The 70,555-nt window shown below is 54.6% G+C and overlaps 1 protein-coding gene across 2 annotated transcripts; it reads right to left on the reverse strand.

Moving 5' to 3' along the window:
• Window positions 1–1,799: 1,799 nt before the first annotated feature.
• Window positions 1,800–54,816, reverse strand: PCDH1 (protocadherin 1). 2 transcript variants are annotated; one of them, XM_068417286.1, is made up of 6 exons: window positions 54,494–54,816; window positions 47,782–48,596; window positions 44,009–46,201; window positions 27,013–27,232; window positions 4,300–4,342; window positions 2,242–2,329 (listed from the first exon to the last, which is right to left on the reverse strand). In XM_068417286.1, exons 1-5 carry the CDS (start codon window positions 54,555–54,557, stop codon window positions 4,317–4,319), a joined length of 3,318 nt encoding a protein of 1,105 aa, XP_068273387.1. In that variant the 5' UTR covers window positions 54,558–54,816; the 3' UTR covers window positions 2,242–2,329; window positions 4,300–4,316. The 2 variants fall into 2 exon arrangements, with proteins under 2 accessions (XP_068273386.1, XP_068273387.1); XM_068417285.1 differs by lacking the exon at window positions 4,300–4,342 and having other exon boundaries at window positions 1,800–2,329.
• Window positions 54,817–70,555: the final 15,739 nt, after the last annotated feature.

The following is a 70,555-nucleotide window of genomic DNA, read 5'->3' on the forward strand; positions in this document are numbered from 1 at the left end:
TGCTGCCTTTCCCTTGTCACCCGGGCTCAGCTTGCACCGTGTCCCCTCAGGTCAACCGGAGCCACGCCAGGGAGCTGCCTGCATCTTGTCACTGCAGCCACTGCTGCCAAAGCAAAGGGAGAGGAGCTGCTCAGAGAGAGAGATGCTGGAGAGGGGGAGGAGGCTGGGCAGGGGGGCCCTGGCACGCTGCACCCTGACAGGCACTACAGCTATGGCAGGGCAGTCTCTGACCCGCAGCGGCTGGGGTGCCCCGTCCCTGTGGTGTCCCTGTGCCAGTCGAGACCAGCAGAGCTATCCGCAAACCCCGCGGTGATGGACCACATGGACCGAAGACGAGCCGCGGGGGGAACCATCCTGCAGCTACCACTGGCTTCGCTCCCTAAGGAAGATCCCCGAGATGAAGACGACCGACGCGCGCGTGAGTACAGGAAGAACAACGGTGCAGCACAGCCCCTCCCCGCGTCCTGGCAGGGGAGGACCAGGAAGGGCAACCCACGGATGAAGCATGAGTCTCCTGGACCCCTCCTGCGCGGGGTGCTCACGGAGCTCCCCAAAACAGGACTGTGTCCCAGCTCCCAGGGGAGCAGAGAGGTTCAGCAAAGCACCCAGGTGCCCCCCTCCAGGGACCCTCTTGAGGGGCGAAGGGGTCCTTTCCCCGCCGCGTGCACGGCATCACCCCAGTTGGGTATCCTGCAAGGGAGCCGAGGATGCCGGGGCAGCAGGGACCTGCCGGGGAGACTGGTCGACCTTTGACAATGGAAGAGAAAGCTGGATCCCGTGAGAGTGGCCCTGTGGCCTAAGAGCAGCGGGACTCCAGCGGGCAGGGGCTTGGCGGCCCCCAGTGTGACCCTGAGACAAAGCTCCTCCTCACAAAGGCAATGGTGGCTTACAGGCGGACGGGACGGAGGTCCAAGGCATGGCACAGCCGGCCCCATGGGTATCCCTTGCCCCGGAGGAGGCACGAAGCGATGGGCTGAGACGCCACAGCCCATGACATCCTCCCTGCCAGCAGTCAGACTGAGGGCTTCTCCGGACCCAGCCGGTCCCTTCACTGGGGGCTTCCCCATCCCTCCTCCACCCGCCGGGCACAGGGCCACCACCAGGGAACACCCCGCCAACGCAGACCCTGCCTATGGCACCAGGCAGTCCCTAGGGACCCTGCAGCTTGTGGGCACAGTGACAACGTTCAGAAAGAGATCCAGGCTGAAAAATAGCAGAAGTCCCTACAGTCCGGCTAGGACGCTGCCCCTCTCCTCCAGCTCCCCAGCTGCTGTTTCAGGGACCAGTCACATCTCTATTTACAATATAGAACATGAGTGTGGGCCGGGCGCTGCGCTCCCGCGGGCTCTTCCACGCAGCAAACCATTCAAAGCTGGAACTTGCTCCCTGTGGTTTGTTTCTGTTTTCTTTTTTTTTTTCCTTTTTTTTTTTGTTTTTGTTTAAACGTCTTTTGTTTCAAGGACAATAAAAAGTTTCGATCAGGCAGGACTTGAATGTCATTCCTAAGATTCGTATTTACAGGAGTCTACAGCAAAGAGACAGGCAGTTCGCTCCCCGTGCGCGGGGACGCCCCTCGTCCTATGCCCCAGGAACTCCACCAGCTCTACGTGGACCTTTGGTACGTAAGCCCTTCTCCCCAGCTGTGCCCTCTGCACCAGGAGCCTGCCCAGCCCTCCCTGGCGACGCAGCAGTTCGGAGAAGACATGCACCCTCAAGTGCTCGGAAATCGAGTTTTGGATGCTTTCATCCTTCCCACCCACCCCTGGCCCCAGGAAACAATGGGTTAAAAAGGCGCTTCTCTCATCCCTGCCTTGCCCTGCCCTGCTGTCCACTGAGCCCACCGCCTGGAGAACCGGCCACCGTGCCGGAGCGATAAAGCATTGAAGTTTAAAATGTTCCTCTGGACACTGGCCTCAGAAGCTCCCCACCCCTCGCACCCAGCCTCACAGGTATATCTCCCTCTTGGTGGTCTGAGATGAGGGGGTGGTGGCTGGCTGGAAGTCCGAGGTCTGGGTGAGAGGAATTTCCTCCATGGGAGAGTCCTTGCAGGGCTCATGGCTACTATTGGAGAAGGCACTGTACGTGGGGAGCAGGCGGAGGTTGGCCATTTTGGTGCTGCGCTCTTCTGAGAGTCTGGGGCTGCCATTCCCGACTTGCTCTTGACTCCCTCTGTCTTGGTAAGGCACAAAAGTGGACAGTTTGAGGGCGTTCTTGGGCCTGCGGCTGGGGGAGGACTGGCCAGGCATCCAGCAGGTATCGGAGTGGCCGAACTCTGTGCACTCCCGGGTACAGGTCCCAGTCATGGCTACATCGGGCAGAGGCCGGAGATCTGCAGAGAAGCAAGCGAGAGCATCGTTATGCACGCCCGGGTACCACCGGCTCGGGACGTGAGGATGGAGCACAGGGACGAGCAGCAGAGCCTGGACATCTCCGTCCTACCCACACCCTCCTGCAGTGGGAGGGGACATCTGGACCTATGGCCACCCAGGGAGCCGGACCCACGGCCATCCAAGGAGTGAAGGCAGAGCTGGGAGGGGAACCCAAGGCTCCTGGCAGCTGATGCCTCCCGTCCAAGCTCACAGCCCCAGCTCCCCCTGGACAAGCATCCTCCCTGCAGAGGGTGCAGAGAAACGGGAGGCAGAGCACGGGGCAGAGCTCACTGAGCCCACCCCCTTTGGAGATGAGCATTGCACAGGACAGGCTCCACAGCCTGGATTTGCACAGCAGGAGACAGGCTGCCACTGGACTGGTCACCCCACAGCTGTGAGCACCATCTGGGTCCTGCTAGGCTCCAGGAAACCCCTTGGTCCAGCACCTTTGGGCACCACTGACAGCTTCACCATGCAGAGACCGGGAACTGCCCTAAACACAGTCAGGCTCTTCACTGTCCTGAGGTACAACCATATTTCCTGAGCATCATCCTTGGGCAGCCCTGCCCTGTTCAACATCAGGCATGCCAGGGCACCTGCAAGCCTCCCCAAGCACCCATCAGCAGGAGCCCCAGGCCCAACCAGAAGTCCTCAGACATCGACTGGTCTCCCATAGAGCCTGAAATCCCCGCATGCAGCAAAGGACACATGGGCAAACCCATGCCTACCCCCAGAGAGGCTGGACATATCTGATACTCATGAGTCCCTGAGCCAGGAGTGCCTAAGCCTCTCTGTGCACCAAACACCTGCCTCTGAAAAAGCCAGGTATCTGAGGGCATCAATAGCTCCCTGCTCCTGGCATCGCTGGGAAACTCTGACCATCAGCTTCATGAGGTCATGGTCTGGTGTCCCCACATACCAGCCACCCTCTATCCCAGACACTACAAGACCTTCCTGAGCCTTGTCCATGTGTCTTTTACACAGGGAGTACCTGTCACAAGTCTTCAGAGGCCAAAACTTGGCATTTCCGTGCACAGGTGTGTGTCCCTCCAAGAGCCATCCCAGACACAAGCCATCCCTTGCCACCTACCCCCACTTGGGGCACAACATAGCTCCTTGCCACTTCCTGGGACACATCACTGCCCACAACCACCTGCTGGCAGGTCAAGCCTGGTGCTGATGCTGGGATGAAGGGGGGGAGCTGCTCATGACCTTGAGTCTGCTCTGACTTGCAGACATCTCTTCTGGTTCACACAAGTCCTCTCCATCTCTCCACCCAGGAGCTCACTCCACTGCATTGCTGACAAACAGCCCTGCAGACTGACGGAGGTCTGGGGACCCGAGACATATGGGGCTTTCACCAGCTGATGGCATGTCCCTTCCCACCAGATACACACTGGTCCACATAATCCCCTCCTCCCAAAAAAAGGACAGAGCTTCTGGCACTCCCTCAGCCCTGGAAAGAAGAAAACTGGAGCCATTCACTCCATGCTGGGGGGCTCTGCCCTCGTCAGCACATCCCTCCTGCGTCCAGGGCTCTCCGACACAGGCGTCCCCGAGTCACCTTGGCACAACTTTCAGACACAGGTAACCCTGGGACGCACGGAAGGTCTCTGCAGGAGAAGGCTCCATACAATGCCAGGAACAGCTGACAAGGGTCATAAGTGAGAGCTAAAGAGATGGGCATGGAAGAAGGGGCAAAGTCAGCAGCAAACCAGTGCGTGAGCATATCTTGCCCTAAAATGACCCCCACTGACTGTATCACAAATTCTCAGCATCTCTGGGGGCTGAGGCACCCCAGTTTTTCCCCCTGGTTCCTGCGGAGGCTCTGGCACCCACGCTGCTCCCCATGCTGGGAGCCGCCTCCCGTGTCCCGTCCCCTGGCGCACACGTAAGCTGTGATATCCTGGCAGAAGCCATAAGGACATACCTCAGCGCAGACCCCCTTCACAGCCTGCTCCGCTCAGGGGACTCTAATGAGGGGCAGAAAAAGGACGAGAGGGTCACATCATTGCACAGCCCCCAGCCTCCACACCCACCCTTCGGATCCTCCTGGACCCTTCAGCCTCTGCCAGCCCTCCCCATCGCATCGCACCGAGCCCCACAGCACCCCTCTGGTACCCACTGCCTTCAGGAGTCCCTTGGCCTCTCCTGGCCCTGCTCCAGCCTCCTTGAGGCTGCTTGGCCACCACTGCTGATCTCTCACAAGTTTCTCCAGCTTTATCCTAGCCTCCCTGGAGCACACTGGCCCTTGCAGGACTCACATGGGAACCTGAGGTAAAGCTTGAAGCCACCTGGCTTGTGACACCCCAAGCCCCTGTGTGCAGAGGGACTGGGGCTGTGCATCACACGGCAATGTGCACACACACACACACACACGGATACAGCCCAGCTGGAGGCACGCTGATGTGCTCATGCACCACAAATGGGCACACTCAAATGGACTCGTGCGCAGGGGACAGCCATGCTCATGCTGCGGGGTGCAAAAGCAGGAGCCCAAGCATCACAGGGGACAAGGGGACACAGGGGACAAGACGCCCGCACAGGCCTGTGTGAGAGCACAGCTTGCCAGTGCAGGTCTTTGGGGTCATTCTCAGGGCTGGCCACAGACCAACTGTCCTATTTCCTGAGCATGTGGAAAGTTGCCTCATTTCTTTCTCCTAGCTACGGATAGAAAACAAGATACAAAACCAGAGGCAAGACAGCTCAGTTTTCATCTCTACTCTGTGCAAGTCAAAGCAGAGACTAGAGCCTGTATCCTAGATGATGCACCAGGTCTTCCTCTTAGGACAACAGGATGCCCTGGTGGACACCGACTTGGTCATTTTGAGGTCATGTTACATTGTCTTTCACTTCTATTCAAAAGGCAATAGGCAATATCGCTGTTTCTCGCTCATCTGCTTTCCTACCAGAGAAATGGGAGGGCTCATCATCATTTCCACTTCCAGAAATGCCTTGGTGCTGTGTGCTCCCAGGGTGGGGAGTGGATGAGTGCCACCTCTTCTTGCTCTGGCAGAAGGTGCTTTGCTGAGTCTACAGAGGGTACTGGCAGGACCGAAAGAAAAGCTACCTCGCCAGTGAACAAAGCTATGGTGATTTCCTCGTGCCAATGGCAGCTTAGAAATCGCAGGATCAAGCAGGAACGCTGTGTTCAGGGTCTTTTATTCTGCTTTTCCCATTGTCTGTTTCTGGCACCAAAGTCTTTTTCCAGTGTTGTCCCTTCGCTTGCAGTGAGATGCTGGCATCGGAGCTCTGCTGCTAAAGGAGCGTATTATGTGCCATGAGTACAACCAGCTTTAAGAGCCCGGGAACGGGGCAGGGTGCAATTCCTGAATAGCTGTGATTTAGAGCAAACACGACCCTATGGCCTAATTCTCAGCGCATGCTGGTGGGCCAGAGCCTTCAATGTGACACCGCAGACAAGGAAAAATCCTTCTTTGGGGGTAAACACTGGTGGAAATCATGCTCGCAAAGTGCTACTTCTGGATGCCCTGCAGCGTGGTGAGGAGGCAGAGCCCAAACCTCGCCTCGAGGTTGAGGTGCCCACTTCACCTTACAAAGCGTACTCAGGATTTCGGATCCCTCCTCCACCCCAGGAATGCAGTTTTGTGCCTCTGAACCCTTGAAATCTGACAAAGTTCCCAGGCGATGAAGATGATGGCCATGCCCTCTCCAGCATCTCATTCCTCCTTGGCATCCTGGCCATGCAAAGTAAAAGCTATGTCTATGCAGCTGCTGAGCTCCTTCGGAGGGCTGGCCCATCCTGTCATCGGCATTTCCATGCCAGAAGGCTGCATTTCACAGCCAGGAGGGTTGTGTGGTTGTTTGGCCATTCACAGTCCTCACAGTGGTCTGGGTCCCCCCTTCCTCTAGCTTTGCATTTCTCTGGCACCCTCTTGTTAGCTGCCTCGGGGCTGCTCTGCCTCGGCACATTGCATAGGAATGAATCCAGGGTAGTAAAAGTCGCATCCCTTTGAACTTTTGAGATGAAAAGGGGGCACGGTTGGGGCTTTACACTGAGATGCATTCAGAGCTGCACCCTGGGCCCTCGTTCTGGCTGGAGGAGGGGAAGCTCTCTCGAGCCGCAGCTCTGTTCTCAATGCTGGCGTGGCTGTTCTCATCTCCTGACATCCAGGGCACCTCTGCTCTTTGTGAAGGAGACTGTGTCAGGCTGTCTCCTCCGGGAAGAGGCACATATTGGTGCTGCTGCTAATTATTTCTCTCTCTATATCCCCATGCAGGGCAGGAACACATCCTGTTGCAGCCACTTGCAAGGGCTCCTCTAATACTATTATTGCTCTTAGTGGGGGATTTCAACAGTGCGGTTGAGCACTGTTAGACAGGAGACAAAAGCAGGCAGCCTCATTCAGCAGGCACGTCCAACGCCTGCAGTAGATGTGCAGACGTTCACTCGCCCACTGCAAGCCAGGTAGCTTCAAGCAGAGGCTGAGAGCCAGCCTCAGCCACTTTTTTTTTTTGCCACCATCTGCAACGTGCGCAGTCTGGTTTGGTTCTCCCTGTCTTCCATTCCCATCAGACGTCAGCACCGCACACGTGGTGTGCAGCAGTGGGTGAGCAGGGATGATGCAGCACAGGAGGCCAGATGTTGCAGGTGAGGGGATGTAGTGGAGAAGCTCTGGGAGGGAAGACAGTGGGACTGTGGGGATGTGACACAGCAGAGCTCAGCAGAGGATGCAGAGAAGCCAGGAAGGGAGGAGAGGGGAAGCGCAGCATGCTAGGAGGGACTGGAGAGGTTCAGTGGTATGGAGAAATGGAGACAGAGTGGGGAGAGGAGCTTGGAGGCAAAGCAGGATGCTTTCCTGAAGAGTTAGATCAGAAAGACTCACCTTCCCTACCTGATGGCACAGAGAACATTGGCCACTCATTTCAACCAGCTACCCCTGTTCAGAGCCCAAAAGCCCTGTACCTCTTCTAGCCTCGGTCAGGGGTAGAAGGGTGGAGCACGGCACACGCTGCAATCTGAGCGCTGGGGTGCAAGGTGTTTCTTTCAAAATGGCTGTCTTTCAGCTAAGGGAGGATGTGGTCTTTCCAGTACAAGCAGCTTTAGCACCCCAGTGCAGATGCCTGGAGACACCTCTCCTCCTACACCGAGCCCTCAGGGCTCTGCAGATCACTCCTGGGACATCCCTTATGGTGGTGACAACCCATGACATCATATCCCAGCAGCACTGTCCTCCCTGCCTGCCCCTACAGCATCTATGCGACAGGAACAGCCTCCCTGGTGCTGCTCTTTCCGATGACTCCCTTCCTACAGCCCAGCTCCTGAGAGTAGGCACCATTCCCCTACTCCACCATAGCCTACCGATGCTGTTCTCCTGCACCATCGCTCCCTCCAGGTACCACTCCCCGGAGTGCTCACACCTACAGGCACCATTCCCCTACCGCGGTACTGCTGACAGGTACCATTCTCCCGTGTCACTGTTCTCTATAGGTACCACTCCCCTACAGCGCGACTCCCTACAGGTATCGTTCCCCTACAGCGCTGTTCCCTACAGGTACTGTCCCCCACAGCGTGGTTACTGAAGGTACCACTCTCCCGTGGCGTTGCTCTCTACAGGTGCCATTCCCCCGCAGCGCCGTTCCAGGGAAACACCATTCCTCCACGACGATGCTGCCTACAGGTACTGGTCCCCCACAGTGCCACGTCCTCCAGGTGCCATGTTCTGTGCTGCTGCTCCCTCCAGGTATTGCCTCCTCCCCGCTGCTCTCTTCCCTTCAGGCACTGCTGCTCTAATGGTGCCATTTCCTCCAGGTACCATGTTTTACAGCGCTGTTCCCTCCAGATACCACTTCCCTGCAGTGCTGCTTCCTCCAGGCACCACTGCTTCGTGGTCTGTTTCTTCTTCACTACACCCTAACAGTACAGCTGTTTGGATAGTGTGCCCCAACATCCCATTTTCTTATACTGGCAGCCCCATTGTTATTCTATTCTATTCTATTCTATTCTATTCTATTCTATTCTATTCTATTCTATTCTATTCTATTCTATTCTATTCTATTCTGTTCTATTCTATTCTATTCTATTCTATTCTATTCTACTCTACTCTACTCTACTCTACTCTACTCTTCACGTCTTTGCAACCTGGCACTGCTGGGATGACTCCCTTATTCTATCCCACCCCTTGGCTCCATGCCTTTCCCTTGCAGCAGCATGTCCAACCCAGTAGCCTGGAGGAGTCCCTTCACATTGGCATCAGGAGATACTTGTCCCCACCCCACCATGGGCTTCCTCTGGTGTACAGGAACTCAGTGGTTCTTCCCCAGCACGTCTTCCCCTTGCAAGGGTTTTTGGGAGGGGGAAGCTGTGCTGTAGGTAGCTGTGGAGCCATGATCTCCTTTGCAAAGCCCAGACACAAGGTCCTCTTCAGCGTTGCCAGATGAGGTGGGCACAACCAGTGCATTATCCCCAGCAGAGAATGCCCGCCCTCCGGACACAGGGGACCAGAGTGGTGAGCTCACCTTCTGCAGCTCCCCAGTCCACCTCCTTTCTGGCCTGTGATTCCCACATCACACGTGGACATGGCCAGAGGTCTCTACCTCCAGAGCAGCACAAGAACAACACCAATTTCACTTTCCAGGCCTTGGGGAAGGCTGCTGGACTGCTGCCCATTTCCACAGCAATGCTCCAGAGATCAATGAGTACGGAAATATCGGAAGCTGAAAGCACAAACGGAGAGCTCTCTGCAGTCCACGTCAGTCCCTATTTTTCCTAGACTGAGCTGACATCATCCCTACAACACCCAGGCAGACGGTTTGCAGGACCATTCCTAGCACTACAACACCCAGACAGACGGCTTTGGGGACCATTTCTAGCACTACAACACCCAGACAGATGGCTTTCCAAACTTAACACCGTCACTACAGCACGCAGACAGATGGCTTCTGGTATCTGAGACCGACCCAACACTGCCCATAAAGGTGGTTACTGCAGTTCAACGCCACACCTACAGCTCTTGGGGCAATAATGAGCAGCACCCGCTCTTACAATAAATACTGAGAAAGATCCTCAGAGCCAGCACTGACGCCACCACACAGATGGATTTCTCTTAGGCACCAAAGTCAAGAGATATAATGCGCACAGCCATCTCCCCCAGACCCTACAGCACTGAGCATCTCTCCCCTCATGCTAAACAATAGTATCTAAACACCGGTACAGACAGCTTGCTCCAAAGTTAATGGCCTGTCAGCCCCCAGATGCACACACGGATCAAACCATGGCCTCTGGAGTATATTACAATGGCACATACTAACTGCAGCACCGAAGCAAATGACTTCCCAGATCCTGCCAAGGGTATCACAGCAGAACCGGCACGTAATTAATGTGGACAGATGCACCCACCAGCCTCAGCCTCACCAGCACAGGTAGCACAGTGCTAAAACATTTTGTCGGCAGCGAGGGCCTGAGCCCAGGCTCCCAGGGGACATGTTCTTCCCTTGCTCCCCGTAGCTGGAGCTGGAGGGACCCCCTCCCTGCTGCCGTCAGGCGTGCAAACTGCAGGCGCCTGTGAGACGGTGGCAGGCTGGCTGGGAAGCGCAGGCATCCCACGGCCACGTCACCACAGCAACGGGAGGCAATCCATACCCTGCGCCGGTGGCAGGAGCACCCAGATGGATGGCTCTGGACGCTAACCCTGTTCCTGCAGGGACCAGGCAGGGCTCAGCGACAGACTACGGCACCCAAGGGACTCCGAAAAGCACCATCTGCCCCCGGCTTCACTGCGATCCCTGTGATACCCAACGAAATGAATTCAATCCCTCTATAACAGATTTTGTGCTTGTGGTGCCACTTACATGATCTCCTACCCTGCCACAGTGGGGCTTCAACCTTCGCTGGACTATAAAAAGCAGAATCATTACATTAAATTACTGAATAATTATGTTAAGAACTACCTTAATAGGATTACAGGGTTCAAAGGTTAGGAAATGCCAAAATTAGGATTGTCCATGCCGTCTTAATTGGCGTGAAAGTCTGCTTCACGCTGCAGACCAGAATTACGCTCTGGTGGAAAATATTTCCCCTGGGGTCCCTTTGTGCCTCTGGGGGAGAGAACAGAACCACCTGAGAGATATACCAGGCTTTTTGGGGAAAAGGAGGCTTTGCCACTGAGACATTACCCCCCAGGCTGCAGAAATTGGGGAAGGTACAATGAAAGGGTCAAGAGATCACAGAAAATTACTTCTCTAAAGCGTGGGGCTGGAGGATAGGGAGATTGCTTTACTATTGAGAAAAAAATAGCAATTTCCTCTCCTACCTCCTTTTGGATGTGAAATATCTGAACAGATTTCACTGCCACTTTTCAAAATATTTGGTAAGTGGCATATGTCCACTATGAAAAATCGTGTCTTTGCAGTTAAAGTTTGCCAAAACTTCAAGTAACTGAAAACAAAGTCAGGTAATGAGCATTACTGGGCAATCCTCTTCACCCATGTTGTATAAAACAGTAACAAGTCTAGCTCCAAAATGAAATCCTGGTTCCTATAATATCCAAACACTGTCCTCTCGCCAACCAAGAACTTCTCATGACAGCTACAGACAACAGACACTCAACAAATAACCACCAGAAAGGTCGAGGAGTCACACAATAGCCAAAGCAAACCGTGCAATAACCAAACCACCTTCCCAGTCTCATTATTTGCTCCTGCAATATCCAGCCCAGTTGAGTAACGACTCCTGTAGTACCTTCAGGAACACACAAAGGTCTTGACAAGAAGTTGTGGGCAGCAGAGCAGCCGCCCTTCTTCCCCCCCTTCCCAAGGAGGAGGGGCAGGTCGGAGCACAGGCCTCTTCTGGCTTTTGAGTCCTCTCTTGCAAGGGCTAATGATGTTTATGTAAATCCGCAGAGGAACACCACCTGCTATCCCCAGGAGCTGCCAGCTCATGCATGCCTTGTATGCACATTCCTGCTACCCAAATACCTACACAATTGCTCCTTCCACATTCCCACCTTGCCTTTACCAATGCCTCCTGTGCACAGGATTCCTCCCAGACCCTCCCAGTGGGGGTCCCAGCCCAGGTCTGTGGGGCTGACCTGACCTCTGTCCAGCCAGGGGCTCCCCAGGGACACATGGATGCATGGCCCAGAGCCTCCTGGCAAGGCCTGGGTACTGGTGTGCTGCCAACCGATGGGAGAGGGGTGCCCAGAAGGGGCCAGGAGCAGTGCCACCCATGCCGGTGAGAGCTCTGGCTACCGTCTGACCTAGCTACAGGGTGCCTACAGCTGAGGTGTCTTGGCCCAGCCCTCCGTGTGATGCAGCTGGGGTCTGCTGCATCTGGGTGAACAGGAGGAGAGCTGAGGTTGTGGCCCTTGTGGCACCAGGTCCGGGGGAGCTCCTGGTCCATATTATGGGCTGCTGACATACAGTGGTCCTCTTGTCCCATCTCCATCCTCCCCTCTCAGAGCATCACTGAGACACATTATGGCTTCTGGAGGGCACTAGAGACCTGTCCCATGGCTCCTGCAGGAGGACTGTGCCCTGTGCTCCTGCCACTGCGCCAGCCTCTGGGGACACTCCTCCGCTTGCACTGAAAGCCTTGGGGCAGCAGCAGGGGCAAGCGCAGCAACCCACATGCCCCGAGCCACCCCACAGCTGCCAGGCATAGGATGTATTAAAGCAGCAAATGCTTCTTACACAGGGAACCTGGGCAGCTAATCCTTGAGCTTTACCTTGTGCCTGAGCCTGTGAAAGGCAGGGGACAGGGGTCTAATCTGCTGTGACCCCTCTGCTCAGGCACAGGGCTTGGGGGGAGCACACGGAGGGGTCCCCTCCAGCCCACATCCCACACACCCTTTCAGGTGAATTGCAGCCCCCCATCCCTGGGGTGGCCTCAGCACCCTCTGTCTGCTGCAGCCCACCGCTCCAGCCAGCCCCTCGCCAAGGGTTAATCTTCCTCTCTAGAGCTTCTCAAAGCTAATTAGAAAGAGCCTGGGCAAGAGTGGTGGCAGACACCACTGCACTTATCTCCCCACTTCCGGGGCTCTGCCCTTATCATTTAATTAAAGCTGCAGCCATGCTTCCCTCCCTGGCAGCAGCTAATCAGGGAGGGCACTGGAGCTTGAGGCAGCCTTTGCAAGTTCTCCAGGAAAGAAGTGGGTGAAGAGCAGGGAACATGCCCCAGGAAGGACAATAAAAAAAGACAATAAGATAAAGAATGAGTCCCTTCGTGCTGGCAGCCCAAGGACTGGGAGGGCAGTGAGGGATCAAACCCCAGCTCCAGTGCCAGTCTCGCAGCCACAGTGCTTTGCATGGGGGACTGCAAGGTCCTCTCAGCTCTGGATGGACCTCCGCGATGTCAGCCTGGGAGTGAGCCAAGAAAGCTGTCTGCACCACAGGCAGGTTGGGAGGCAATACAGGCTAGCTCTATCTCCCAGCAGGAGCAGGACCCTGGGCCCTTCAGCCTGCCCCAAAGCAGCTCTTCCAACAAGTCGTGCTCAGATGCACCCTGACACCAGAGCCCATGCGTGCCACATGCCACAGCGGCAGAGCAAGCCATGCTCAATCCTTCCATAAGCAAGGAACAACCCGTGCCACGCAACACTCAGAACCCCAAAGAAAACTGGGGACCCTCAGAGTACTTGGGAAGGACCATGCCCAGGAGGGATGCCATCAAGCAACAGGAGGGATGCCATCAAGCAACAGGAGGGATGTCCATCAAGCAACAACTACTTCAGCAAGCTCCTGCACCAGATCTCTGAGGGAGGGCAAGGACGCATAAGCCCTGAGAAATGCTGTTGTTTGAAGGCCACACAATGGGGTGTGGGCGCAGCTACACAGGGATGCCTGCTGGCATACACTCAATGACAGACTCAGCCATTTTGGGGCAAACAACCCCCAACTGATGCTGACAGCTTCCGTGCCAAATTCCACAATGCTCTTCCAAAGCATGGTTAAGCTAATGGGTCTTGAAAAGAAATTCTTATAACCAGTTTGTCAGCAGGGCTGAGAGAGCATGTCTTGTTCTCAAAAAACAGCTGGAACACCTCTGCTGTAACTTATAAAAAAAAAAAAAGAAATCAACCTGAGGGAAACTCAGCATGGAAAATTCAAGCTTTAGTGCTGGAAATCTGCTGAAGTGATAAGCAATCGAAAAGAAGGCTGTATAACACGAAATGCCAAGCAGCCTGAGGCTGCGCAGTCTATATAATGATCCTCATTGCAGGTTCCAAAAGCTGCTCTGAAGGCACAGCCTGGTTGGGAGATGTATGCATGCACTCAGCGTGCTCCGAGCAGGAGGAATAGAGCAATTGTTTCAGCTTTATGCCAACACTCTACAGTCCTTCCACTGCTCCTGAAAAGGGTGGTCCTCTCCCACCATTGCTCACCTGCTAGCTCCTCAATCCTCCCACTGTCCTAATCACATGAGCAGGAATTAATGCACGATATTTTAATTTTTTTTAAATTCATTTTCAGCAAGACCAGTTTTCTCACCACACCTGCAGGCTTGTGTCGGACGGGAGCAAGCGGGTAGCCACATGCACAGCCTAGGAGTGCGTTGCAAGGTGCACCAGTTCATGTGCACAGGGGCTTAGGAATACTGATCTGGTTTTATGAGCACTCTCTTGTGTTTGCTCCTTGGTGGCTGCCTTTCATTGTACGCTTGTATTAAAGCTCTTGTGTCAAGGAGAAAAGAACTGGCATACGCATGTCTGCCTTTGAACAAAACCATTGTTAAGCTCCATCAACAATTTAATAATCTTTCACTAGCAGGACAATGAATCTGGGGAAATTATTCTTGCAGGGGGGCCGGTAGCCACACAGCAAAGCGTTGTTCAAGGCCTTTGAAGCCACATAGGTGTTTAACTGACAAAAGAAATTGCAACTTCATGAAAAGGGCTTGCCTCAACAAGGGGATCTGGAAACAAAGAAAACCAAGACCACTTAGAGAGAAGCAGAGCGGGGCAGAAGGAAGAGCCCTTGGAAGAGAGTCAAGCCAAACCCCAAGGAAACTGGGAGAGGAAATGACAGTGTGGATTTGCATGTATATGCTTTGTTTTCTTTCCACAGATCTTTCCTGGGCTGCTTAAGAGTAAAGTGAGCACATTCACTTGTCATTTCAGCTTTTTTACAGTCTGTTCTGACTGTAGAAACGTGCTGGTTGCCTGAACCATAATGCAGACACTGAGGAAGAGGCCAGATCCCTGCCAGAATTTGCGGTGGATATTCAAAGGACCAGGGGACGGGCACTAAATCCAGGGCTGATGTTCTTGGCCTGCCCTGAGGACGAAATGTCTGTCTGCTGATGGAGGATGCACACATAGACCTGGATACCACACCCAGCCACAGAGAACCAAATGCATGTGAAATTCAACATACAGCAGCTTTGTGAGCATTAGACCTGGGGTACGGTCATGAAAATTTGGAGGAATGATCCCACACCAAACGAGAGCATCTGACTGCTGACTGCTCAAAGATCAAGAGCAGCCCACGCAGGACAGCCGGAACCTCTGAACTACCCAGCCCATTTCTCTGCAGTGAAGAGACGTGCCATAAACCCAGCTGAAAACGCACGTTATTGACGCCTCAAACACCCACAGACTCAGAGGTTGAAAATCTGCAGTGGAAGCTAAATGGGGAGAGATTTTGTGGCTGGCACATGGCAGAAGCAGCATATGCACTGGTCAAATCCTCCTGTGGTGCAGCCAAAATACATGCCAAGAAATCAACCCAGGTGGTTAACATTTCTGAATTGAACCACTTGCCATCTTGCTGGCTTGATCCCCCACTGAGGCATTGAAAGGATTTGAAGCACTGATGGCCACAGCTGGGGAGAAGTCACCTCCTCATGTAAAAACAGGAGGCATCAACGCCATTGCAGCTTGCTAAAGGTGCAGCTCTGAGCAAACAGGAGGATATCAGTGTGCTAATGCAAATGGGGAGGTTTAGGAAGGGGCAGACAGGTTACGGTTTTTTGGGAAGACCCAGGAAAAAAACCTCAGATCCTGATGAATACTGCTCTGCCCTGTGTTTGTTATTAGGATGGCAGAAAGGCAGTCTTGTGGGAGAGTGGGAAAAAGAAGGATAATCGCTTCCGATAGGGAATATCAACCTCCAGCTACCCCTGGGTGCTGCAGTTTACAGACTGCTGGAGGATAGATGCAATAAAGTTTGCACCACTCCAGGGAGACCTGCCAGAGGCAGTCCTAAAGGCGCGGAATGAATAAAACACGCTTTAAAGAACAAGCGAGAATTAAACCTGCTGCCTAACCTCCCGGCAGGACAACAGGGATACATCATCATCTTGCATTAGAGGCAGATCAGCGAAGGGAATTTGCCAGCACTGTCACCCCCAAAGCGCAGCACAAGGGAACAGCAGGATGATCATGAGAATATTTTGATTTCACGGTCCAACAGAGATGTATGAAAACTTCCAGAATCAGTCCAAGGGCATAACTTTTACAGATTATTTTTCAAAAGGGAGAAGACAGTAACAGCATGTCTGCTCCTTATGCATAGTCCATAGCAATAGAAAATAGGTGTGCAGTGTTGAGCAAAGCAGCGGTGTACCTGTTTAAAAGAGCAGCCCAGAACTGGACAGGTAGAGCACTCAAAAGGATCTGTGATTTGAGAGGTCTAGGATCAGCAATTGACCCTTCGAAGGAAGTCGTTATTCATCATTAAGGAGGTTTGTGTCCCGAGGGACCAAGAGACAAAATGTGAGTCCTGTGTCTTATGATGTGGGTTAGCAAAGAGAGAAAACGGGGCTTGAAGAAAAATAAAATGCGTGGGGGCAGCAAGGTCTACCTGGAGTGGGAACTGCCTGAATGTGGGAAGGGTTCGGGATCCAGCTGTTGAGGGAAATTGATAGGGTGAACGATACCGTCGAAGCAGCATTGTTTTCAGGAAACGAAAGTATTTGCTGTCTCTCACTGATTTATCTGCATCTCTGTGGGTGCCCCTTCCTGTGTGGCTAATAAGCAGCAAGACGCTAGACATGGAATACACAATTTCTTTTGCTTTTATTCATTTTCTTTCTAGATATAATAAGTCTTGCTTTTGTCAAGATCCCTGTTGTCTGGGTAATTTCATCTAGAGGTCCTCAAGGAACAGAGATCTCCATATCCCTCAAAGTTTAATATCTAGGTTTTAGCTGGCATATTTTCAAGCAATAACTTATACAGCTGAAGGAGAAAAAAAAATATTACTGATGTCTAATTGGCATTATACTAATTACCAGCAAAATACATCAGGCAAATATCACATCTACTCACTCTCTGTCATTCTACATTCCCTACTCCATCTTCTCTTTCCTCAGCAGCTATAAAACAACACAACATGCTGTTCTGTCATATCCCTGAACAAAGATCATATCCTAACCCTCTCCTCCTTTCTCTCGCTGCCTCCTTGCTTTTTTTCACTTCCAAGCAAGGTTGTTTTAAAACAGACACAGACATATAACTGATTGAGAACTGCTGGTTTGATGAACTTGTGCCTGCATCCTGCTCTTCTCTCCTGGATCCCTTCCCCAGCCTCTCCCAGTGTTCCTTGTACAGAGGGTTTAGGGTCATCCACTTAAGAACGTTTTACCTTTTGTATCTGAATAAGTATATGACCACAGATAGACTAAAACAGAGGCACAAGTCCTCTCACACATGGGCCATCTGAGCTGATTTACTCCTGGCTCACAGCATTTTTGCCAGTTTACCCTAAATGATTTTAAAAGTAAAATAATTTAAACCTGATGATAACACCAGTCTTACACTGGAGTAAGGGTCCTGAATATAAATCTAAGCATCTCCAAGGCCCACCATGATCTCTGTCCTCATCATCCAGCTCATTTTGAGGTTAGCCTGCTTTTGCCTGGTGCAGAGCACCTCTCAGACAGAGATCTGACACAGTTTGGGGCTGAACATTGTGGAGGAACCCTTCCCAACAGGATGGAAGGACGAAGCAACCCTGACTGAAAGAGTTTAGCCCAGTGGATATGAGCTGTGCTGGGGCAGTTAGCCTCAAAGTCCAAGAACAAGCTCTGGCTCTTTGTATTTAGTGATACGGCAGTAGAAAGAACACCCATGTAGGACTCAGTATCTATTAGACCCTGGTCAGTCCCATTCTTCCAACAATGAGGTGCAGCCCCCCTTTCCCACAAGGAACGTAGCTGAAGCCCATCGCAGAGATTATTTGGGAAGCCCGGTACCCAGTGCAAAGGCACAGCCCCTTCTCCATCCCACTGTGGTGTCCAGCAACAATGAACATGGACAACTTGTCACTGCATGCCTCTGAGACCTGCCTAGATGTGCCTGTCTGGGAAAATGGAGCCCTCCAGCTACAAAGCACATGAGCTTCCCCCATTTCTGCTTGTTGAATGCTTGTTGTCCTGCTCAGGCCAGATGGAGGGCTGAGGTGTTGGAAAGGGAGCCCAAGTCCAACCACACTGCCCAGGGAAGAAGGAACTGACCACCGTGTAACTTCTCTACACCGCTGTTGTGTCGGCACTGGCCCTGGGCAGACTGCGTGGTTGCATCAGCTCAGCTCACATGAAATGAGCCCTGGTTCCTGCAGGGGAACCTCAGCTCTCTGAAAGGAAAGGCAAACGCAGGGGCTGATACGGTTAGATAACCTCTGAGTCAAAGCAGCCTATCCTTGGTATCTCTCGCCAGATGCCATGACTAATGTTAGATTTATGGAGTGTCCTCTCTGCAAGTAAAGCAAAGAGCTAGCGTTACAACCACTTAATGGAGGTGACTTCAAATCAGGATGGATGAGAGCTTGTGGGAAGGAGACAGGAAGAGAGATTCATTGATAGTGAGAGCACAAAGGATAAAACCCCGGGGAAGACTGAACAACTGAGACTGACATTTGACCTGTCTCAATAGCAAAGCTCACGTTGATTTCACTGGGGACAGGAATGAATCCCTTATCCTCTGTCTCATGCCTACAAGAGAGATTTTCCACCTGAGGGATCTACACCTGACCAATCCCTCAAACTCAGGGACATGCTATTTTTATGAGAAAGAAAATGCAGAGCGAAGTCCTCCAGAAGCTCAAATGGGAGACTTCATAAGCTCCTCTAGCATTAAGTTTAAACCCCATACTAATGCAGGTCCCTTTACATGAGAAGAGGCACTGCCAAGCAGGAAGGTTTATAGAGACATTCAGGAGCATTCAGAGGCAGATAAAGGGGAAATAACTGAGTTAGATCACACAGAAGCTGGAAATGGCATGTCAAATTACTTCAAAAGCAGCTTTCTGAGGAAGCAGGTCTTTGAAAACAACAAATAGTCTGGGACTGCTGAGGGATCCTAGTTGTCTATTGCTTTTACACTTGGTTGGTTTTTCTGGTTTAGATGTATTCTAAACCTGAATGCTGACCTCACCTGGCTGCTCACTGCCCCTCTGCAAAATCCCTGCTTTCTGCAAGTTACAGCTCTTTGTGGAGCCACAGAGTAGTCAATTTAGGAATATTGCTCTGACTGAAGAGTAATCTGGCAAAAAAAAAAATGATCCAGCAAAACTTCAGCCTGATCAGCTCCCCGATCCAGTTCGCCACGCAGCCAGACAAACAGCTGTGTTGGCACAACAGAGCACATGGCACAGGGACAGGGATGAGCAAACCAAGACAGAGAGGAGGGGAGCTGCCTATTTTGGCACTCTTGCTAACAAAGCACACAGGGTGCTGGCTGTGGTTAACAAGTTCATCAACAGAAATGCTTATAACTCAGCTGCTGGCTCTCCCCCACGGATATCACATGGACCATCTGCAATTGATCCAGAGCACCTGTCCAAAGGCAGGACACTGAGTCTCAAGCCATGTTCAAATGTATATTTTAAAATGTTATAGGAAACACAAAAAAAGAGTCTGAAGGAGCTTCATCCAACCCCTTATTCTGAGGAAATGTCTTCTCTGGAGAGCAACATGGTACAAACGAAGAAGGGACCCACTCTTTTATTCCTGTTGCAGATCTAATTATGAAAGCTTCTTCCTGTAACAGAGTTTAGCAAACTTCAGTTGAGCCCATGAATAGTTTGAGGATGACGTAAACTACTCTTTGGAAAATAGACTTTATACCAAAGAAGGGGTGTTTAAATTTGGTCTAGATAAGAATAGCTGTGTGTGACCATTTGCATGGGCATTTGCAACCATTGCAAGACAAAAGCAAAAAACCTAAGTCCTGTGTGGACTGAGTGGCAGTAAGCTATATCTCACCTTGCAGCCACCTTGTGAAGGAGAAGAGTTCCCTGGTTTAATGTCACTAGTGCTGCAGGAGTGCATAACCTGCCAGGTGAGAGCTACAACCCAGCCCCAGGCCTACTGAGATGAAAAGGTGGTGGAAAATGTTCCTGCCCTGGACTGGAGGAGGTACATGACATTGCTTGGTCTTCCTGGTCTGGGAGACTGGGAAATCCTCCTTTCCCTGGGACAGCAGAAGTCATCTTTCCTGCTCATTTATGGTTCTTGGATAAAAATTATCACACCTGTTTGCAGCTGGTTCCTATAAGAAAAGTCTCAAAGTTTGCTGTGGAGCGGACCAGGCCTAGTGAACAGGGGAGAGTGGTTCCAAAAAGGAAGGTTAGTTTTGGAGTAGCTCTCAGTATATTCTCCAAGCCTGTGGTCTCTGCAGTATTGCCCAGTAAATCAGCAAATTTAAAGCAGGGTCACCTCCCTGAGATGTGCGCTCACGATAGCACAGGGAGAGGATTGGGTTGGGTAGGGCTTCCAAATGGAAGAAAGAATAAAGATTAAGAAAAATTACAGGGTTTTCTCCATTCAGTAGGTTCAGAGGAGGAAGAATGTAAAGGATATAAAAGAAGGGAGATGACATTTACTAATTTCCATCATCTTGCTACAGACAGCAAGAGGGAATGGAAGATGTCACAGCCAAGCCCAGGATCACAAGGAATAGCAGAAAACTAAAAAAAATCCAATTTCAAATGCAGGAGGTACACGTGCAGCCACAGGGACCTATATATTCTACAAGAGAAGGCACCTTCCTACTGAAATATGAAGCTTTTTGTCTCTTGGGCATTGACCGAGAACTACTGTCCTGCCTAGATTTTTCATAAGCTGCAGCCAGAGTTCCGGGACAGACAGGGTAAAAAAAGTCATCAGAATCCAACAGGGAAATTTGGTTCCTTCAAATAACTCCTCTAGAGAAGTCCAGGATGTACATGACCGTACATGTGCACTACCACCTAATCCTGTGAGACAAGGAAGACACTGTCAAATTATTGAAGCTATTTTGGACAACCTCTGAAGCAAGTAGCATCCTTCTTAGAAGGTCTTGAGAGGATTAAAGGCATTCTCTGTAGCTAGTAGCAATGTACTTGATATTCACTCTGGGGAAGAAAAAAACAGCTTTACCCTGTTTACCCTGGGATCCTCTGTACAATTAAGGAAGGTGACCTGGTTGACGTGGCATGCCACGACTGCTCTGACCTGAACGGCTCTTTCGTAAGAGAGAGTTTACCCAGACACGAGTGCTGCAAAATATGGAAAAGAAGAAATAGGGTGAGAACAAGTTTGAAATTACAGCTCAGACAGAAATGGCATGTTGAAATCAAGATGGTGTAATCCATGACCATTTGCAATCTCGTCTCTTGTGATAAGAATCTTTTCCCACATTTCTCTGCCGTAGTGATTAGGAAAATCAGAAGATGTCTTTGGGGATGAACCAACATTAAGTGAAGAAAGTAGAGAAGCTCACAATTTCTTATGAAGAAATGCAAATGCCTGTAGAGCTGAAGATCACTGAGAAACCCAGACATAACCTGTAGAAGTAGACAAGATGCAGAAGATGGTCACAGAGAGAGCTTCATTATGCATACCCTAAACAAGAGCAGGGCTTGGAAACTAATAGTAATAACAAAACATCTACAGTAAGTAATTCCAGCCCTGATGTCAATAGTCAGTGTTAAAAAGGAAAGGGCTGCAGATTAGTTTAAAAATATTCCACACTGTCTCAGCTAGACAGGAGTCCAAGCACCAGTCGGACCCAAGCCAACGGTCCTCAGCTGGTCAGATGTGTGACCTGCTGGTTCTCCGTCAGCAAAGGGGAGACCGGTGCACAGTGCCAGCCAGAGACCATCTTTGTTCCACAGACAGCAGCATTTATCCTGTCCAACACCGTACCCTCAGTTTTCTCCCACAAGGTGTGAGATCTTTCAGTAGCAGAAGTCTGTGTACCAGACACCCTATCTGGGCTCACAGGCATTTGACCAGGAACGGCACAGAGCTAGCTTGAATCCCACATCCCAGCTGGGAGCCCAGTCAAAAGCATTCCTCCGTGCTCTGCAGCAAAGCAAAAATGCTGCAGGGTACGTTTGAAAAAAAAAAATCTGCAGACTGAACATGTGCCTGGAACACTTTCTGCAAGACAAAAGGGACATTTAAAGATAATGCAAAAAAAGAAGAATAGGTTTTAAGATCTAGAGACTTCACTCTGCCAGAGAAACAGACAGAAAGTAATTTTTTTTTTGTCCCATCTGCTGGCTCGAAGGAACTGAACAACAATAGCAGTGAGAACCTTAAAAAGAAGCTCATGACCAGACTGGCACTAAGCAGAAGACAGGAGGCAGTGGGTGCCCAGTGCTGTAAATCCGTCTCATCACCATGAGCAGAGAGAAGAGACCGTTGGCTTGGGAGTCCTCTTGTGAGCCACTCACCTTCTCAAGGTGCTGTGATATTGCAGGGTGCATGCACAGCCCAGAGCTAGCCAGAAGCAGCTCTGTTTGCATGCGTTGGACGCACGTGCCTGTTGTGAGACTATGAAGACAAACACTAGCAGTCACATTATCACTGTGCCTGGTGCTGCTATGGATGCCACTAAGTGCTGCTGGAGAGCTGCGGGCTATCATCTGGACACATCCACATCGCTAAAAGGTTGTCGGCAAATCGGCGATCATGCAGAGAAAAAATGATATGAAGGAACAGAAGACTTGAACTATAATCAGAAGTGTAGCAAAGGGGAGCAGGAGGAAAAAGTCTCCCCAGGCTGCCTTTGCAAGAGTTGCCAAAAAGCAACACATACATACAAGATGTGCCAGATGTTGCTGCTGCCCAGGAACGGGGCTGCAGGTCTGTGGTGGTGTCATGAGCAGATGGCAATGGCTGGGAGGAGCCCAAGGAAGGGTGGGAGGAAAGGAAGAGAGACACAGCTGCCAAAATGTCTTGCCTTGGCTCTGCTCACAATAAGGGACTTGACTCAGTTTTTGAGCATATAAAGAGAACTTTACAAGTTGACTTGCTTGCATGTGAACTACAAGTATGCATGAAGTGAGGTGTCTCCTAATATCGTAAGATTCAATGGAAAGAAATGGGAGCTAGAGCAGCTCAAGCAGAATTTCAGTGTAGGCTTGTGAAACTGGGGGCAGAGAGGATCTACCACTGGAAGGGCTCACCAGGGATCTATCACACTTGCCACCATTTGCAATCTGCTATCTAAATGGGATCTTTCCAAAGGAGTGCTCCCACTCAGCCATGGTGAGACGCAGAAATCACAGGGTAAAATTTTATGGCCTGTGTCACGCAGGGGTTAGACAAGCTGCTCCTGGCTTTACAATGCAGGAATCATTGATCTACCAATCTTTCTCAAAACAAAGAAAAATCTTGACTGAAAGGGTTTTATTAAGTCCAGCAGTCAAACCCTGGAAATGGTATCTCAATTCATTTGGTGAAGCTGTGCTGAGGTGTACAGAGGAGGTAGGAGACCATGAAAAAAAGGCTGGTCTTGCCAGAAAAGCCTATGGCTACGAACCAGGCAAGAGGGTTTTACATCTAGCTCTGCCACAAGTCCCAAAGCCACACTGCTCGTGCCTCCTATGTCAGCAGCTGCCCGGAGGCGGCCGATGCAGCCTCAGCTTCACTGTCCAAGAGCAGCTGGAGACCTGCCCCGTGGCTCAGAGGCACTGGGATCCTACAGTGGCTCTTGCCTTCCGAAAAGAGCAGACCAAGGAGCTGCCAGCTCATCCAGGGGGTCACCCAAAACTAGCAGACTTCTCAGAAATGCACATTATAATTTTCTCTTTCATTCCCCACCTATGGTGGAATTTCTTCCCTGGAAGGGAAGCCGTGAGGATAAACTCATTAACATCTGTGAAGTACAGATACTATTGCACTAAGTGCATTGCGAAAGCTCATGAGATGATTGTTAATTACATGTTCAGTGCGGGGTTGTAATGGCATGCATTAAAAACAGCATGAGGTCCCCACTTTAAATAATGGGGACAAAACAGATTAAGCATTTGCCCCTGTTCTGTGGCCAGAAGAATGCAATTCAGAAATACTTCATCCAATACGTCATCATCTCAGGTACCTTTGTACCACACAGGGACAGAGTGAAACAACCTTCACGTAACGTTTCCTGAATTGCACGTATTTGGTCCTGTAATCTTACTACATTCTCTCCATCGTCAACAGAGAGAGACTGGCACTTCCATAATCCAAGCTCTGCATGCATTATGGCAGGGCAGATCCTCTGCAGAGCAGAATCACTCCCAGGCTCCTTCCAACTAAAGCAAATCTGTGATGCAGGGGGAGCAGATGTCTTTAGCGAAAGCAACGGGTGGCCAAGTGGGAGACTAAGCTCAGTTCCCAGCTCAGTGTACCCCACAGAAGTGGATAACAGCATGGCAAAATGTTGGGGAGGAAACAGTGGGCAGCTAGGTAAAATACCAGGGATGACAAATGCCTGGGATGACTGAGGAGCTGGCACATCAGTGCCAAGATACTGGAGAAGTCTCCATCAGAAACATCATAATTCCTCCTGAAAAGGACTTGGTTCAGCCCCTGCAATACAGCATTTTACTGCAGTCTGCACAGTAAAAGGTGTCCAAAAAAGGAGGACACTGATATGTGTGTTAATCAAGTGAAGAACCATCTACAAAGAAAAGGCATGGATCTGTCTTCCAGTTGAAAAGCTATAAATAGCCTTGCATACTTGCTTATCAGATTGGTTCGGCTGCAGGGATAATCTCCTGGAGAAAGCAATGGAAGCCCTGTTATGTTGGATATTTATAACTAGATGAAAGCCTAGAAAATGCACAGTCGTGTCAGTCTTGCGCTCGTGCCGCAAGATAGGGTGTGTGGGATCCAATTAGTCTCTTCAGTTTAATTTAAGTTCAAGAACAGCTTAGTCCTCGCAGCTTCACGAAAAAAACAAAATCTGATCTCTTTGAGGGGCTGGTGCTGATTGAGCAGCTGCAGAAGCCAAGACAAGGGCATTGTGAGACAGTCCCCCAAAGGGTCTTGATGGTCCCACATCACTGGAGACTCTTTGCAGGAAGCAAGACACGACCCTTCTCCGGACAAACAAGATGGAGAGGTCTTGTTTGTACCACAGAGAGGTCTGATGTGCCACGTCTCGGGCAGGCGGACCATGGGAAACGCAGCTCTGATGAACTGTTCTGACACGACCAGGAACTCATCATCCCCAAATCACCTGGCCCAGTGCCAGGGTCCCCTAATAGTCTGCTTAACAGATCACGACCCTGACCCCAGCCCCTCAAGTTCATTGAACTGCCTTTGCCAGATTATCTGCAGAGCACCAGGCCCGACTAGAGCTAATGCTGGTGGATTCCCCAGAGCCTTGGCCTGCCGTGGCCTCTGCACTGAACGGGGTTATTCAGGTCAGGATGGCTGCTGGAGGCACCGGAGCCTGATTCCCAACCACTTCCACGTGAAGGGAGCCAAGCCAGGAGAGGGAGCGAGCAGAACAGGGTTACAGTTATCCCCTGGGAGCCCCTGCACGTGTCTGTATCACACGTGGATTTGTTCATGGAGAGGTGAGTGGTGACTTCTGTCCTCCCGGGCTCTGAACATACACAGGGTCTCCTGGGCAAAGGGAGGGAGCTGCCTGATTTACAGGAGAGGTTGGGTTTTGTGATGCTGTGGGCAGGGAGCAATGCCTGGGTGCTCTGTCTCTGTGAAAGCCAAGGCTCCGGGCAGTGTCCCCTAGCCTTCCTTGGGTCTGATCATCCCCATAGGGCAGACAATGAACACTTCAGGGACTACAGGCAGCCCTCTCTGCCCTCCATCTCCTGCTGCAGACCCTCCAGATCCTCCTCTCTCTCCTCTTTCTAGTTAGCCCTGCTTCTCTCCCATTGTGTCTGGGTTGCCTGTCACCTTCAGGTGGTCAAACTTGCCTCTTCCAGCCCCATTATCACTACTGCCATGCTATATCCTTCAGCACTGCCATGTGGCATCTCCTTGCCCACATGCCCTTCAAGCCTCTCTTGCAGGCACCTGGCTGGTACTCGAGGGCACTTGGGAAGTCCCATACTGTTGTCCTGCACCAAGACTCCAGAAACCTCTCCACACTGCTCTTCCCAGTTGACTGGCTGGTACTTTTGAGAAGAAAGTGATCTGCCTGACACTTCTAGACAGGAGAGTGCCTCATACTGCAAGAACAACAAATGGATTTGGGAACCCTGCCAGACCTGGTACCTCCATGCCTTGCTTCAATGGTTGTAGTGTAGCGAACTCCAGCGTTACTCCAGGAACTAACCTGGGAAGAAGGGAGAGATGTTCTACTAGACCTTCAAGACCACAAAGTACCCTGGCCCCTTGCGTTCCTTAATAGGGGGACCCAGCAGGTTTGCAGCTCCCTAGACCAACTGAACACACTCTCAGCCATTTCCACACCATATACAGACCTGTCCCAAAGTCAAAGTTGCTCCCAGAAGTAGGAGGAGACTTCAGGAAAACACTTTTCACCTCCTCTTTTTCCCTCTCAGAGGTTTCTTTGAACTTTCCAGCTCCACTGAGACCTCCTCTCAGTACAAGAGCACAGAAGGCAGCAGGTACAGGAAAGGAGATGTTATATGCACAGCCAGAGCCAAGTCCGAGGAAGCAACTTAAGCTGGCCAGAGAAGATAGCTTGGGGAGTGGGCTGGTTGAGGGTAGTCAGGCAGGCAGCACAGAGGCAGCACAAGGAGCAGAACTGGGGTTGAAGCTGCGCTAGGGCGGGGGAAAGCCAGCTCTCCCACAGTGAGATTGCAGACACCTCCGGTGAGGTTCTCAGGTAAAGGTGGACCTGAGCAGGAGGTGACCTGAAGGGCCCAATGAAGGCAGGACACGTCACTTTCAGGTTTGCCACCACCACACTCTCTGATCCTCCAACTCCACCTATCTCCTCACCCCAGTCTGTGCCACTAAACCTGCTCTCCCCCTCTGCTCCCCGGGAAACTCCCACAGGTCCGACACCCACCACAGCACGGAGAGCTGCATCATGCCGCGACCCACCCCTACACCCCTGCCCCGCCACAGGGACAGGCACCCATGGGACCACCTGACTGCGGCACGCAAGCTCACCGTCAGCTGGGCTACAACCCCCTCCGCATGCTGCCTGTGCTGCCATCTTGGACCATCCTGTTGAGCCCCCTGTCTACCTCATGCCAAACCCATCTGCCTCCTTGACTCTTCCCACTCCCACATCTCCTGGCCTCCCCCAGACTTCCTCCCCTTCATCCACCTCTCCCCTCCCCACCATGTCCTTGCTGCTCTCTTGCTTTGAGCCCCATCTCCTTCTCCAGCCTCCTAGCCCCACCAGACCTGAGCATGGCAAGCCTGTCCCAGTTGAGCTCCTCACCCCATCTCACCCACACCAGGGGAGGTGCAGCGTTGAGGATGAAGAGCCTCGGGCGCAGGGTCCCTGGGGAAGGGACAGGCACACGTGCCGCAAGCACCTACCGTTCTCAGGGTGCTCCATCTCCCCGATGCTGCCATCGGGCGTGGTGCGTTCATAGTGATCCTCAGGCAGAGCTAGTGGCCCGATGCGGGGCCCTGAAGATGATTTGCTGCTTGGGGTCTCTGATTCCTCCAGCCCGCTGTCGTAGTAGCTGTGCTGGGAGGGATCCTGCAAGTCCTGAGCCTGGCTGGCTGCAGAGAACGTCACTCGGCGATGAGGTAACTGGGAGAGAAGAGAAAAGCTGTTGCATCACCCACCCAGCAGATGAAGGCAAAGGGGAGGTCATCAAACCTGACCCTTAAACAGAGGCAGAGCACTCTGTGCTGTCCTGACCAGCACTCCCGACACCAGCAGGGTCCATCATCAGCCTCTGATGGCCAGCCCAACAGACACGGTGCCGGCCTCCACCCCAGCCAAGAGCACCCCATCAGACACCACCCCATGTAGGGAGCACACCTTGCATGGTCCCTGCACTCCCCTGACCCAGCAGCTCCCTCCACAGCTCGTAGTCCAGGCTCCTCTTCCATCCAGAGACAACTCTGGGCAGATGCCCTCTCCCATGACAGGCAGGCTCCAGAAAGGTTCCCCGCTAGCACAGCATCCTGAATCATTGGCCCCCACCCCACCCTTCATCTGGGGTCCACATTTTGCACTCAGACTCTGCATGCACCCTCAGTGCTCTCAGAGACCCACCTGGCCAAGCCCACCTCTCCAGAGAGCCTCTCTAATGGGATCACTGCCCAGCACAGAGCTATGATGACATCATCCCTCACCTTTTAACCTCTGGCCTGACACTATCTCTCATCCTAAGAGGTCCTTCATCAAGGGTCACCATCGCTTCTTTTGTCTGCTTGTTAAAGATTTCAAAGACCCTATTTCACACTTTCTCTCCCCAGCTTTGCCTCATGCTTGGGAGGAGCTCCCTGCAAACAGCCATTGAGCTACATCATTATCCTCCACCAAATCCTTCCATAAAATCCGTCTTTGTGGTGATTACTGAGGAGTGGAAAGGGTAGCACAAGTTCATAAGGCAAGAGCAGGATGAAGAGCACAGAGAACGAAACATGAACAACAAGAGAGAGAAAAAGACACAAAATCACCCATAAATGTAGGAAGGAGCCCAACAAAGGAGATATTTGATGGGGAGCTGAAGCTGATCGGGAAAGAGAGGAACCAACACACCATTTAGGCTGAATACCTTTTTTGCTGATGTCTTTACTACAACTGAGTGGCAATCAGGCGTCCCACACAGCTAGCACCAACGAGGAAGGGGAAGGAACTGAGACTAACTGAGGGAAGGAACACACAGGGAGCATTTAGATGAGCTAGCTGCTTTTAGGTTGGTTGGACCTGATTAAATTCACCCCAGGTGCTTAGAGACCTGATTTAAGCAACTTCAGAGCTCTTAGGGTTTGTTTTTTCCTTTTTTTTTTTTAATATACTTTTTTTTAAGAATTTGTAGACAATCAGGGAGCTTCCAGAAGACTAGAAGTGAGCTAAAATAGCGCCTGTCTTTAAAGATGAGAAAAAAGAAGAGCTGGAGAATTATAAAACAGTTAGCTTAATTTCAGTTCCTGGAAAAATACTGAACAGATAAAAGAACTCTTTGTAAGTACCTACAAGATAACAAGGAAATGAGTAACAGCCACTGTAGATTTGTCACAAACAAACACGTCAAGGCATTGAACTTTTTCCTTTGAAAAGACATCAGGCCTTGCAGACGGAGGAGGAGCAGCAAATGTTATAGCTTGACTTTAGGAAGTTTTTTGACATTATTTTAGACGACATTCTCATAAGTAATGCAGGAAAACAGTGTAGGTGCAGCATAGTACTTCTCTGCTTAGGTAATATAGTGCAATTCACTGCAGGGTGGATGCAAAGCATTTAAAAAGTTGTATTCAGAAAGCAATCACTGAAGACAGGCCTTTCAGCTGGGACGATGTATCAAATGAAATTCTTCAGGTTGTATCCCGAGTCCATTGCTAGCCTGTATTTTCATTAACCGCTTGGATGACAGATGCGGAATATATCTGTCACATTTGCACACTTGGGAAAAATAATCACCACACAAGCAGCAGCCTGGCTGAAGGATTGAGGGTTACAAGAGATCATGGGTTGATTATCCATCAACGGTGTCAATCTCTCACCAAAAAACGCATCTATATTGGGATGCGTAAACTGGCACGTTGTCTTTGAGTCACACAGGGATCTGTCTGCTCTGCTGGGCTTGAGTAGGACTTCAGAGGCAGAAGTGTGTCCAGTCTGGGCACCACTTTCAAGAACATGTGCACCAGATAAGCACCAGTTAAGCAGAGAGGAACAGAAAGAAGCAGCTGTTAGAAATCATGACAAACCACGAAAATATGGAGGAAACTGGTTTGGGGAGGAGAAGGCAAAGGCAGCAGTCTTCAAGCTCATAAAAGCCTTCTGCAAAGAGAAAGCTGCTGCTTTTGACTGTGGACAGACAAGAAGGAATGGCCTTCACCTGCAGCAGAGAAGATTGGGGTTAGCCACTTGGAAAAAAATACAATGGTAAGTTTAGTGCAATAGATTGCCCAAGCAGGTGGTGCAGTGTTTGTCATGAAGGGATAGGCAAGCACCTCTCAGGAGATCTTTGTGTACAGCTCTGGAGGAGCTGAGGTCAAGGCAGTCCTGCCTGCAGCAGAATTGTGTGCAGACCTCCAGAGGTCGTCTCCCAGCCCACTTCATAGGCTGTGCAGCTGTGTAAAGCCTGCAAAAGCCTCCACTGCACAGACGTCACTGCCCACCTTGCCAGGCAATGCTGTCCCACAGCTTCCTCCTGCACCCCGACCGCGTGTCTTAAACCGCTTTCCTCCGTCACCACAGCTCATCCCTAGCTCGAAGCTTCTGCTTTCACTCTGTGCTTGTAAAACCCCAGACAAACAACTAGGGCTCCTTGGGGTGCCTGCAATAATACAAACAAACAGCCTCAGAAACCCAGTCTGTGACAGCTACTATCCCTCCCCTGAGGAGTCTCCTTCCAAATAGCATCACTTTTACCTAAAAAACACCTCCTTGAAATGTCAGATCCTGCCTGGCAGCCCTTGAAAGGGCTCTTCTCCTCAGTGCAGGGCAAAGGCAATCCACACTCGCCCCACTCCCCTCCAACCCTGCACAGCACATGGCACTGACAGGGGTTAGTGCCCCCCTCGTACTCTGCGCAGTCCCCACCATGCTGCGGCCAATGCACTTCAAAAATAATAGTAGCTTGTGTCTGGCTGAAGCTCTCCACCCGGAGAGCCTTGTTCTGGAGTCACAGAAAGACACTGAATCCATTTGTCTGGCACTGACTTACAGAAATTCGGTTTAGTTTGACCTTTCTCTGGTAGGTTAAAGAGCCTTTCAGCACACAGCGTTTTCTACACAAGAAGTTGCTTGTAGAGTGCAATCAATGCACCCCTCAATCTTCTTTTTGAGAAGATAAACAAACCGAATTCCTTAAGTCTCAACCTGCAAGCCAGCAAGTCAGCTTTGTGGCCCTCATCTTTCCTCACGCCTGTTTTCCCACATCTCTCATCAGAGATGATCCCTGCGGGACTGCTGGCACCATCGCACCGGGGCTTTCTGCACAGCCTTGCTGCTCCTCCTGCCTCTCAGGTTTTTCCATCTGAGGACGGTATTAGCCCTTTGGTGGGAGCACCGCGGGTGCTCACGCTGAGCTACTCATGCAGTGTGACCCTTAAATCCATTTTAAAGTCAGTGCTTTCCAGCATATAAACCAGCTTTCCCTATTTTCTCAATGTACAGCTTCGTATTCGGCTGTGTTAAAATGCACTTTGTTTAAATGGGCCCGGTTTACCAAGCAATCTGGATTGCTCTGCATGACTGCTCTATCCTCATCATGATCTCCCACTCTACCAATCTCTGTGTCAGCTGCAAATTTTATCAGTGATGATTTTATATTTACTTCCAGATCGTTGATTACAACATTGAATGGCAGCAGGCACAGTACTGCTGCCGAAGAGCTCCTCCAGGAGAACCTCGTTCCACGAGGACTCCCAACCAACGACGGCTTTTCTTCACTAAGCTGTTGATAAACCAGATCTTCATCTATGTAACAATGCTTGATGTATAATGACTAGCGTTAATTCAAAATAATAATAATAACATAATACATTATCAACTCGGCTTCTTCATCAAACTCCAAGCTGATCAGCTGCACGCTGTAATCTCACACCAACATAAAATCATCTCTGCTGCTTCAGACCCGCAGGTATGCCTAGAGCAGATCTTGTTCCTCACCGTGGCCTGGAGCAGATGCCTAAGGAAAGCTTTAAGAGCTGGACCTGTCATGTAATGACACTGCCCAGTATCCCTTCCCATCAAACTGCGTTGGCTGACGTCAATGCTATTTCCATCACTGAGTTTCCTGCCTTAGCTATTAATCCAGTTGTTCCCTGGGGCTGGCGAGGACAGTGTGCAGTGCACACAGCATCCCCATCGCTATTGCAGCTGGCTCACAGCATCACTGCCCTCCCACTCCTCCTGGACCATCCTGGGGTCCCCAGCTACGTTAACACCCCTGGATCAGAGCGATCCTGCTCCAGACCTTTGAAGACGTTTTGGCACAAATTATTTTATTATTTCAAATATCACTATTTCAAGGAGATGATATTTTGAATGTCTTTGCTGGTTACCCACGCATTGGCAGGTACTGCATCCCACGTTGTTATATCTCAGTCCAAATTACCAGAACTATTTGTTGAATACTTTTGCATTTTTCTACGTAATTAACAATTTTGCAATCTCCATTTGGAAATGACAGTTACTGGATTCCACCTCTTCCTAGCACATTTTTTAAAGTACTCTTTATTGCTTTTAGCTTGTCAGAATTGATTTTCCCCCAATGTTTTTGGCTTTCCTCGTCAATTTTCTACACTCCATAACTACTCATTTCTACTAATTGCTATACACTCCCTCCCTTTTCCCTTTTTTCCCCCCAGTATTTATTGTTTTTGTAACTGCTGCCTCCACTTTGCCGCTGCTCTAGAACGGGATTTGGGGCAAAGCTGTCTATTTTCTTAGCTGAGGAATTGTGGCTCTGAAAAAACTCCTTTCAAGGGCTCCCTGGTGCTCGCTCTTATATTCCTAATGGGCAGACCTGTACATCTGCGGAGCAAACCGAGCCCCCGTCCCCCACTTTCCACAGGGAGCACCGGCACCGACGGCTGCCTCCAGCAACGGCGAATGCTCTGATGAAGACATTCATCCCCCGGTAAATCCTGCGGGTTTCTGTTGTGCTGCAGCTCAGGTTTTTTTCCTGAGCAAGGAATCGTTTGCAGCTCACATGTTTAATGACCCCCCATCCTCTGTGAAGTGCTCTCACGCCTTTTTGAGTCCACCCCTGCTTTCGGCCTCGGTGGCATCCTGCAGCAATGAACTCTCTGCCCATGTGCTACGCGGAAAAGCACTTCTCTTTGGTTTTACTCTGCTGCCTGGTAATTTTTCCTTGAACTTCTCCTACCTGCAGGGTTACGAGAAAACATGAGTAATTGCTCCTCGCTCTACCCCTTTCCAATTTCACAGATCCGCGCTGCATCCTGCTCCGCTGTGTCCTCTGCGAGCTGTAGCGTGCTAGTACATGCAGCCTGTCCTCCTGCAGATGCTGGGCACGTTGGGCCAGCTTTGCTGCCCTTCTCTCTGCCTGTTCCAGCTCTGCCACAGCCTTTCTGCAATGGGGAAGCCAGGGTGACACCCACGGTTCCAGTTTTGGGGCTTATCTGACAGTAGCAGGAACTTGTTTTGATGAGAAATTTTCTTGGGCTCTCCCTGGCAGCCTTCCCCAGCCTGCCTGGTCCCGCCTGCACACCCTAAAACCCCCCAACACCAGTCCCTGCCAAGGGGCTCCTCTGTCCTGATGCCCTCTACCATGAGGGTCCCCACCCACAGATGCTGGAGGGGGACTAAGGAGACCTCCTCTCTCCTCAGCCCCACTCTGCTCCCTCCTGCCTCTTCCCTTCATCGCAAACATCTCCAGCTCTCATCAGGACCTGCCCCAAGCTGATTCTCCTTGCTAAAACCAGGGAAAACAATCTCAGCCAAAACGAGAGCAGTGCCACAAGAGAACAGGGCTGTGGGGTGTTGCATCAGCTCCCCGCAAATGCACAACATCACTCCCTGCACAGACAGCACGGACCAAGCAGCAAGAGATGGGGTCCCATCTGACAGACCAGAAATTGCACTGTTCACAAAGGAAACCCTAAAATCTGCCCTGGGCACCCTGTTCCTGCCGACAGGAATGGTGTGGTGCAACAGCCCCCATAGAGGTGAGCCGCCCTGCTCCCCTCTGAGTGCCGATTAACGTTGGATTGGTGGAAACATCAAAATTGTTAACTACCTCGCTGCTGATCCGAAAGCGGGATCTGCGGCTAACGGGCTCATCTGGCAGCCTCCAACTGCTCCTGCACCTCCCCACATGCCAGAAGCCTCAACGGCCTTTCAGCCAGCTGCCAAAGGAGCTTGCTTCCCCAACAGCCACCACAATGCAGCAACTCACAGGGCTGAAAGTGAAAGGCAATGTCAGACCCAATGCCCAGAATATAAAAATAAGTGACAAGGGAGCCATTGTGGCACATGAGTTAGTCAACTTCAGATTAATTCATGAACGCCTCTCTTTTACAAACCAACCTGGGGCTATGCAACATCCCTGGTTACTGAAAAAAAAAAAAAAAAAAGATAAGCGCAGGGACCATGCCCCAGACTACACAGATTCAGCTTTTCATGTACGGAGGCTTTGCTGTGTGTGGAAATTACGTTATTTGCTAGTGTTATGTCTGGAGAGAAGCATGGCTCCAGCGCAATGCAACACAGGCTTCAGAGCAGGAGGCTGACGGGAATATTATGCCCATGGAAATCAGGGCAAGCCTCGAGGAAAGCTGGACCTGAATTGCCAAGAACCATCCAGGGCAACGCTCTAGCTCTAGGAAACAGAACACAAGCTCAGCTCGTGGCCATAAGCAGTCAACCATTTTACAGCTCGTCTGAGCAACAGCATATGCTTCTCCTGGTGTTTTGCGGTGAGGATGGAGTCAGAGTAGACAGCTTTTCCCATCCTTTCCTGTGCTACCCCAGCAGCACACTGTCCGGTCACTGCACTGACTTTTGGAGAAGAAAACCCCCCAAGAGCATTCCCCACTCCCCCTATACCCACCCTCGGGCCCGGGGCTGCCATACCTGCACGCGATGTGAAGAGCTCACAACGTTATGTGGCACCAGGCAGAGCAGCACGATGAGGGAGAGTGTTTGCATATGAGCAGCAAAGGCAAGTGCTATCCTGGCTTCGTGTCCGCCTCCTGGCATCTATGGTAACCCTCTGCTCCTCAAGGACTGCGCTTCTCCCTCCTGTGCCCCTCTGGTCCCCTTCGTGGTCTGGGGATCCTCTCTGCCCCAGAGGTTCCTCCCTGCCCTGCCACACCATCACCAGGTCCAGATTTTCAGAGGCAGAAGGGCTAATTATCACTTTGTAAAGTGGACCGAACCACACCAGAGCCGCAGTTCCCAGCAGTACTGGATTGCTCCCTTTTAGCACAACACAAAGGAATTGAGGAAACTGTTGGTGCAGAGCAAGGGAACAGGTTCCAAGGGGCTCTGCCTGCTTTGGACAAGGGAGGAATGGAGCAACCAAGCAGGACAACTGCCTGCCTGGAGCTCCAGCCAGCACAAACAAGTGTGGGAGATGATAGATGAACCCAGCTCTAAGCAAAGGTGTAAGACCCCTCCTGCATTCAAAAAAAAACATTGAGGCCTTCTCTAGCAGAATTAAAGGCCCAGTTTTCTGATCTATCAGTCTGACGATTTGCTGAGGCCACTTCCATCACAGCTACTGTGGTTGCACAAGGCACATTAGCAACAGGGCTGAGAGTTCTGGTCCATCTGATGTTCATGAGGTCTTGTTTGATGGCTGTGCTCTGCCCACAAATCCCTGTGTCCATCCCCATACCAGTGTCCGAAGTGAGGGCTGTTCCCAACAACCCTTTACCTCTTTCACTTTTGACAAATGAAGCTACAGAAGGAATCCACAACTGGAGGAAAGATGCACAGGAATCCATGTGAATCACACCTCCCAAAACCAGGTATTATCTGAAAAGCAACGCTTCCAAATGGCTTCCATTGCTGACAATTAGCAAGTGCTGACCTTGCAGTCAGAAGAGAGGTGCTACAAGTCCTGCTGAACTAATGACAGCAGAACAGCCATCCTAAAATGAACATCAGATCCCGAGGCACTATTTAATATATAAATCTGGGTAAAATGTGGGATGACTCCGCAAAGGTGCCCTGAAGCCTCCTGAAATTTGCATGACGCTCAAAGAAGCCGCCAAAGCCTGGTGCCAACCTGCCTGGTCAGATCGAATTTATCTAACTCATAGAAAGATCTAACGCAATTAGAAACCCATTTAGACAGCCTCAGGACAGAGATTGCCTAACCTCTCAGCCTATCAGAGCTCTGAGCCCATCAAGGATGTGCAATTTGGCTTTTCTTTGGTTGAAATGAAGACTGGAAAGGAAAATATGGAAATAAATCATCTGAAGGGTGAATCATAAAATCTAAAGGGGTCATAATCTGTATGGAATAATGTCTAAATTGGACTGACCATGGTGTCCTAAAATGTCTATCACCTTCAAGCTGATAATAGAGCCATTTTGTAGATAGTTGGTATAGAGCGGAAATTGCTCAGGACACAGAAGGAGGTCTCATAATCACGTTAAAACCATCTGAAGATCCCAAGGAGAAAAAGGTTCCAGGACTGGGAGTAACACTTGAACAAAGCCCTCAAGGAATCCAACAGCTGTAGAGTGGGGAAATAATGCTGGGAAAATAATGAGCTAATCTGGCTCCCAGTTGCACCCAGTGGAGCTGACAGATAGTATTGAAAGCTCCGGGGAGAGCAGGGGGTCCCAAGCCGAGACTCGTGACTCAAAAAAAAAAGAGAGATAACCAAGAATGCTCCAATGGAAGATTTTGCATGGAAAAAATGTCAATTCATTGAAATCAGATCATTTTTCAAGTGAGTTTCTTGTTTCAAAGTTGGGGCAGGGGGGATATCTTTGCTGACATGTAAAAATGAAAAAATGATGCTCTTGCAAAAGCAGCTTTCACTTCACAATTCAAGCCAAGTATTAATTATGAAGCTAAATTCAAAAAGGTCAGTCAGAACCATGCCTTTAGAAATTATTAGGAAAAATATATATATTTATACATCTATATCCTTTGATTGACTTGAGCCAAAATAGAAAAAAAAATTGTCAGGTCTTGCTGATTTGTTTTCAAATTGAAAATTTTCCTCTGATGACAACCCTGTTTTCTAACCACCTCTATTTCCATAGGCAAAGGGCAGAAGCTTTTCCTGCTTGGTCAAGGAATTGACTCTGTTCTGTAAGTCAGTGCAGCAACATGCTCTAGACACCAGCAGAGCCCTCACTTCAGTGGTCTGCATCCGACCTGCACCTAATGATGAATGATGATACTGGGTAAGAGACGCCTTCGTTTGGAGAGATCAAACAGGTAAGACAAGTAATATTATAAGGCTTGTTAAAGCCACTTAGCTTGCCTGCACTGTGCTGGCATTATCACTCTTACTGGCACAGGGCCCCTGCTATGGACAAGCTGAGGACAGCGTTCTTTTACCCTGTCCTCAAACCCTGGGTGAGCTGTCTTTGTGCCAGACCTCGCAGATCATGGTTCAAGAAAAATTTCCTGAACATTAGAGAAGGTTTCTGAGCTCTCTTCCCTGGGCAAGAGACATCCTGATAGTCCCTAATAAACTGTGATCTACTTGAAACCCTTGGAAAAAACAGCCCAAGTTCCTTCAGGCACTCGCAGGGCCTTGAATCACAACACCCCGAGAGGTCTTGCCTAGCCTGAAGAATAACGAAGGGCTCTTCAGACATCTGAAATACTGACTTTGCTTTCTACGGGGCTTAAGTGCTTTTGATGAAGAAGCAGGAAGATTAACAGATTAGTGTAAGAGGAACATCAGACATCACATTAGCAAGACATTTAGAGCACGGTCTCAGTCCAGAGCTCAGACAAGAAGTTCCCCCCACAGCAGGGATGGATATCTGCCTGAGTCTCCCTGGCAGCAGCTTTGCAGCTGCTCAAGAGCATGAGGGAGTTTTGAGCATGTGAAAACCAGGCCACACGGGAGCTAAATAGCTCCAGGCCTTCAGGTTGCTCGGGCCTTCAGAGATGTGTCGGAGGAGCTGAATCAGGCCATTCTGCTCCGACAACTTCACTACAGAGCAGGATCAGTTCCAAAGGAGAGGTGGTGATTTGCTGCCCTCCCAAAATGATGGCTCTAAAGACAGCTTTGATGAAACCTGCCAAGATCGATGGCTGCCCAGCAGTGCCACGTTTAGATAGTAGGTCAGAGGCAGGTATTTTGCAAGTGAAGAGGTGCTCAGAAGGATGTTTACATCCCGGGGCAGGGCCATCTATAGGGATCTTTGGGCAGGATCCACAAGGCATGGCTGTGAATGCCAAAATGGATGTAAACGATGAGATAAGGCATGAGGTTTCTCCTGCCCTCCTAACAGGTCACTGCCACAAACCTACTCTCCCACCCACTCTTTCCTGTGAGCATCTGAAGGGCTGAGGCAGTAAACAGCTGACACCACAGGAACGCATCGAGGGAAAACAACTAGGAGATGTTTTTAAGGGATCTTGGGGAGTTGTTTTCATTCTGTTCTTTTGTCTGACCTCCTCTTCCTCTTGTGCTCTCAGCCACAGGGTTGAGTCAGGAACCCCACTATACCACTGGTGGGATATGGAAAGCAGGTCCTCAAGGGTGCAGACTGAGACCTCCAGAAAAGTCCAGAAAGTAAGCGAGAAGACAAGGTCACTGGGAGACCTACGGGGCGGGGGAGGCTGAGCAGTTCGAGTCGCACGTGACCCTAGCTCCCAGAAGTGAAACCAAGATCGAGCTTCATCCAGGTTGGACTGATGGATGCTGCAACTAGTGCCAGAGGTGACAAGAAGAGGGAGGACAAAGGTGCCAGAGGTGGCCTGTGTCCCTGCATCCAGGCTTCTCCTCACCCATGTTCTCTGTCTCAGCCGAGCAGGCTGTGTGCTTCCCAAGGCACTGAAGGAGCAGAGGACTGTGGGAAGAGTCCCTTTTGGAGTAATCTCCATCCACCATCTTGGTTTCTCCCAAGAGCAGAGCTTGGGTTGTGTAACTGCAGCTTGGATGGACCGGCTTGCAGGGCAGTACGTAGGAGTACAGCTCTCCCATGGGGATGGGCTGTGCCCAGGGTTTCATGGGCAGGTGCCCTCACACAACAGGTATGCGTGGGGATGGAAGGTGGAGGGGGAGGAAGGTGCTTTGGGCTTGGCACAGGGCTCAGCTCCAGGGGCAGCATTCAAAAGAACGTGTCAGCAAGAGAGAAGTGTGGCAGGGTACCTCAGGGGCTGAATGTCCGAGACCCCACAAACCATGAAGGGGAGCTCCTGCTCTCTGTGACCCACCCCAGCACAGCCCCACAAGAGTCAGCCCGTGCACAGCTCTTGCACACGATTCACACTGGGGGTCCCGGGTGGACACCAGCTCTGGGGACACAAGCACACAGTGTTCACTGTTTCGCTGCTGCCCCACGCCCTCCTGGGGCTGCCCTCCCTGCCTCGAGCTGCCGCAGTTCTCAGGGACGGAGCTGCTCTGTGCCCCTTTGCTCCACGCATCCTTTAGCCCTTGCTCTCCCCCGCAACACCCTACCCCATCCTGCCCTACATCACGCACCCTCTCATTACCCCAGCCTCCTCTCCATCCTGTTCCAGAACATCCCAGCTCTGTCCTCACCCCCGAGCACCCCACCCTCCACCCCCTTCAGCTGCATCCCACCCTCCGCCCTTCACCCCATCCACGGCTGCTCTCTGTGCCCGGGGACACACCCCGTGGCAGCATGGGGTTTTTCCCCAGGATTTGGGTGACCCGTTAAGCAGGCTGCAGGGCTGGGCCCCGCTCCAGGCTGGTCTGTGCGCGCAGGGATCGGCACTGCAGCTGAGAGCCCGGCCGAGCGGGCAGAGCGGTGCTGGGAATATCAATCAGGGCGGCTTGGACGGGGCGGCTGCCCACACAGCCAGCGCTTTCATCGCGCAGAGGAGCCACAGCTCGGCTGTTGGAGCCAGCCAGGGACTCAGCCCTGCGCTGCGGAGGGCTCAGCATCCCTCTGTACCGGGGCCAGCAGACAGACGGTCAGGAGAGACTGATGGGGAGGGGGAAAACGACAGGGAACGGGGAAGTCACTGCCCAAGCAGGGCAGGGGGAGAGATCAGGAGAGAGGGATGGAGAGGAGCAGATACAATTGTGAAAGAAAAGAGGGGATGGTGGGGGGGGGGGGGAAGAGAAGTCCCCCAGATCCAAGCTAGGGAAGGCCGTGTTTACCACAGACCAACACTGGCTCCACGGGCACCGGGCAGGGGAGAGCCCGGGGGTCTGAGAAGCGAGAGCAAGAGGAGGGCAGGGAGGAATGAGCAGCATCTGGCTCAGCAGGGTGGGAAGAGGGGAACCGGCCAGAGCTGCAAGCCACCCAGGCAGCCCAGACGGATGTGAGGAGCCCCAAGCAGGTAGCACAGGCTGGGCGAGCTGTCAAGGGAGCAAAGGATGAGTTCTAAGCGCTGGTGGGGCCCAGGACTGTCAGGCAGGAGAGACCCAATGTTCTCCTCGATGGGACACGGACGGTAAGCACCACGGCCTCCTTGCAGACATGCTGCTTACAGAGGAGTCGTCACCTGCCCAAGGCTGCACACCATGTACACCCTGCTGTCACCTCCCGCAGCGTACAGGCTGCGTATACCCCACTGCCACCGCTCCACACAGTACAGCTTGTGCATAACCCCATGGTACCGTCTGTGTGCCCCCCCATGCCTCCTCCTGCTGCAGTACAGGCTGCACCCACCCCGCTGCCACCTCCTTCTGGCACGGGGGTTGTACCCCTCCGTGTGCCACCTCCTCCCCGAGGAGCCACAGGCTGCACCCCCTGCATCACCTGCCCCCGCCGCACCGGCTGTACACGTGCCTGTGCCACCCCCCTGCCACAGCGACCGCGCACACCCCCGCACCGCCCCTCTGTGGGGTACAGGCTGTGAGCCCCCCGCTGTCACCTCCCCCTGCAGCACAGCCTGCGCACACCCACGCTGTCTCTGGCTGCACAGGGCCAGGCTGTACCATGGGGTTGCTTGTGTCCCATGGCTGAAGCTCTTCATTTCGAGGTCCCAAATGCCCCATGGTGCTCTCCCAGGCACAGGCACCCCTCCCTGCCATAAACCAAAGTCCCCAACACAGACCTGCCAGGAGCCACTGCCTTGCTCATGGGGCTCTCAGCATCCTCACCACCTCCCCAGAAGCCAGCACGACGTACAGCCCACTCCTCACACCCTTTTGTGCTCCCCCAGCTCCCACAAGCACCCCACTGATGCTCACAAGCTGCTGTGCACTCACGGTTGTTTTGCAGAGCCCAGCCCCTCTTCCCAGCACAGCTAGGGCTCAGCCCCCGCGCTGCAGCCCCCGGGACCTCACCAACACGCTCCCTCATTCGGTCTCTGCACGCCAGAGCCAGATCTGAACCAAGTGCAATTGATCCCCGGAGCAGGATCTGATTTGCAGTGCCTGGGAACTGCTCCCAGCACAGCATCTTCCTGGAACTGGGGAAAAACAGGGCAGGTCCCCCATGAACCCTCAGCTCCATCTGCAGCTCGTTACTGGATCCATTTATCAGCTCATTCCACGTGAACGACCTTGAGAAAATCCACTGACCCAGGACAGTAGGAGACTTTCCCAGACATCTGCCAACACCTAAACCTGCAATTTATGGAGACTCCGAGCTCAATTCTAAAACAAGACAATTTCATTTCTGTCCATTACAGTTACAATATTCCTTTTATCCCCCCTCCAGCCCCCGCAGAGAGTAATTAATACAGCTTCGTGCTCCTGAGCCTGCAGGCAGGTGCAGGCACCTCTGCTGAGCTCGCAGTAGCACGCTGACATTAACGCCACTCCAGCCAGCTTCTCAGATGGTGGGGGGCTGTGAGGTCCTGGGGCAGTCTTGGTTTCGTGCAGCCAGGAAAGGATGTAGCATAGTCCTCCCGGTTATAAAAAAAATCCCAAAGAATGCAGACTGGGAGACGGGCGCTCCCCACACCAGCGTCTGAGAGGTGGAGTTCTCACCCCAGGTTCATCAAAGAGCTGCTGAGGACAAGAAAGGAAGGGAAACTTTTCTCAGAAAGTTCCCAAAGGGAAGCAGATAACAACGCTGAGCCAAGCCCCCAGACTGCCCTGCCCAGCCCCTCAGGGACTAGTTATTTAGGTGGTTGCTGGTGCCTCCTTTCCTCCTCTGCAGCCATCGCATCTCCCCGCAGGTCCCAGCCCTGCCTGCCTAGGAGGCCCAGACACTTCCTGGACGGTTCAAGATAAAACCTTATGCTGTTAGCAAAACAAACTAGGAGGCTGTGAGAGCCAAGGCTGGCACAGGGCTGAAACCACCGAAGCCAGAACCACTGGTTTCCCCGGATGATCTAATCTCCCAGCGCCAGAGCTCCTCTTCTCCAGCAGCCCGGTGTGGCTGGTTGGAGCCCCTGGGGAAGAGGTGAAGCTGGTGTGACGGGCGCAGGGGTGTCTGCCCCAGTTTGAAAGAAAAAACATGAGAAAGAGGAAGGGGTGGCCAGGGAGGGGGTCCCTGAGATGTGATGCTTGGCTGGAGGGAGAGGGGTGTAGGACAGCCCCATCCAGGGCCTGGGGAAGGGGTTGCTGCACTGCTCCTGCCTATTAGGATCCATCCTCTCTCCAGCCTGCGGGAGACAAGAGCCTGAGCAAACCCCACGGCAGCAGCATCGCCCCCAGCCTGCCCACCAGGAGGGGTAGAAACATCTTTATGGGGAGCATGGCCATCTGGCTCCATCGCCCTCCCGCAGCCCTGCCCGCCGCCAGCAAGCCTGCCCGGGAGGACCTCTCCTTCTCTGCAAGGGTGCCCATTGCATCCCGGGGTGGGGCGAGCACCTTGCTTCAGGTGCTTCCCCTCGGCGCTGCTGATGCACCGAGGCTCCATCTGCAATCGCACGCGTCCTCATTCCAGCACTGCGGCGGGCGAGAGGCAGGCGTCTTCCAGCCCTCGCCGGCGGGATTTGGGTCACGCTAGCCAGGCACCGCGTGGCAGGGATCTCCTCCTCCATGGAGACATGGGACATGGGTGGGTCTCAAAAGGACATGGGGATGAACCAGGAGAAGCTATGCAGGGGGATGTTGTGGTGGAAGAAAGCTGGGCTGGCTGGTCTGTGGCTCAGACTGCCTCCATGTCCGCACACACACGTGTGTGTGTATGAACACGCGTGTGTTGTGAACCATGTCCTGCAGGAAACTGTCTCTTTAGAGGGCCGGGCAGTGACTGGAGATGGAAGATGTCTATCTGGGGAAGGGGAACAACACCATGAGGCCTCTGGACTGGCCATGATGGGGGATGGTGGAGGGCTTATGGAGATGGCTGGCCCATGTGAGCATCACTTCTGGGCACTGTGGGGCATGGGTGGGCCGGTGGCCAAGGACATGGAAAATATGCCTGGGAAATTGCTGGGAGCAAGAACATCTACAAGGGGCATCAGGGAAAATAAGGCACAACCGGTCAAAAATAGAAAACTTTATTGAAGTCAAATCCAACAGGGCAGCTGAGCTCAGCCCCACGGCAGGAGCCCAGCCTGCCGCTCACCGGGATACAAGGAAGGGAGCAGTGGTCTCCACAGGGTACAGCACGGTGGGGAAGTGGGTGGTCCTCACTTACGGGGGGGCCCCAGGAAGAAGGCAAAGCCACAGGCACTCGTCCCCCCTCTCCCTCCCTAGCTAGTTAAGGATAGACCCGGCAGGTGCCAAAGCAGAAACGTGGTGCAAGCTAACTGGCCAGATAGCCCGAGGAAAGAGGGTCCTGCAAGCTCCGGGCTCATCGCACGACCTCCTGGGACAGCTCCAAGCTCCAGTGCACACCAGCGAGCAGCCCTTCCCCATCCGCAGCCAAGACCGACCTCCGCCCTGCCCCGCACGCAGCAGAAACCCCCGGCTAGACCAAGAGCAGTGACCCGACCGCAGCACGCAGCAGAGACCCCAGTGCCCTGCTCCTCCGGCCCTGACCATGAGACCCCAGCCCTGGCACACGGCTGGCCCCGTGCTGCCTGGAGGAAGCACCCCGGCCGCCGGGATCCGCTCTCCTCCTCCGCAGCGGTGGCAGCACTGCTCCCGCAGAGCCACAGCTCTGGGCCCTATGCTCGCGCTAAGGGAAGCCCGGTTTTTGTCGCGCCGGCTATGGCAGAGGGCCCAAGCCTGGGGGAAGCCAGACCCTGAGCTTGGGAAAAAGGCAGAGCTTTGCTCCCCCACCCAGCCCCACCTGCCTGGGCAGCCACAGCGGGTGCAAAACTCCCTTTTGGGTGGCTTTGTGCAGGGATGGTGAAAGGTTCAGCTGCACCAGCGGAGCTGGGCTGGCAACAGCAAGACTAGTACCTTCCTCGCTGCTCCCTGGACAGGGGCAGGGCTGGAGACTGGATGCCCAGAGCTGTGGCAGGAGCAGGACCAGTCTCTCCTCCCCATGAGTCAGCCCAAGCAGAGGGATGGATGGGAGGGTGGGCATTGCCCTCCTCGGTGCTCTTAGAGCCAGTCCCCAAAAGGGACCCAGGCGGGTGGGATTCGCTCCCCAGATCTCCCCATGCAGAGGCTCACGCATGCAGCACCCTTCACATCACCGTCACCCAGGCAGTGCCGCCAAGACCCAGCCCTGGGCGCTCTGACATGGGCTCTCACAGTTTTGGGCCTCCCCCTGCCACCCTCCCCATCTGCTCCCCGCCCCACGACCAGGCTCCGTGGCTCGGCTCCGGAGGTAGTCCTCTGCCAGCCCCCCAGGTCACGCATGCAGGGCTGGGGGCCAGTCCACGCTCACTCCCACACCTCTGTCCAGATGGCTCCCCGGTGCAGGGGGGGGGGCCGCTGCCGGCCTCAGGATGAGCTCTCCTACCTGCTTGTTGGTGTATTTCTGGGGATTGGTGCGGTAGCTGTAGTCCGAGTACTGCTCGGAGCCCGTCGAGTTGTTGTCCCCGGTGCCAACAAAGGTGTTGGTGGCCGGCAGGTCCTGCACCACTTGGTGCTTCTTGGAGGCAGAGGGCGACTGAGGCTGCAGCTGGATGGAGGGCAGCGGCGAGTTGGAGCGGTAGTGGCGACCCAGGTCTGGGCTGCCCGGAGGGTAGTTGAGGGGCAGGTGGATTCGGGGGCTGTCGCTGACAGAGTCGTTCATGAGGTTGAACTTGAGCGATTTCTGCAGCCCCGTCTCCTCCTCGTCCTCCGTGGGCTTGGGCGGCTTCGGAGACTTGCTCTTCTTCACCTTGCTCTTGCTCTTACCACTCTTGCTGGCCTGCTTGGGTGCGTACAGGTCCTTGGTCTCCTTCTTGCCTGCCTGGTAGCCGCTCTTGGCCTCCCGCTGCCGGCAGTAGCGCACCAGGACAACCAGCACGATGACCAGCGTGACGGCCACGATGCCGGCAATGACTCCAAAGAGGATGTTGCTTCGCTGCTTGCTGCGCTCGTATTCGGGGTCTCCGGCGATGTCTATGTCGAGCGGTGTGTCCAGGCTGTGCCCCACCAGCGTGTCCAGCAGCGTGCGGTTGGCCAGTGTCTCGTTTACGTAGAAGTGCACCAGCGCCGTGCCATGCCGCGAGGGCTTGCCCTTGTCGTTGACGCGCACTACCAAGCGGTGCAGGCCATGGTGCTTGCGCAGGATTTCCTTCTCCAGGGTGATGTCTCCACTGTGCGGGGAGATCTGGAAGAGCTCAAAGGGGTTGCCTCCTGTGATGCTGTAGGTCAGCTCCGCATTTACTCCAGAGTCAATGTCCTCCGCCTTGACCTTGCTCACCTGCTGGCCAGGGCTGGTGTGGGGCAGGATGTGTTTGTAGGTGGCATTGGAGGGTGAAGTGATGAAGGGAGCATTATCATTCTCATCCAAGACGTTGATGGTCACCCCCACATAGGCAGACCTGGGAGGATCCCCACCGTCTACCGCCTTGAGTCGGAAAGTGTACGTGCTCTGCTGCTCCCGGTCAAAAGAGATACTGGAGAGGATGGTGCCAGTGCCATTCTGGATGACAAAATCCCCGTTGTCTTGCTCCACCGACAGCTGGATGCGGGCATTTTCTCCTTTGTCAGCATCGATCACCGTCACCATGCCCACAGGGCTGAGGGGCGGCATGTTCTCCATCACTGAGAAGTTGTAGCCGCTCAGCATGAACTTGGGGTCGTTGTCATTCCTGTCCATGACATTGATGGCCACAGATGCTGTGCCCTTGAGGCTGGGGCTGCCCTTGTCTGCCGCCACCACCAAGAACTCATAGCGTTCCCGCTGCTCTCGGTCCAGCACCGCCTTCACCCGGATCTCCCCAGAGTCGGGGTCAATGGTGAAGGAGCCCTTGGAGGAGGGGTCTGTCACCAGGGAGTAAACCAGCTTGGCGTTGGAGCCACTATCAGCATCACTGGCACTCACCTCCATCACCAGGTCATCGGGCTCGTTGTTCTCGGGGAAGGCCACCTCGGTGAAGCTCTGGCTGAAGACAGGCGCATTGTCATTCACGTCCACCACCTGCACCTTTAAAGAGTTAGTGCTGGAGAGGGGTGGGTTCCCCGAGTCCACCGCCACAATCTCAATAGTGTACTCCTTCACCGACTCATAGTCCAGCGGCGTGGTGGTCTGTAGGAAGTATTTCTTCTTGCTGTCGCTCCCTGTTTCACTAGCCTGCCGCAGCTGGAACGGGACATCACCAGCCACCACGCAGGTCACCACAGCGTTTTCACCCTCGTCTCGGTCGGACACCTGCACGAGAGCCACTGCTGTCTCTACTGGCACATCCTCTGAGATGTTTGCCATGCCATCCTGGTGGGTGACGAGCCCAATGCCCCGAATCTCTATGGAGGGTGCATTGTCATTCATGTCCTTGATGGTGACCACCACCTGCGTGCGGGCGCTCTTGGGGTTGGCCCCCTTGTCCTTGGCCATGATGGAGAACTTGAGGGTGTTGACATCCTCACGGTCTATGGGCCCCTGCACGGTGATGAGCCCCGTGGCGCGGTCCAGGCGCAGCAGCCGCCGTACCATGTCGGAGGCTTGGTGGAAGGAGTAGTCGATTTCGGCATTGGCGCCCTGGTCCGAGTCGTTGGCTTTCACCTGCGGGATGGAGGGAGAAACGGTGAGCAGGAGGGCAAGGCGGTGTGAGCACCTCCGCGAACCGCCGCGCTGCCCGCTGCGGCTGGGGGGGAAAAACCAGGATTTCCTCTTCTGGGGCCAAGGACTACGGGGCAAAGAGCCTGGGACCGGCGGAGCAGCTGGGAGCGGCCCTCAGGCACGGAGGCTTTTCCTTGCTCTTCTGGAGAAACCGGCTGGGCTGGTTGGCTGCGCTCCCCTCCCAGCCAGCTCCAGCACGCAGGGAATCCTCCGGGAACCCGTGCCGCTGCCCAGGCAGCAGCGTGGAGGGACGTCTCCGGCTGTGCCTGCTCCGCAAAACCCTCCTCAAAGAGGGGCTCGAGCAGCTGCCTGGCGGAGGTGAGGATGAGGAGGAGGGAGGCGAGGATGTGCGGAGCTGCAGCAGCTCCATCCCAGCATTGAGGGATGCAGTCAAGTGGGGATCAGGGCTAAGCTCTGCATGGCACCAGCCATCCCTGCCCGCCCCTCAGGAGCTCTGCATTCCATAAACCTGCCTCTACGCCTATTATTTGCTTTCTAAAGAAGATGAGGTTTGTCTAACATTTGCCTCCCTAATCGGCTCTCCGAGCAGCCTCTTCTCTGCACCATTTGCTGCTCCGCCGTTATCTTGCTCAGCAGATTTGGATGGAGAACGAAAGTTGTTAAATGTAAATTCCACCTTTTACCTCCACGCACAAAAAAAGGCGGAAGTCATTTTCCCCCTGCAAGATAAAAGCTGAGCAATGGCAGCAGCGGCGTCTCAGCCCGTTCTCCTCCCGGCCGTGCGGCTCCCTTATCTGCTTCCAACTTCCATTCTCTTAACAGTGAAAAATGAATTCTTAAAAAATTCACATCAGAATTAGCAAGCAGATGAGAGCTGGCCGCGCTCCGCTTATTAAGATGGAAGCTGCAGATAAACAGATGTCAGCTACTATCATCTCAATGCCCCATCCAAGATAAATCCACCGAGATCCACCCCCTCGGGCTCCCCAGACCAATTTGCACCACTGCCTGAAATGGTGCAAATCCCCTGGCCCCTGCAGACACCAAGGGACCCCCAGAGTCACGGGCAGCCCCCCTAGATGGGCAGCAGGGATGCTGCCTGCCCCCCATCTCCTGTGCGAGCCTCGGTTTCCATGGAGCGGCCAAGGGAATGCAACTTATGAAAGGGTCTATGTCTTGTCTGTGGGCAGCATTGAGACCGGTCTGGCATGAAGCCAGACTCCCCGTGAATCTCGGGTCCCAGCCCTCCCCATAACCCCCAGCCTTGCTCCCACATACCCACCAGCCCTGCTGCTGCCCCTCGGTCGTGTCCTGCAGCCCCCGCTTTTCTGCACCTTCCCACGCATCCTTTCCAATCTTTTAGCAGATGTGACATCCCAGGGACCTGCCTGCCCGCTGGCCCCAGGTGACACTGTGAGCTCCTATGGCTTGCAACCCTTCTAGGGTCCCTCCCCCCTTGAGGAACCGTGGCAGCAAGCAGCCATATAAATGCTCCCCAGGTTGTCCCTGCTGCAGCCAAGCAGGAGGGGAGCTGGGGAGGAGAAGAAAGCCCCTGCACTCACCTGGAGGACAGAGTGCCCCACGGGGCTGTTTTCAGAGAGCTCTGCCTCGTACAGGGCCTTCTCGAACTTGGGCGCGTTGTCATTCATGTCCAGGATGGTGATGCGAAGCAGGGCGCTGCTCGCCCGCGGCGGGTTGCCTCCGTCCTGCACCTTGATGGTCAGATCGTAGGAGTCCCACTGCTCCCGGTCGAGGTTCCCCATAACAATCAGCTGCGGCTGCTTCTCATCCTGATCCTCTGCCACCTGCAGCCCAAAGAGCTCCTGTGCCTCCGGACCAGCCATCAGCTCGTAGGAGGCAACACCATTGGGGCCCGAGTCCCGGTCCATGGCCAAGGGGATGGGGAAAAGCGTCCCGATGTTGGTGTTTTCAGGGATGGAGAGGGTGAGAACGGGCGAGGCAAAGTTGGGTGTGTTGTCATTGATATCGAGCACCTCTATCTGCCCCTCGAGCAGGCGTGGGCTGCTGTTCAAGATCAGGTCAGTGATGGACACTTCGAACTCCAGGAAGCAGGGTTCTCCGGGCAGGAGGTGCTGGCACTCACGCAAGCTCTCCCGGTCGATGGAGGTCTCTGTGGTGTAGATGTCCCCAGTCTTGCCATCCACACGTAGGTACGGGGCCCCCACTTCCAGCTTGTAGAGGTGCCCCACGTCCGGGAAGCCGTAGTCAGAAGCCAGGCTCCCAATGAGAGTGTTGGGGGGTTGTTCCTCCTGCACTTTGTAGACCACACGCATCCCAGAGACCAGGGCAGGGAGCTGGAAGAGGAGCCACAGGCCCAAGCAGGATGCCAGTGGTTTCATCCTGCGCTGCCGGGGAGCTGCAAGGAGACACAGACACCGGAGGTTAGGCAGCCCCAGGCCCCCGGGACCGCTCTGCCCCAGCCCACTTCCCTGGCATATCCTTTTGGGTGCCCCCCGCTGTGCTGTGCTGGACTGCACATGCTCCCAAAGCAGCCCCCTGAAGGGAAGGGGCTTCAGGGGCTTGTGTGGTAGAGCTGGCCCCAGCCGTGGTCCCCTGGCAGCCTCCACAAGCAACTGTCCGGGAGGACCGGTCCCGGCTTGCGAAGTTCCTGCAACGCCCTGCTCGAGTGAGCAACCCAGTCATTGAAACCTCAGCCCTGGCTTCCTGCAAGTGACAGGAAGCCACTCCTGCCACTGTCCACCCTCTTCGTCACCACGCAAACTGTAATTAGACCCAACGAGGCACACTAACAGGGTGGACTGCACGCAGTCTGCTGCCAGCAACCCGATGGGAGCCGGCCAGGCTCAGAGCAGCTTCTCACCACAGAAACACAGGCGCATTGTGTGCCATGCGCTGCAGGGGCACTGCCTGCCACGCACCAAGGGGACACCGAGGCTGCACGCATCTGCCAGCCCTGCAGAAATGGGAGCACCAAAAAGGGGGCAGGGGCTCTGCCTGCTCTGCGGGGATGCAGGGCTGCCATCCATTCAGCACCACAGGGACATGGGGCACTGCAGGGATGCAGGGCTGCCACCCATCCAGCACCGCAGGGACATGGGGTACTGCACAGATGCAGGGCTGCCACCCATCCAGCACCACAGGGACACGGGGCACTGCAGGGATGCAGGACTGCCACCCATCCAGCACCACAGGGACATAGGGCACTGCAGGGATGCAGGGCTGCCACCCATCCAGCACCGCAGGGACACGGGGCACAGTCATGGCAGGGACAGAGCAGCACTGCCCTGCCTACACTGCCAACACAGAAGCACTGCCAGCCTTGTACTGCGAGATACGAAGGCACCACCCATCCAGCACTGTAGGGATGCAGGAGCCCAGTGCATCGCCCATCCTGCACTGCACATGGGGCACTGCCATCCACCTGCGCCCCTCGCAGAAGGAGGGGCACTGCCCACCCCTGCATTAGAGGGACACAGACTCGCTGCCTGCCCTGCACTGCAGCACAGACCCCGTGCCTCATCGCGGAGCAGCGGCACTGCACAGCCCCAGCACACTGCAATGGCAGCCACAGCATCTCCCCTCTGCTGCGCAGTCACTAGGCAACCCCACAGCCCTCAGCTCACTGCAGACACACCGCTCCTTCCCATTCCCTCCCACTCCAGACTGGGACACTGCACACACGTGCTGCGTGCCCACCCCGCCCCACTGGGGCAGCCCCACGCTGCCCACCCAGCGCCCGTACCCACCCCACCCGCTGCGGCGGCAGTGACAGAAGTTCTGCCCCCCTGCATTGCAGGGACGCACACTGCACGCGCTGCACTGCAGGCACCCAGCCACTGGAAACCTCCTCCCAGTACGCGCACACAGCAGAGGCAGTGCCAGCCGCACCACCAGCCCCATAGAGACTGTCCCCTTCTGCGCCAAGCCACACGCCCTGTCACCAAACCTCTGCCTAGTGCTGTGCCTGGCCACCAGCTTTCCCGTCCCCTGGCTTTCCGTCCTGGGAGCACACCTTCCTCTTCCAGGGTCCACACAGCTTCTGCCGAGCCGTGAGTGGGTGATGCCCAGCTCACTGGCACCCAGAAACCCCAGTGGCTGGATGCCCTAAAATCAACAACCACAAGCATCTGCCATGGCCCCACAGCAGCAACCTTCTCTCGCCACTCCCACTGCTCCCTCTTCTCCATGGTGTGCACCCAGCCTGTGGGACGGGTGAGCGCTCCTCCACCATCTCTCCTCCATGGTGCCACATCGCAACTGCCCAATTCCTGGTGCAGACCTCAGCACAGTACAGATCCTCAACAAGTGGAGCACCCTGCACTGTCCACCCTGGTACCTCCCACAAACCAGCAGCTCCCAGTCTGTCCACCCCTCTGCTTCCTCACAAGTGCCTCATCAGTGGCACGGAAGAGAGGAGTTCTCCCTCCGTAAGTGAAAATGCATCTCTGTTTCTGGAGATGAAACCATGGTCCTGAAGCCTAGCTTGACTCTTGCTCCCTTGTCCTGCAAGCATCCTTCACGCTGGGAAGAGGTATTTCCACCTTGCTGAGGTCACGCATAACTGTCCAGACCGGCGCTGTGCACAGATACCTCTGAGATTCACGTCCCCAGGAGGAAGAGGCAAACAAGACTTCCTCCATCCCTGCACGGAGCTGAGGATGAAGGAGGTAAGAAGCTGAGCAGAAACGCAACGCATCTCTGCATCAATACAGGCAAAACCCAGCAATGCGTGTGCACACACACGCGTGTGTCTGCACTGAGCGTGCACGTATCCGTCTGTGCACTATGAGCGTTCGGGCGTGTGTGCACCTGCCCAGAGCACGACTGCGTGTCTGTAGGAAAAAGTGTGCCCGTGTGTGCACTAGCAGGGCATGTAGGCGTGCAATGCATGTGCACGCACGGCGAGGAGCACATCCATGCCTGCATCGGGACAGCCGTGCCCCAGACACACGTTTGCATTCCTGCCCCGAGCGCACGTGTGTGTGCCCCGAGCAACGCGTGTGCCTGCGCGGGGGGAGCACACGCCCATGCCCCCGTCACCACCGGGTGTGTGTTTGGGCGATGTCACCCCGTGCGGGGGTACTTGCACCATGTGCGTGCGCGCACGCCTCAGCTGGGTCACACACGTGTGCGTGTGCGCTCACACCGGACCCCCCCAACTGCCTTCACGGGGTGTTCGAACCCGCGCTGAACTTCACCACCCCGTTGCCCTGCGCTCCCTTCAGAAATGGCTGTGCGGCGAGGATGGGGAGAAGGGGAATACGGGCAGCCCCAGCCGCTGGGAAGGTGCTCCTGGAGGATGCCCCAGCTGGGAGAGGCCCCCGCACCCACCACCAGACTGTTTGCACAAGCCCGTTCGCACTCGGCTGTGCCGTGACTGCCCGTGACGTAGCGCCGTCCTGACTAAGCCTTGATGTGAGGTGGAAGATCGCAGGTAAAGGTGAAAGTCTCAACGCAGGGCGATGCCTCACATGGCCCTGACGGAGCCGGGAGGGAGGGCCCCGGGAGCTGGAAACAGGCCAGGCTGGAGGAGGAAGGGAGTCACCCCAAGGTGCCCAGCACCCACGCTTTCTGCTCTGAAAACGGGGCTGGAGCCTGAACCCAAGCCCCGTTCCCACAGGTGAAGGAAACCTCCAAAGCAGGAAGGCTGGAGGAGGAGAGGGGCTGGGAAACCCGAGTGGGACCATCACCCCGCAAGGGACTGCCGGCGGGCATGAGGGGCCCTGGGTTTGCCGGGGTGAGGAATCCTGCTTGGCACCTAAGGGTGCGAATGACACAGCGCAGACGTGAGAGCCCAGAGCTGGGCGTGAGGAGGAGGAGGAGGAGGAGGCGGAAGCCTCCACTACCCGGGAAAAGCACGTCTGTGCAGGAGACAGAGGCTTCCCAGGGGCCAGTCCAAGGTACCAGGCTATTTTCCCATGGGATCTAAGGACCATCCCACACTCTCTTCTCCAGTGCCAGGTACCTTTTTCCGACCTGCTGGCAGGGCACAGAGCACTTAAAAACAAAAACCCCTCCCAAAACAACTCTTCCTCCGCACACACAATTCTCCCTACGGGGAGAGTGTGAGAGAGACTGAACCACATGAGAGAGGCGTTAGTCACGCTGCTTAATGCATGACTGGGAAGCTCTCGGAGGACAGTGGCATGCAAAATCCTACAGAAATCAGCCATCCTCCCCAAAAAAAAACCAAGCCCTAATGAGAGAGAGATTATAAAGCGCCGAGAATTTAAGCAACTGCTTGAACAAGCATGTGCTCCCTGCCATTCCCACAGCCCCTTGGCCCCGGTCCACAGAAGGCAGCACCGCTCCGGGAACGGGTACCAAAGTCCACCCTCTCGCTGCTCCCAGCGGCTGATTGCGTGGCTCCGAGCCATGCTTACGAGTCTATCCAAACCCTGCACTGAGCACACTAATCCTCCCCCCACCCCCCCAAGCTCTGCTCTGACGCTCGGAGCTGGAGCAACATCCCAGCAAGCCGCAGATGCTAATCACGGCTCCACCGGTTCCACTCCGCGCGAGAGGCTGAGATCAAGGACCATATTGTCCAAAAAAACGGCCACCGATGTTCAGCCCTGCATCCAAGGCACGGATGGGCTGAATCCTGGGCATTTTGTGGCACGTCCCACGGTTTCCTTCGGCTCTGGCTGCCGCTGCGGCTGCTCGGCATTTATGCAGGCTGGGCCCAAGCACCCTGAGCCGGAGCACCCCGCGACGAGGAACCCCACTCGCTTGTGAACAGCTTTACCCCCAAATCATCTCTCAGGAGCTGCACAGTGATGGAAAAAAGGGCGAAGCCCAGGGCCCTCCCTCCTCCTGCCTCCTTCTCCACATTCTTCCCAACTCTAGCAGCCAGAGAGGCAGAGACCTGTCAGAGCCTCCCCAGGGTGGCAGCCCCCATCCTCCCACCCCGGGGGTCCCCCAAGGCCCCTCCAGGATCCTACGGGCTCCTATCCCTCTGTGCCACCACCCCGCTCGCCATCCCAGCCTGGAGAGGTGTCTTGGGGGAAGGCAAAAATGTCGCGGGCCTGAAAACACCCCGGCAGGGCCGCAGGGAGCCGGCAGCAGCGAGAACGGCTCTTCTCCAGGAGGGGCTGGGGGGGACCTTGGGGAGGGGGGATACGGGACCCCACCCTCGCAGGGTGCCGGGGGGAGCCGCAGCTCCCGGCCCCCACCGGTTGGGAGGGAGGATGGAGGCCGGGCTCCGCTCCCCGGCCCCCGGGGGGCTGCCCGGGCTGAGGGTCCCTCTCGCAGCCGGCAGCACCCCGGCAGCACCGGCTCCGGCCAGGGAGCGCCCCGCACTCCACAGCCCCCGGTGGGTGAACAGGGAGCCTCCCGCCAGCCCCGCACACACACCCCGCACACCTACGCACACATTGCACATCTACACATACACACACTGCACACTTACACACACGCTGCACACACACACCCCCGCGGAAAACACACGGGAGCCGCTCTCCCGGCACCGGCTTCACACTCATCCTTGCGTACAGGCAGGGAAATGGGGTTTTTCCCAGGCGCAGGCACGCACGCCCCGCTGACACACTCACCCGCACACCCCCCCGCAGTCACACGCACCAACACACGCCCCGCTTCCCGCACACACACGCAGCCCGCTCCTCCACACGCACACCCCTCCTGTAACCCGCGCACACACGCAGACCCCCCGCCACGGACACAGCCGTGCCCACCCGCCTGACCCCTCCACCCCGCTCCTCTCCCACGCACCCACAAACACGCACAGCTCCGCTCCCCGCACCCAGTGCTCACCCTGTCTCCCAGCCGCCTCCCAGCCCACCCGCAACTTCTCTCGCTCCCACGCACCAGCGCACCCCCAGCCGCGCTCATACCCCGCGGTGGAAGGGGGGGGACACGCACACCCCCCTCCACAGCCACCCGCGACGGGGAAAAAAACCCCACGCGCTCACCCCGGTACAGCCGCACACCCAGAGCCACCCCACGCCACCCGCCCTGCCCGCGCCGGCGCTGGTTCCGCTCCGCGCCGCTCCGCTCCGCACAACAAGTGGCAGCGCCGGGTGGGACCGGTAAGCGGGAGCCGCCCGCCGCCGCTGCCCGCGGAGCCCGGCGCGGAGAGGCGCGGAGGGGAGCGGAGGGGAGCGGAGGGGAGCGGAGGGGAGCGGAGGGGAGCGGGATGCTGGCCAGTACCGCTCCCGCTGCCGCCGCCGCCCGGCTCCGCGCTGCCGCCCGGAGCATCCCGCACCGCTCCGCACAGCTCCGCAGGTCTCCGCGGCCGCGGGCGGAGGCTGCCGGCCCTGCCGCAGCTCTTACTTGGATGCGGACGGCTCTGCGCTCCGTGCCGGTCCCTTACGCGCTGATCCAGCGGCGCCTGCATCGCCTCCTCCCCGCCGGGACCGGGCTTCCCCGACCCTCCCCGGCTCCTCTCGATCGTTATCCACGGATGAAAACCAAATTTATAAAAAAAAAAAAAAAAAAAAAAAAAAAAGAAAGAAAAAAAGGGAGGGGGAGGGGAAAAAAAAATTGTCCCGTGGGAACCGCCCCCCCCTCCCCCGGGCCGGGGCTGCGGCTCCTCCGGCGGAGCGGCGGCGGCAGGGCTGGCGGCAGCCCCGGTGGGCAGCTCCGTCCGTGCCCGCCTCCGTCCCTCGGTGTGTGTGAGGATGTGCAAGGGAAGCGCAGCGCAGGCACGGCCCCTTCCCCCCCCCCCGCGCCCCGCTGCCTCCGCCTCTCGCCGCCAGCACGGGGAGGTGGAGCTCAGGCTCCTTATCAGATCCCGAGCCCAGCCGGGGCCGGGATCAGCGCGCATCGGCTCCCGGGCACCGGCTACCGGGCAGAGCCGCCCGCCCATCGCACCGGCTCCGGGCTGCGGGCACCGCGCCAAGCCCCGTGGCGGTGGAAGCGGGGGTCCCCACAGCCCCCCGGGACCCCCTCCAACCCGGGGACACTTTCGCTCACGTGTGGGATGGGTCTCTCCTTTTGCTCCCCTCCCCGTCCTGTTATCTATTCGTTCATTCGTTTATTTATTTTTCCACCCGGCGCTGCACACAGCAGCCCCACCCCACGGAAAAAGGGGGTCCGGCAGCAGTGCACCCCACCGCGCCAAGGGCAGGGCCCCTCCGTGGGAGCAAACCCACCGGGGGGGGGGGGCTGTGCCTACCCCTCCTCAGATCCACCCCAGCCGAGGAGGGCTCCTGGCAGGCTGCAAGCAATGGCTCCCGCAGCCCTGCCCAGGTGAGGTAGTGGGGCCTGGAAAAGCAACTGTCCCCTCCCGTCACACCTCGGTGAATCATGCTTTTATTGCAGGGTGTCAGGACTCGGGAGCAGAGAGCACCTGCGAGCTCCCGAAAGCACCTGCGAGCTCCTGGCTGCCCTTGTGGTGCCTTCGTCAGCTGAGTCCTCACTCGCCTGAGTCCTCACTCGCCTGCACTGGTGGGTGAGTGCAAGTCCCAGGGGGCCTGGGGACAGCGTGCACCAGGGCTGCCCCTTCCCTCGATGGCTCCACTGGCCTCTGTGGCACCACAAGAAGAGCCAGTGCTCCCAGCCAGTGGGCTGGATCCGCAGCCTGGCCATGCCAAAGGCCTCAGCGCTCTCCCATGGAGATGTTGGGGTGGCTCCTGGCCACTCTGCAAGGACCAGGCACCCCACAGGGCTGCAGGGCCCCCTTACCAAGCAGCACCCGCCTTCTTGGCCGGTTGCAGTGCAGATTTCTCGCCGGGATGCTGGGAAACCCTTTCTGCTTGGCCACAGCGTGAGGACGGGAGCATCGCTTCCCGCTGAGCTACGCCAACCTGTTGCGCAGCTCCCATCGCCGCACACATGCTCAGCTCGGCTGCGATGACTGCACCATCTAGAGGCTGCGCTGGCCTCATCGAGCCAGCCCTGGCTCCGGCTCAGCCCCCATCGTCCTGCTTTTCCCCCCGCAAAAAGGGAGCTCAGGCCCCCGCAAGGCTTCTTCCTGCTGGGCGAGAGAAAGGGGCTGGCGAGTCATCCCCTCTGGGTGGAAAACCCTTCTCTCCTCCGAGACTTTCCTGTAGCAGGGCCATCTCTGCTGCTGTGGAGATGTCGGCTTCTCCGCGTCTGTGTGTGTTTTTTTTTTCTGGGTGTCAATTCTCATGAAGGCGATTTAGCAGAAGATGCGAAGTGAGAGCCCAGGGAAGGTCAAAGCCCACAGTGGAAGGGCAGGGAAAGGAGCTGTGGGGTTCATCAGGGTTTACCCTGCTGATAAAGTATGGACCAAGGATCTGGACAGAGGGAAGGAATTAAACTCCCTGGAGACGTGGGAGCCCTCCCTGGAGGGCTGGAGAGCCATAGCGAAGGGAAGAACCGAGCAAGTGCCCCTGTGGATCCAAGGCAGTCTGTGGAGCGGTGGAGGTAAACTCGAGAGATTGCTGGTGACCAAAGGTTTCCGTTTCACAAGAGGCACAGGCAGGCAGTCGTTGGGCACGCGCCGTGCTCTGTGCTGCGCAGGGAGCTGCCGGGGAAGCTGTGCGGGAACGCGGTTTACTAGGTGACACCTATTTGGGGGGGACTGGTGCCTGCCATCCCCAGCCTCTGCTCAGGCACGTTTCTCAGAGTCAGGTCTGGGCTCTAAGAGTGTGGGGGGAAAAACAGTCCCAGCCTCAGAAGCCATCTCTCTCCAGCCCAGAGCAGCCACCTGGCAAAGCCGTCTGCAGCACCTGATGGCCCGGGGAGCTGGCGGGACACCACGTCCATGCCACCAGAGGCCTGGCATCCCAGGAGCAATTTGTCTCTACCTTCTTCCTCTGCCTTTGAAAGCGGCCAGGCTCCTCCCAGAGTGCTCCTTGCCCTCTGACAGCAAGGAAAGCCTGTTGCTGGCATTGCCATTCCCTGCCCTCCCCTCGCTTGGGCGTTATAGTGTGAGTCACCAATCCTTACCTTGTCATCTCCATTTCCCAGAAAGCAGGGCCAATCTAAGCGATGGGAAACCATCAAAGCGCAGCTTTGGCCACAGACTTATTTCATGAGACCCTCCAGATCCTTCCCACCCGCCTGCCCCCAGTGCTGGCAGTGCCACTGCCCTGGAGATGCTGCTGGAGGCGCTGGCTTTGCCCCATGCAGTGGTTACCCCATGCCAGGATGCTCTGGCGTCACGCAGAGACAGCTGCTTCGTGGTGCCGGTGGGGCCTTGTCAGAAGAACAAAGCCTGCGAGGGAAGAGCATCCAGCTAAATCTCTGGGAAAGCGAGAAGAAAGGGAAACACGGAGAGCAAATGAACCTTACAAGAGAATAAATACCCCCTCCCCAACAGGCACGCGCAGCAACCTGGCTGCCGTCTGCTGCAAGGAGTTCAAAGGCTCTTCTGTTCTCTCTCTCTCATCAGCTCTGGGCTCCACAGGAGAAGCAGCAGCGCAGATTTGGGCAGCAAATGCTAATAACACAGATGTTCTGACAATTCGCTTGTTCCTACAATTAAAAACAAAAAAGATCCTCAAAACCCAAATGCGAGGAAATGAGCACATTAAAGAACTTCTCCTCCGCACGCCTGCTGCGTAATGAAGGGCTGCAGGTTTGCGGGGGAAGGGGCCGGGCGGCTTGGGCCCGATCCGGGGCGTATGCGGGATGCTGTGGGAGAGGCGCATCCCCCGGACCACGCCGTGCTGGCCAGGAGATGCACTGGCCACGGGATGCGGGTGGCCGGCCACCGCGCCGGGATCGATGGAGGGGCTGAACGGCTCAGATGGTCGCGGCCGCTCTTGCCTGTGGGATGCTTGCTGCCAAATTATTGGGAGATTGTTTTTATTACTGTTTTAACTCTTTTTTTAACCTTGTTTTTCTCTCGGCTGCACTTTCACTCACTCATTAATTTTGGTATTTTTCTCACGGTATATAACCCCTGTCACGGCTGCCATGGCAACAGGAGGGAATGTGCTCAGCGCTAAAATATCCTCTCAAAAATAACAAAAATAAGACAACAGAGGCAGCTTCTGTGGGCTGCTGCAAGTGCAGATCTGGCCTGGCTTTGTGGCGATAGAAGACGAAAGATCCTGCAAGTCGGGGAAGCCCCTGAGCTCTCGTCCTCCCACGGTGCTCAGCCCACCTCTCATCTTGGGGCCGCACAGGCTCCACTGTTGCCACACTGGGACGGACCCTTGGGGCTGAGGATGACAGACCTCCTCAAAAACTCATGCCTTTCCTCGGGGACCACCTTCCCCAAAATATCACTGCAAATGAGGAGGAAACATGGGTATGAGCTAGGAGAAGGGGGTGAAGGTGTTTCTCGGGGGGGTTTGCAGGTGTTTGGTGGGTTTTCAGTCCACGTGTGGATCCCTGGGTCGACAAGCAAGTGGTGATGTGAGGTCCCCAGAATCAGGAGCTGCGGCCAGCGTGGTGGCACAGATGGTGGGGCTTGTCACACAGACCTGCTGTCTTTTCCTGACAGGATTACCGGTCTGCTTGAGAAAGGCAACCGTGTTGATATAGCACACTCGGATCTCTCTGAGGCATTTGACTTACTTCCACCTGACATTTTGATTAAAACTTGCATTATAAGGAATTAACAGGGCACATATTAGATGGATTAAAACTGCTTCCCCGGCAATCTCAGAGGTAGTTGCTAATGTGTAGATATCGGTAAGTAGCGTGATTTCTACCTACCTCCCCCCCGGGGACCCGTTCTTCGTCCACTGCTATTAAACATTTTTATCAATGATGTAGATGAAGATATGAAATCTTTGCTGGTAAAGCTTGAAAATGACACCGAGAGTGATGAGATAGAAAGGAACAAGGATGGTTTCATGCTGAATCACCTGGTTAAATGGTCAGAGTGCATTTGAATACAGATAAACACAGGAATATATCTGAAAACGAAGTTTGCATGTTAAGCCTGCAGGCTGGATCTTGGAAAGCAATGACTCTAGGCATGCCTATACAGGATGGAGATATGAACACTGGCTTCTAACCAGCAACCAAGAGAGCTCACGGAAGCCCTCCCAGGAGTATCTGCCTCATCCAGCAGCGCAGAGTTGCCCATGGAAGAGGAATGAGGGACCAGCGTGAGCAGTTACCCCAAAATGACCTCGGTGCACCCTGCTGTGAGTGTCTGAAAGAGGAGCCCTAGTAAATAGCTCACTGCTGGAATGTTGAGTCTGGCACCCGTGCTTGGAGGAAGGCAGGGAAATACAGGGAGAGCTTGAAGGAGCACCACAGACCTGACCACAGGCTGGAAAGCCAGGCCTAATGATTTAAAAAGTATGTTGTCAAGTGATCTGAGGACCTGGCCTGTGTGGAAAAGATAGTGGGGAACCGTTAAATCCCACAGAAAGGTGTAACAAGAGCAGGGCTGGAGCTGAAGAGAGGCAGATCCAGCCTGGAATTGAAAGCCAGTGTCCTAGTGGTGAAAGCATTTGAAGGTTGGAAGAGCTTTTCTCAGGGAGATGATGGGCTCACAGCAGTGATCAAGCTTTTGTAAAGAGATTAGATCACTTTTTTAAGAAGAAACCATTTAATCCAGCTTCTGGGGCAACTCTGAGTCAGAAGAGTGAATGGGCTGGGGTGAGTGACCTCCCCTTGACCTCTCAGGGGCCCAATCGTCCACCTCATCCCATCCCTTCCCTTCACAGGCCGTTGGGAACAGATTGTCCGCAGTGCCCTGCAATTATTCAAGCAATGATTAATCAGTCTCTTGCTTCAGGGTTCAGGTGGACTTCTGCAGAGAACAGGAAGGTTTCTCCAGTCTCCACCCATTCTCTGTGGTACTGGAGATTTCTTCAAGCTGAAACAGCAGAGCACCAGAAATGAAACCCTGCTGGCAAATTGAGCTGTGGTGCTCAAAGCCCGAACTGATCTTGGGATTCAGACTTGAGAGGAGCTTCCCAGACACCATCAGACCATCGGGAGCCCGCAGGGATGCTCAGCTTCCCCGGGCTGTGAGCCATCCCCAGGTGACAACTCCCACTGTTCCCAGCACCATGTCCATGCCAGGGACTTGGGCTGTGGTGGCCCCCCCTCCCATTCCTGTCTATTCTCCTACAGACCCAAATTCTTGCTCATGGGTCTTAGCACAAGGGCTCCTGGGTAGGATGCAGTGAGCTGTGCTATGTGTGAGGTGGGGGGGGTCCTTTGGCCCCCGTTGCTGCCTCCCCACCCTTACACCCCCAGACCTGGCGGGGTGCAGGTCTCAGAGCACCTCAGAGGTTTCTTTTACAGCCTGCGTTGGGCCTTAGCCATGCCCTGGCCAGGACACGGGTGGGTCCATGTCCTGTCAGTGCAAGGGCTGCTGAGGGTCTGGCAGAGCTGGCCCCAAGGGAGGAGAAGTTTGAGAGGAGCAGGAAGAGGGAAGCTCTCTGGAAGCACAGCTGTGCAAGGAATCAGCTGAATCTACCCCATCCCTGCTGCTTTCTAAACTGGCTTCACCTCCTCTGGGAGATTGCTATTCATACCTCCTCTGCAAGGAGAATTACACCCATTTCCTGCTTTTGTTAAGGTCCAGTGGTCTCCTGCTTGTAAACTCACCTCCAGCCAGCCTCCAGCTGCTGCTGGGAGATGGTCCAGCCCTGGAGACAGTCTCTGTGAGCAGAGATCAGTGAAAGGAGGTATCAGAGATCAGAACAGGAGTTGTTGGATATTGGGGCAGCCGTGACCTCTCCCCACAAGATCCTGCCTTTTGCCCACAGTCTAAGGGAGGCAGGAGGAAACCCAGGGAGAGAAGACCAGATCAGACCTGCCCTTCCCTGCATGACTGACACGAGGGATGGGAGACACAACAGCAGGAAACTCGGCTCACGCTCTGACTTGCCCATGGAGAGTGGGCTGGGCAGGAGAGGAGCTGCTCTGTGTACAGAGGAAGGGAGAGGCTGGGCTCCCCTCTCCCCTGCTCCTGGCAGGGCAGACACGTCTCGGGGAGCCCTGGGCAGCCAGGCTGTTGAGCGTGCTTCTGTAGGGCTCGGGGTTGTATGGGGGGCAGGCATCATGGCAGGGAGGGTGCTGGGTACCAACCACGGCACAGGGGTCATGGTGGGGACAGATAGACCATGCACATGGACACCAGCAGATGGAGAGCTGAGGGTCAGCATGGACTTGGCAGGAGATGGCAGGGACAGGCTGAGAGGTGGGGGCCCAAGGCCAGGTTAGTGGATGGAGACAGCAAAGGAGAAGGGAGGTGGAGGACAGGGACCCCAAGGGGCCATGAGTATCAGCAGGGTAGAAACAAGACCACTGTGGACACGGCAGGAAGAGGCAGCCCTGGCACTGGGAACCTCATGGTTGGGGGAGATCAGGGCAGCACGGGCTGGTGATGGAGAAGCACTGAGGGCACGCGGGCAGTGTCTGGTGGAGGGTCAGCGTGCTGCCTGCTGGGGCTGGCACGTGGCCTCCCTGCACACCAGGCAGGAGCACGAGCATAGACTTGGGGCCAGCGAGGGGCTGGGGTGCGAGGTGGTGGCAGGGGTGGACCTGCGTGGCCTTTGCAGTTGCTGGGATGGAGGTTGGGGAGTTGTGTTTGCTCTGACGGGATGATCCTGTCAGAGCTGCCCTGTTAATCTCTGTTCTTTGTTTGCTCTGCAACATCCCAGAGCCAACACTCTTCAGGGCAAAATCCAGAGACATTTGAGTAAGACTCCAAGGGGAATGCAGTGCTAAACAAGTGACAAACAAGCTGGGCTCTGCTGAACAAGTCTAATGGAGACCCTCTCGTGTGGGACATGGTTCCCAGCAGTGGGAGCCCTGCACGGCAGGACTGGCCACCGTGGGCCTGACCCAGCCCCATGCAGAAATAGCATATTCCTAAGGGAGAGAACGAGCCTGAACGGAGAGGTCTGCAGGGCTGGGGAGTGGGATCCTTATGTCAGGAGCTTCACGTGGGGCTGGGGCACGTGAGGATGATGGATGTGCCAGGGTGCCCGTGCTGGTGTGGGGATCAGCTGGACCTAGGATGCAGCGGGTGGCATACTGGGGATGGGATGCATGTGGTGAGCATCACTATGCTCTGTACCGGGCCCATCACTTACACTCCCTGCTTGTGCCCAGGTGCCAGGATGATGGACGCATCGCTGCCACAGAGCGCACAGCAACGCCCATCCTGCTTCCCCTTGTCCCTCAGCATCACCGCCCCAGGCTGGGATCCGTCGTGGGCCTTCGCCCCTCTTGCCCCGTGACAAAGTACTTCTGTCCCCAAAGCCCAGGAGACCCCCTGGCCCATGCAGCAGCGTGTCAGCCGGTTTGCTTGGTGCCATGTAGGTGAGTGTGCTCTCCCCACAAGCAGGAAGGCCAGGGAGGCAGAGGAGAGGTGGCGGGGCTGTATGGGCAGGGTGGTGAGACAGCTTTGGGGCAGGTTCATGAGGAGCTGTGAGCAAGATGTGTCTGGGGAAACTAGACTTTGCCCATCCTGGTAAACAAATAGCATCGATTGCTCCACAGCAGTAACTGACTCAGTCATCCGTTTCTCTTGCTAACAGGCACAACCTGCAGGGCCCTGAACTTTTGTGTATTTATTTTAGGACAAAAGCATTAAAGGGAAAATATCAAACAACAAATAATCTACATGCATCCTGGCTTCCCAAACATTCTGTGCTCCCCAGGGCATGCTGGCAGGTACAGCCTGTGCTAGTGAGTCCCAGATCACAGAAGCATGTCTGCCTGTCCCCAAGCCCACAGCAAGATTGTCTCTAGTTCCTCCACATTCATTGTTCATCCAGCATCTCAAAGCAGAACAACCCAGTCTAGGCAGTTTCCTCCAGGAGGTGAGGTTGTCTTCAGACTCATTTGCTGCACAGGGACTTGCATTTGTTTTTCCTCTCCAGATGGGCTCTGTGAGTCCTGGGGACTTGAGGATTTGTGTAGCACCTTATTGCACAGGGTGCCTTATGAACATCAATAGCATCTCCACATAATCCTCTGAAACGTTCCTTTGTTGGTTGTCTTTCATGCCACACAATTGCCAGCATGCAGCCAGTTAGAAATGAGTTAGAAAAGCCCAGTGTTGGTGGGCTTTGTCTGAGGAGGGGAGGTTCAGGCTGGAGGATGGCTTCTTTGGACTCAAGCCTGCTGAGGTCACCAAAGTGCCCAGCTTGGGGTAGCCCCAGGACCACTGACCTGGTCCAGTGTTCGCCAGCAGCCCAGTCACTGTCCCACCAGGAGCTCTAGCTTCAGCAGCGATCGCTCACGCTTGCAAACAGCCTTATTTCATCTCCAGAGGAAACTCTTCAAAGCCACCCAAGCACTTTGATTCGGGAAAGGTTTTCATTCCTGTGAAGATAAGAAAAGCTCCCTTGGCACGGTACAAGGGCCCCTGAGAGGCATGGCAGCCCACGTGCCTGTGAGCCTGGCAAGCGAGGGGGTGAGAGAGCAAGGCAGGCAAACAAGTCCATGGCCACTGCCTGCAGCGTGCATCGCTGGTGGCCTGCCACAGGACAGGAGCTGGCTCTGTGCTGCTGGAACTGGACCCTGCCCTCTGCCAGGGCCAGCAATGATGTGGGGTGACCAGAGATAGGCTGTCTCAGCCCCTGAGAAATGGAGTGGCCACCTCCAGGCACTCGGGACAGGGCTTACGATGGGTGACAGGGAGGTGCCTCCTTAACGGGGTCTGGGAGGGAGGCGAGCAGCATGGCTGGTGTGGCCTCTCGCAGGGATGGTGGTGTGGTGGCCCAGGTGCTGCACCCAGCTCTGGGCTCCAGTGCCCAGGGGCTTGGTTTGGAAACAGGTGGAGTGTGTCTGGGTTTGAGAGCTGTGAAATGTGGACAGATAGATGGGATGAGCTGAAAGTGGGGTATAAAGAGCCACGTGGGGACGGCAGAGGAGAGGGACAGGGCTCTCAGGGTTGTCTGTCTCTCTAGGGAATGATGGGGACAGTTTACGGGGGGGTGAACGTTCTTCCTGTTACCTCACCTGTGGCCAGAGCCTTCTGCCAGCCCTCCAGCCTCACCCTGGTCCAGAGAGGCTTTAGTCACGAGAGGCTTTGAGCTGCAGGATCTAGGGGCCAGAAGAAAAAGCACTCTTGGTGTCTGGGTCTTCTCCATAGCAAGAAGTAAAGCTAATGTCCTTAGACAACTTGGAGGGGAGGTTTGGATAACAAGATCCCATCCATCTGTCTGAGGTCACTGGTAAAACTCCCATGACCCAGCCAACAGGCAGCAAGGAAAGCCTTCTGAAAGCCAAGACATCCCAAGTCTGAGTATGGAGACAGCTCTGTGAGTCAGAGGGGTGTCACAGGGAGCTGCAGCCTCTGGTAGGAGCTGGAGAAAAGTGAATTCGGTGCTGCATGGCAAGAAACCATGGTCTATCCCACCCAGCAAATTCAACGGCACCGTGCATGGGACACGAAAGCAACGCAAGTGGAGCCAAGCGTGGGAAGGGCCACTGGGGTTAGAGAGGGCCGTGCGTGCCAGATACATGTTTTCAAGCAAAGGGGCAGACAAGCAGAGAAAGGAAAAACACTGGAGAGCATTGGCCTGGCTCGCAGTGAGAGATTTTTAGTGAACCTGATCACATTACGTTTTGCTCAAAAAATTAAATCTCTTGGCCTGATTACAGCAGTGTCACTTGGACCTGGAGTAGGCTGAAAAGCTGCACGCAAAGGGCGTTGTGAAGTGGTGCAAGGAGCTGGTCAGCTCCTCATGAGGGGTGAGGAAGGTGAAGGGGACAGCATGTGGTGTCACCAGGGTGCTATGTGATGGGAGGTGGCAGCATGGGGAGGGAGGATGCATGGCACAGCCAGTGCACAGGCTGCTGAAATGCAAGTGGGAAGGGGACCTTGTGCTCCCCCCCTGCTCCCCTACTCCGTGCAGGGGCTGCCCTGTGGGTTCAAAGCCCATCAACCTGATGCAGGCCTGGTCCCAAGTGAAAGCTCAGCTGATGGCCCTTGTACAAAACCTGCTCCACTTCAGTGTGGCCCCACAGACAGTTGTGATGGTGCAACTAAAGAAGGCATAGGAGATACAGGGAGGACAGGGCAATCATAACACCATTGCTCCACCACATCAGCCCCGCACCTACACCACCATCAGATCCCCTGGTGATGTACGTGGTCTGTCTTGGGGATGCCTGAGAGTGCCAGTGCCTCATCGAGCACCAAGAAGCTCCTGAGCTGCCTGCGGTGGCAGTTTTAGCTGGGCTGAAAGAGCAGTTTCCAGGCTGGGCAACGTGTTCCTCATCCCTGCCCTTCTTTTTGCTCTTTGTGACTCCATGCCTGCAGTATTAGCATCCTGTGAGACACCAGAGAGGCCCAGCTCTAAGGGGGTGCAGTTAAATCAGGGACGCTATTGAGGATCACGTTACAAGAGAGGGCAGGGTTAGGCAGGAGTGAACTGGAGAGATGCTGGGCGTGATGGAAGGAGCACAGGAGAGCCTGGGAGACCTGTCCTACTTTTTCAACAGTTAAGAGCAGGGCGGGGGGGTCCCTCCTGATTTCTCGTCCTCAGGCCCCTTGGCATATGCTGTGGGAAGCTGCAGTGGGGATTGCCAGACCCGCATCCCTCCAGAGCAGCCCACAGTCTCTGTGGTGCCCCATGCAAATGCTCTAGAGAAAGGTGCATGAATGCCCCGAGGCAAGAGACAGGCAGAGGAAGCCCTTGAGGGAGGTGCTCACTCTTCTTTCTGCGGAGAAAAGCCCAGGGCACAAACATTCATCTGTGCTGGCTGCCTGTACCCCCACCTCGTAACAATGGGGGCTCAGGGGGACTGGTTTGGGGGCACGCTGAGCTGCAAAGGACTGGAGCAGGCAAAGAGGTACTCTCCAAGCATCAAGACCTCTGCTGATGGGTCCCCAGGGCCTGAGGCTCCTTGCAGGGGGGTTTGTCACAAAAGGCATTATAGAGAAGTCTTTCTCAGCTGTTTTTTTTGGGGGTGGTTTTTTTCAGTCTGAGTCAGGTATTTAAAACGCCATGGACCTTTCCATGCCCCTGCACCTATTTAGGAAAGTGGGAGGGGAGGAAGTGATACAACAGGTCTCATAATATGTTTTTGTTTTGCAATCCTATTGTTAGCACTGAAAAAATATAGCCCAAAACAGCAGCAATGGAAGGCAGCACGCCCAATCATTGCCAGTGAAACCAGCCCACTCAGAGACACCCTGGCTGGCTGCAGGGGACTGGTGGCTTTTTGGCTATTTGGGTGGTTGGTTTATGTTCCTATATTTCAGCCTGGTTTCCTAAGGAAATGAGGTGACTTTAGCTCTTGGCCGATTCCACCAACGGGGTTGAGCTCTGCAGGATTTACCTTCCTTGAGGCATCCCCAGAATTAGTGGGGAGGTGCAAAAGGTGCCCCGAAAGAGGAAAAGACACAACATGAGCGAATGGCAACCTCCTGCATGGCTGCCAGCATCTTCCTGGCACTGCGGTACCCCTGAGCCACGGTGCTGGTGGCAGGGGCCAGTTCTCAGTCAGGGGCCGAATGCTGATGTGCAGACGTGTAGAAGCACCAGGGATGGAGCTGCTCACTGCTCCTACAGCCTCTTCCTCGTCTGTGCATGAACAGTAGGTTCCCTTCCGTGTTTGAATATGCTCTTCCTCCCATCTTGGGGAGGAAGCATCTTGGGGAAATGAAGAGGGAAGTGACTCTTTGGAGCTCAGGGGCAAAGCTGCGTGCCCTGGGCTATGCTGGGTCTGACCTACTGCTGCTAGTGTGGGTGCCCGCAGCTTGGCAAAGTCCAAACCCCTCTGTCTGATAAGGGTCCTGCTCTCCCTGAGGCCCTGGGGTCTGCTCGCAGCTTCGGTGGCATCTCTGCCTGCTGCCAGCCCCTCCATCCTGCCGCAAACCATGCCTCCTTTCGCACGGGCACAACCTGCATGTCCATGAGGGGGCCAGACCTACGAACAACCTGGCCTAGAAAAGAGGAGCTGCTTGGGTGATGTGCACTCGTTTGAAGTGGCTGGATACGGCAGCTCAGGAACCCCTGCTCCAAGAGATTTCTAATTACGTTTCTGCATAATTGTTTCTACCGTTTCCTCATGCTGAAGCAAAGCTTATTGGTTTGTAATCCTTAGCACACCCCAAGGCCTTCTTTAAAATGTAGGCCCAGCATTTACTGCCCCCGGTCCAATAGTTGGAGGATGTGAATTTGTGTGTTATTGCTAAGAGATTAGTCACTTGGTTTTTAGCTCTTTGAGGACTCCAGATGTGTCGTTCGGGCTCGCGGATTTGCTGCCTTTTGTGCATTCCGGCATCGCGGCTTTGAATCCTCCATCTCTGCCTTTTTCTTCCCCACCCGAGGAGGATGACTTTGGGAACACGGCTCCCTGCTCCTGCACGAGGATTTCATTTCAGGATACCCCCCTGTTTGGCAGGGTGGTCCTGCAGCTCCACCACGTTTCCTCCATGCCCCCGTCCCCAGCAGGCTCCCCTGTGCGCCCATTGCATTGGCTGCGTGTGCTCTCAGCCATCTCTGCCTCACAACTTCCATCCCATGTTTTACCCGCTGCATTTTCTCTCTCTTTCTGTTAGCTCTCCAGAGGTTAATATCTACTTTCTCAACAGCATTTAGCTCAAACAATCTCATGCATCTGCCATAAGAGTAATATGAACCTTCCTTGTTTCTCTTCCCAGTTGTCCCCGAAGCACTGCTAAGCAGGCTCAAGCCTGAGTCCCATCATATTGCACACTGCCACGTTCGGGTCATTAACCATTGGAAGGGGCTGCCCAGGGAGGTGGTGGAGTCACCATCTCTGGAGGGGTTTAAGAAAAGACTGGACATGGCACTTAGTGCCATGGTCTAGTTGACATGGTGGTGTCAGGGCAATGGTTGGACTCGATGATCCCAGAGGGCTCTTCCAACCTCATTGATTCTGTGATTCTGTGGGTCTCTGCCTTTCCCGCAGCTCTGCAGGGCCAAGCTTGAGCCTCCTTCATCTCCATCCACCACTCCTAGAGATGTGCCGCAGTGAAAACTGCCCTTCCTTTGATCCCAGGCACAGCAGCTTTAATCACCTGCCCCCATGTCTCTGGGATTGCTTTGTGGAAGTCACAGCATCCCTGAGAAGCAGAATCGGAGGCAAAGTCAAGAGCAGGGACCAAGATTAAATATGGCTTTGGCTTGTGACAGACCTACAAGGGAGAACAGCCTAAATGGGAACCTCCATTGGAAGGGAAAGGGCATGCCACCCTGCTCAGGGACAGGGCCTAAGCTCATGCTAATGCTAAGGCAAGCGTAAGCTTTGGGGATGCATGAATGACATGCCCTGTGTGGCCTTCCAGCTGAGGTGGCACGGTGAGGCTTGGGAAGCGGGTGCACAGGTGGGGAAGGTGGTATCACCCAGCATCTTCAGCCAGAGGAGAGGGACATTGCGGACCATCAGCATCTTGCCATGATTTCTGCTGATGAGCACCTGAGAGCCTGGCTCCACCTGCACAGTCCAGGTCAGTGGTGAGCTGTTGAACACATGAGCTTCCCACATCCTGTCAGGAGTTAGGAGAGCAACCCTGGCAACCCCCCATGCCCTGTGGCGTCACGCCTTCGGGAGACACAATACGTGATGGTGTAACAGAAAACTGGGAACGTGTCTCCACCAAAGTCCCAGTGAGGCTTGGGAATGTGGTGCCAAGAAGCCACCTGTGAATTCCTGCACATTGAGAACCACTGGGAGCATGGGCAAGTGTCTTCCAAATGGCTGTCTGTGAGCCCCAAATCCTGGTGCTGCTGTCCACATTGGGATGAAGAAAGGCTATCTTGGGTTAGACTTGCTGCAGCTCTTGAGAAAACAGGAGGGAGCAGTTCTGTGGTCCAAGCAGCAGCAGATCCAGTGGGGCAGCAGTACCAAGGGGACATGTGTGCCAACAGCAATAGCTTCAGCCTGCTCCAGAGATGCTTCACACTGTTTGGGGACCAGCTACCCAGGCTGGAGTTCCCAGTGCTCTCCTCCATGGACAAAGCCTCTTGAGTGGCTCTGAAGCTGCTGATTTCCCCAGAGGAGCCCTGAGCACCCTATCCAGGACACAGCCTTCCTTTGGTTGTGTGCGCAGCGTCTCCAGACAGCAATCTCTTCTGAGAGACAAGGCCAGCACAGGGTCTCTGCAGAGCTCCCAGGGCAGGACACACACGGCCGTGCCATGATGCAGAGAAGAATAGCGGCAGCAGGCCTGCGCACAGTTACGCAGTAATATCCAAATCTGCTTACTGTCTGCCGCTGTGATTGAAGGAGTTTCTGTAATAATGTATTAGCTAAAGCTTCCAGATTATCCCCAAAACATCAGCTTTAACAAAGGGGTAATGCCTCTTTAATCCCCGCATGATCCCGGTTCCCAGTCTCTGCAGGACATTAATTCACGGCTAATACACAGACTCCGGGCAGGCTGCTAATGTGGGCTTCATCCGAGGCCGGGGCCGGCCGGCCATGCACTGCTCCTGCCTCGCCAGCCCACCGCTTTGTTCCCCCTGCTCCCTGGGAGCAGCTGAGACCTCCATCCTGGCCCTGGTTTCTGAGCTCCTGGCTTTGGCCGGCTGCGGTAGGTCTCGGGGCAATACGGGATGCTCCGCTCTTCCCTGCACCATCAGACAGCCAGGCACTGACACTGGGTGTTGGACATTTGTTCCTCAGTCCCCAGTCCCTGGAGGAGGAGAAGCCAGTGTAATCATCTGCGGTTGGGTTTGTTGCACTTGGCAAACAGCTTCCTTGAGGTTTGCTGGCTGGAAATGCCATGGCCAGGGCTGACGGTGGCCACTGGGCCAGCGTGGAAAGGTGCATCCCTTGAGACCACCAAGACCTCAGTGGGGCCTTCATCGTGGCCCCATCCCTTGTGCCAGCTGTCCTGGGAGCTGTTTTTTGGAAAAGGACAGTGCAGGCTGCTGGCGGAGAGCAGCCTCCTGAGAGCCCAGCGAAGGCAGGGATGCAGGTCCAAAACACAGCACGTGTGGAGACTAGGCGGGAAACAAGACAAGACAGGAGCTGGATGGACAAACCTAACCACAGATGGTGACCACACGATGCCTGTCCCCTTCAGCAGGACCTCAAGAGCCAGTCTGCCCCACTGACAGGTTGTAAAACACCGTGCAAATTGCGGTTGTCATCCTGGAGTGCTGCAGCAGAGATGCTGAGCCCAGGCCTGCAGCTGAGCCTCCGCTCCCAGCCCGTTACCAGCCCAGCCATGTACAGGATGAAGTCAGTTCAAGGAGAGGTCCCTTGTGAAACAGCTTCTCAGTCTTCTCCTTCTGCACCCCATTCTTGTTCTACTCCAGGCCCAGCTCCATGAGCAGAAGATGGAGCTGTAACTGAAACTGATGATGGTGGTGGTCCAAAATCTGCTTCACCAGAGAAGATATTTTGGCCTGTAAAACTATGATGGCAACATCTGGCTGGTTCCAACCAACCCTTCAGAAAGTGTTTTTTTCTCCGTGGTACAGAAAGCAATGCCCTTCATCCTGATCTGCTAGGGGTGTGCACATGGTGCCAGCACTCTCGAAAATGTTTGATGGTGGCCGGGCAAGAGAG

The sequence above is a fragment of the Nyctibius grandis genome, chromosome 22 (genome assembly GCF_013368605.1).
Source record: "Nyctibius grandis isolate bNycGra1 chromosome 22, bNycGra1.pri, whole genome shotgun sequence".
Classification (NCBI taxonomy): domain Eukaryota; kingdom Metazoa; phylum Chordata; class Aves; order Nyctibiiformes; family Nyctibiidae; genus Nyctibius; species Nyctibius grandis.

Coding starts and splice junctions, on each gene's coding strand:
- PCDH1 (XM_068417285.1), bottom strand. CDS start 54,557: ATGCAGGCGCCGCTGGATCAGCGCGTAAGGGACCGGCACGGAGCGCAG. Junction 27,233..44,008: donor AGAAATACACCAACAAGCAG/GTAGGAGAGCTC, acceptor CTTCTCTCCCAG/TTACCTCATCGCCGAGTGAC. Junction 2,330..27,012: donor GATGGAGCACCCTGAGAACG/GTAGGTGCTTGC, acceptor GCTTCTCTGCAG/ATCTCCGGCCTCTGCCCGAT.